This window comes from Musca autumnalis, unplaced genomic scaffold (assembly GCF_047663935.1).
Source record: "Musca autumnalis isolate F117 unplaced genomic scaffold, ASM4766393v1 scaffold_3, whole genome shotgun sequence".
NCBI classification, from domain to species: Eukaryota; Metazoa; Arthropoda; class Insecta; order Diptera; family Muscidae; genus Musca; species Musca autumnalis.
This window is the reverse complement of record NW_027411866.1, coordinates 78,078,468-78,150,556: the sequence shown is the minus strand read 5'-3', so window position 1 is coordinate 78,150,556 and position 72,089 is coordinate 78,078,468. Positions and strand designations below refer to the sequence as shown.

The 72,089-nt window shown below is 37.5% G+C and overlaps 1 protein-coding gene across 1 annotated transcript; it reads left to right on the top strand.

The window, feature by feature from the left end:
- Positions 1-17,038: 17,038 nt before the first annotated feature.
- On the top strand, positions 17,039-71,555 carry kl-3 (dynein heavy chain 8, axonemal kl-3). The gene is made up of 29 exons (XM_073971931.1): positions 17,039-18,259; positions 18,323-18,426; positions 19,679-20,042; positions 20,101-20,471; positions 20,531-21,137; positions 21,204-21,781; positions 22,578-22,789; positions 23,352-23,660; positions 23,731-23,938; positions 24,009-24,138; positions 31,273-32,589; positions 32,652-33,082; positions 39,927-40,147; positions 40,203-40,440; positions 40,504-41,585; positions 42,631-42,936; positions 43,004-43,338; positions 43,401-43,587; positions 47,237-47,858; positions 47,922-48,062; positions 48,120-48,409; positions 50,789-50,922; positions 50,979-51,605; positions 54,025-54,293; positions 54,364-57,236; positions 70,457-70,635; positions 70,702-70,917; positions 70,979-71,308; positions 71,367-71,555. Exons 1-29 carry the CDS (start codon positions 17,162-17,164, stop codon positions 71,490-71,492), a joined length of 13,905 nt encoding a protein of 4,634 aa, XP_073828032.1. The 5' UTR covers positions 17,039-17,161; the 3' UTR covers positions 71,493-71,555.
- Positions 71,556-72,089: the final 534 nt, after the last annotated feature.

The window sequence follows — 72,089 nt, the reverse complement described above, 5'->3', positions numbered from 1 at the left end:
TTTGGTGTACACGTGATTGACTCTCTGTCTTACTTCTCCTCTATTGACCCTACTATCCTGGTGGTTTACTGCAAGAGTCTAAAGTGGCTCTGGGGCGGGTCAGAACAGGCTTAGCATAGTATAGAAAAATAATCTCTTTCTTCTTAAAACAATCTGCTACTCTCCTTCACAATTACTCATCCTTCTTATTCTTGTCTCTTTTGTCTTAACACTTTCTCCTTCCCTCCTTTCCATCTTTCCAACCTAATCCACATTCTCCTTCCACTTAGCTCACCATATCATCATCATCATCATCTGAAGGCCCACAGCACCATTCAGAATACAATCTGCACTCTCGTAACATCGTACAGCATCGCCCATAGCAAAAAAAAAAAAAAAAAAAAAAAATAAAAAACACACTACACCATCAGCACTCACGCACCACCGTATACCGTATGCACAAATCACCATATACCCATCAGTCACACATCACCACAATCTGTAGTTACGCAACATAACACATGCCCGCACATAGAAAGAAACACATCACACTTTCCGCTACACATCTACTGTGAATCTTCTTTTCTACACTATCCATCATCTATCCATAAAATCCACAACCGCACACTTCATCATCATCAATAGCCTTGTATCATCATATGCAGACAAAGGACAACATTCAGAACATACATCACAGCTCATGACTCCTGTACACCATCATCACCACACGTAACATCATACAACCTCATCGATTACACACAACATATCACACTTCCACTTCACATCATCACCATCTACATTCACACTTCACCATATAGCCGTATCAATAATCACTTCATCAATAGCCGACTTAAACCCACATCATATCACAACAACATCAATAGTCAGGATGATCACAATGGACCTCAAGGTCTCCGAGTGGAGTGGCTGCCAGCACGGCAGCTGCGCATCCTAAACCTAACCTAACCTAACCTAGTGAGGAGTCGTAAACATTGTTACTTTTACTAATGATCATAAATTTTGTCTTATTGAGATTAATATGTAATCCGTACGAATTACTTGTTTCGTTGAGAGAATTAAGGAGATTTTGGAGGCCACCTAAAGAGCTCGCTACTATCATGGTGTCATCAGCGTATCGTATATTGTTAATGAATTGCCCATGTATTTTTATTCCAATCCTCTTTCCTTCTACACACTCTCGAAAAATCTGTTCCGCATATATATTAAATAATAATGGTGAGAGTATACACCCCTGTCGAACACCTTTGGATATTGTTATTTCATCGGATGTTTCACCGGATACTTCTACTGATGCTGTCTGGTTCCAGTAAAGATTTTTTATGCATCTTAGTTCTTTGGGTTCAATACCTATTGATGTTAAAATTTCAACCAGTTTGTCGTGTCGAACTGTGTCAAATGCCTTTTCGTAGTCCACGAAACAAATAAATATGTCTTTTTGGACATCGCGACACTTCTGGATGAGCACTTGAACACCAAGCAGTGCTTCCCGGGTTCCCATTCCCTCCTTAAATCCAAATTGGGTTTCTCCCATTGCTGCTTCACATTTAGTGTATATTCTTTTGTGAATAATACGTAAAAAAATTTTTAAGGCGTGACTCATTAGACTAATTATTCTATAATCGTTGCAATTCCTGGCGTTTGCTTTCTTTGGTATGGGAACAAATGTAGATTTCAGCCAATCTCGTGGATATTGTCCTGTGTCGTATATATCGTTGAAGAGTTTCACAAACAGTTGTATATTATTTTCATCTATTAATTTGAGCAGTTCAGCGGGAATTTCGTCTGGTCCCACAGCTTTTCTGTCCTTCAGGGTTTTTATTGCATAGACGACTTCTTCTTTGGTAATAGGATTTTCGCTTTCAAGGGAATTTTCATTGCGATTATAGTCTGATCTGTTCTGATCTGTAAACAATTTTGATATGTATTCCTTCCATACTTGCTTTTGTTTTGAGATTTCAAAAACGGGTTGGTTGTTATCGTCAAAGAGTATATTTGGCGGTTTTCTTCTGTATATTCCGGCTGTTTCTTTCAGCTTTTTGTGCAAATTAAAGTCGTCGTGGAGTGTTTGCAGGGCTTCAATTTCTTCACATTTACGTTTGATTTGTTCATTTTTAGCGATGCGCGTTGCGATTCTTATTTCTTTATTGACTTCCCAATATCTTTCAAAGTTTACGTTTTTGAATTTTTTCCGTTGTAATCGAAGTTCTCTGATTTCATCAGTCATCCACTCTTCATATTTTGGGGCTGGATCCTTTTTTAAAGTATTTCTCATAGTATTTTTGATAATATCCTTAACATCATTCCATACCGTTTCTATACCATCTTGCTGGATTATTCTGAGGTCGGAGTTAATAGTATCCGCAACTGCTCGTCTAATTATGGGATTGCTTAATTTATTGATATCGGGTTTCGGTACATTCTTTTTACGTCTAATTGTTGCCAGCTTTGTCCGAACATTTGCCATAAGAAGGTTGTGATCTGATGGTATATCCGCTCCAGGATATGTAGAGCATTTTGTTATAAAGGAGCTAAAACGTCTGTTAATCAGAATATAATCTATTTGATTACGAACCACATTATTTATATGGTCCCGTGGGGATTTCCATGTATATAATCTTCTTGGATGGAGTTGAAATAGTGTATTTGATATTACAAAGTTGTGTTCTTGGCAGAACTGTACAAGTCTATTTCCCCTTTCGTTTCTCTCCCCCAATCCATGCTTTCCTGTGACGCCAGTTACATGTTCATTGCCAACTTTGGCATTGAAATCACCCTGTATGATGGTTAATTCGTGGGGTTTTGTCATTTTCAAAAGTTTTCCTATTTCGTCGTAAAATTGTTCAACTTCATCTGAACTTCCATCACATGTGGGCGCATAGACTTGAATTATATTCATGTTTATTGGTTTTCCATTTATTTTTACCAACATTGTTCTTTCAGACATTGGGACATATCCAGCTTCGCAATTAGCTATATGATTCTTCATTATAATACCCACGCCTTTTCTATGTACACCGTTTAGGTTTCCGGAGTGGTATACTTTTGTGTTTTCAAATCTAAAATCACCAGAGTCTGTCCACCAAGTTTCGCTGACTCCAAGTATGTCCATGTTTAATCTATTCATTTCACATACAGCATTGTTGAGTTTTCCAGTTTCATATAGGCTTCTTACATTCCATGTTCCAATATTTAGTTTTTGTTTTGTTTTACCTCCGGGGATTCTTAGCACCCTCCTTTCGCCGGAGACTGAGGGCCATTCATTCTGCGATGTGTTATTCATTTGTATGATTTTCAAGGAAAATTACTTCAGTGGTTTCCCGTTTCCTTCTGAAGGGTTTAAAGTTTTCCATCTACATATTCAGCCGCTCCAATGGAGTACAGACGCCGTTTGCTGCCGCTTATTGTAAGACAGACGCAGCTACCTGTTGGTCCGCGGGACGTATTTGATTTCCGTCCTACCACCCATATCTGGGAAGCATTCCCCTATCCGCCACCTGGGGACGCGCCCTATAGGGGTTACAGGCTCCCCCTAGGGAAAAACACTCTGACACAGACCTAAAATTAAATCATTCCCTATAGTATATTGGAAACCGCCACTTCCCAAAAGGGACAACGTTGCTGCCAACTGCAAAATTGGGGGGACAGATTTTGAACTTTGGCACGAAAATTCCAAACAAGAAAGTACATAACGGAAAGCCTCTTTTGTCAGCCTGAATCTCTGTAGAAATCTGCGAAGAAATATAATATACATTTTAAATTGATCAATTTATGATTTATACTTTAAAACACATACGCAGCTTCCGGTAAAGATAAAGGTTCACTGTGTGAACGAATTTGTTTACGAATTAAATTAATGTTGTCATCTTCTTCGTTAGAAGAAGATAACAAGAATAACACAGATGGATCCATTTTATTATTTTATGTTCATTTCTTATAAAAATTGCGCCAACCAAGAATGTTTCTAATAATTCTGCCAAAACAACCGTACGTTTATTAAGGTAGATGCATTATCAATATGTCACAACAATTTAAAAAAGGATTTCCAAACATTAATAATGTTCTTATTTTCTTACCACAACTTTATTCCGAAATTATTATTCAAAGTATTTTTCAAAAAATTTCACAAAAATTTACATTTTTTCATTCATAATAATGCTTTTTTCGTTTTTGTTTTAAAATAAATACTTTTTCGGCATCTACCTATAATTATGTTCCTTAAAGAAAATTTAGGCTTTCACAGTTCGATTACCGGTTTTCACAGTTCGATTACCGGTTACTATCGAAAAAATCGATAACAATGCTTAAACGTTTTCGATCGAGACTTATAATGCCGTTTCTTTATCGTGTCGAAAACAAATTCACGAGTAATTTCTCGATCGAATCGACTCACATAATTAGGCCCCAGGTTTTCGCAAATGACATCAGGAAAAGTACCCGAAATCGGCATACGTAACGATCTCAATGCAGTCTGGAGGGTGTGGAAAAGTAAAGTTTGCGGAGATATAACCCCACATTGAAAACTCCCTGTTTCACTCTACGGGCAGGGTCTTCTTGTTCCTGAATTTAACACATATAATTGATAACACAACGTTTCAAACATGGCCGTAGAGTGGTCTGCTTGATGTCCTCAAACAGCGTGGATTGCTTGACAGTAGCAAAGACTTTGATAAGTCGGGCGCCACCAACTCTTGTTCTAGGCGAGGACTCTAATATATGTATGTGCAGATAGCTGTTGTAGTGTTGTGCTGCCCACGAAACCTATGCTGTTTATCGACAACTGGATAGCTCTTTCTGATGCTGAGGAGGACTAAATCATTAAGAAGTCGGTCTGTACGATTCACAATTGCTGGCATCCTTGTCTGGCTTCAGTAGACTTCCACACTTCGGACTCGATGTGATTTAGCTAGCGACGGCTTAAGAACTTTGGTGAGGTACTCAACTCCCGGCTCATCCATCTAATGCTTTGGATGATTTAGTATTCCTGATTGCATTCACCATATCATCCAATGCAAATTGTGGTGGTTTCTCCCTGACAAAAAAAAAAAAAAAAAAAAAAAAAATTAATACGACGTTGTACTCTTCTCTTCACACTGTCAATTTGATCACCTCTTCGGATCAGTAAGCGTAACGTCGACAAACGTGACTGTGGAGCTATTTTCCTTCTTCCAGAGTTCCAGAGTGGCTTTACTGTTGCCTACTATTCCCTTATTCCGACTCCAAGTCTGCAGATGATTTAGCCACTTGTTCCGCTTGTGCCACCCAAGCCACCCACATCGTTCCAATCCGGGCAAGGATCTGCCATCGTGTAGATCGATTTTGCTTTTGTCGCAAGTTGCAAAGACCCTTGAAGCTTTAGTCCTCCTCAGCGTCAAAAATAGCTACCGAGTTGCAGATCATCAGTATGGGTTCCGTAAACAGCACAGCACGACAACATCGTTGGACGCCAACTCCACACATATTAGTCGAGGACTCAACCAGAGCAAGCCGTGTGATAGAATAGTGATGGTGGCGCTTGACTTATCAAAAGCCTTTAATACTGTGATGCAATCCACGCTGTTTGGGGACATCGAGCAGACTATCCTCCGGCCAAGTTTGAAAAGTTGGATAATCAATTATATCCGTCGACGCCAGTCGTACGAGAAATTCAGGAATAATAAGTCCAAGTCCCGTAGAGTGAAATCCACCCCCTCCAGACGGCATTGAGATCGTAACGAATGCCGATGATTGTACGATATTGGCGTCTGGACCTTCCCTGATGTCATTTGTTAAAATCTGAATCATATCTGACTGATCTTATCACTTTTTTCGCACGGGAAATATGCAAATATCCGCAACCAAATCTACGGCCACTCTGTTCACCACATGGACGGCGCAGTTTGGAATAAAGTTGAATATCGTGGTCGACGGTAGCAGAATTCCGACCACCAACTACCCCAAGATTCTAGGGGTCACATTCGATAGCATGTTCATGTCGTGTGTGCGTGCCACAGCTATCTGCGACAAGCTGAGATGTAGGAACAATGTCATCAAGTCCATAGCCGGCAGCACTTGGGTGAAAATAAAGACATTTTCTTGGTCACATATAACGCGATAGATCGGTCTTTGGTAAGCTATGCGGCTCCAGTTTGGTCCCCGAGATTATGTGGTATGAATTGGAAAAAGATTCAAACCTCTCAGAATGACGTCCTGAGAACAGCAACAGGGTGCCACCTCAGTGGACCATCTACATGAGGAGGCAAAGATTCTTCCAGTACAGCAACACAAAGAGATGCTTTCGTAGCTGTACTTGCTCGGGTGTTACCGTGAGAGCCATCCCAATCACCACCTGGTGGGTAGGCCTGACACATTCAGGCACATCAGGAAGGATATCCACGCTCTAGAGGGAGAGGTCAAACTATATAGGAGAGAACCCCTAGATCAACAGGCATATCAAGCAGGTTTAAATAGCATTCAGACGGACGCAGTTGCTAAGGCCATAAGCAAATATCGTGTGAATAAAGTTCTCGGAGTACATCCCCAATCTATCGCAGCTGAGAAGCGTAAGCTGCAACGACAAACTACTGCAAGTTTTCAATAAGTTTAGTATATACATAAGTTTTCAAGCTCAGCCTTTGTCTAGCACATAGATGCACAAGATGAGCACTCGCCTTTACGTTTTCGTACGATTTACCATACAAATGCTATCTTCGTGTGATGAACCGGATTTAACCACCAGCGAAACGATCGTAGCATATTGGTTGGATGTGTGTGGACTTCGCTAGATATCACTTTTTCAATACAAACTCTTTAGGTCATGATAGCTCAATTAATTCAATTAAATAAACATCTCACAACTAAATGCCCTTCGTCCTAATAAGACAACAATTAAACAGATTAGTTTTGGCTCAACTACGATCGGGATATTGCCTAACGCCTCAATTCTTATTGAATCTTAATTCAAGTTTAAAAAGTGAGCTATATCGGACAATTCTTCCTAAACCTCCTCCCTTACAAAAGTTCAAAATTTAAGATCTGTTCCAGGATCGTTTTGAAAATATCATCGAAGATAATCCTTGTGATTCTATACTTTCTCACATAATTACCCAAAACCTCCAAACTAATCCTACGATGATCAACTAAAATGGCTGATTGACTTCCTGTGAAACGGGAACATCAATGAAATTGAATAATTATTGTTATGTCCATTAGTTTGTTACATTTTGTTGTACCACATACATATTTGTCAGTTACCAAGATTACGATGATTTTTTTGTAATGTGCTTAATTTCTTCTTAATTAATTTCGTTTAATAGCAAATGTTCTAAAACGATTTGTTCGTTGTGACAGAGGAAGCCATTTCGTCGGTGTCATGCTTAAGTGTTCCATACGCCGATTGCCTGATTCGAACTCAAGTTAATGTTTAAGGCCATACAGGATAAAAATGGTGCAATAATCCAATATTTTAAGAGCTCAGTTCTACTTAACTAAACTCATGGAATATATCAGTAGTTTATTTTAGTCAGATATCTGTGATAGTCTAGAAGTTATGGCCAATTTTTATAATTGCAAAAAGTTGCTGAATGTTTCCATGGAATCTTTTTTTCATGTTTTTGGCAGTTTGTGTCACATGGAACACGTTTTGTCACATTTCAACCAAAACACTTTCTATCAATCGTGTTCCACCTCCCTCATATGAAGAGTTGAAAAATCAGGACGTTAAATGAAACATTTATTTTTCTCATATAAATACAATAAGGACCATTATTATAGGTTTCCTTAACATTTATTTAAGGGATTGCCTCCACTTATCACTATTTTTTGTGGTAAAATCGGACGGATTGATATTTTGCATTTCTAAGGTAACATTAAAAATTTAAACTCGTTTTTCTTATAATACCATTTTTTTGGTCGGTGTCCACACTAGCATCAAGTCAAATGAACGTTTTTGCGTATATTTTTGTGGACTTACATCAAAATTTTGTCTTTAAACTATGGATTTTTTGTTTAAACGATTGATACGTATTCGTTTTCATATCGACACCTCCAAATAATAGTATGCTAAGTCTAAAAAGTGAGCTTTGCAGGAGAAGCTCTCAAAGTTTGGAAATTTTTTTGAACTTCAGTACTATGCTAAGTCAATATTTGTTTATAACTTCTGTTCGGATTGACCGATCATTACCAAAATTAGACAGAATTTAAGTTAAAGGACGTTCGACACCTCCAAATAATAGTTTGCTAATTCTGAAAAGCGAGTTTTGCAGGACAAGCTCTAAAAGTTTGGAAATTTCTTTGACCTTCAGTACTATGCTAAGTAAATATTTGTTTATAACTTCTGTTCGGATTGTCCGATCATTACCAAAATTTGACAGAATTTAAGTTAAAGGGCGTTAAATATAAAAATGTAAAGAACTTGAAAACATGCTAAGTCGACTTAGCATACTATTGTTTGGAGGCGTCGATATAATAATACAATATTCAAAAATATTTGGATTTAGAAACTATTATTCTTCAGTTTTTAAACCAAGTCCTTTAAAACAATTTGTTCCATACGCCACATTATTCGTAACTTGGCAAAAATCGACAATTTTTTGTTCCAAACGCCATCATTTTCGGTGCGGAACAATTCGTTTTTGTCCCTTTTTGTTCCATACGCCAAACGACATGGATATGGAACTAAAAAGTTCAAAGTTGTTTTGTTCCATACGCCAGGCTTTATGGATATGGAACAAAACGACAAGATATTTTGGGTCACAAAGCGGATATGGAACATTCTGGCATCTGAATATCTCAGAAACTATAAGAGATAGAGAAAAACCGACCAAAAAATCTGAAAGAGCATGGTCCAAAACCTTATAAGGTACCTTTATCTCAAAATGTCAAAAATGGCGTATGGAACATTTAAGCATGACACCGACGATTTGTCGCCTATTACTCACAGCACCCATTAATTTCTATTGTTTCTCGAAAAAAATGTTAATAAACGCCGTGGAAAAAAACTTTAACGACGACTAACAATTTATGGTTGCAATTTATCAAAAGTGTTTTCTTTATTTAACTAATTAATAAAAAAATAAACGATCGTCACGAATGTGAATTCATAAAAGGTTGTAATGGAAGCTGAAATGTTTTTAAAAATCCGGACCAGGCATTTCGGCATATGATGTCTCCAACACAGAAAACGATACAAATACAAAAAATGTATACCGAGACAGGGTTTATAGATCGCCAGACTTAACTATAGTGTCTCCCGGTCTGAAAATGACGTCACCTTTCAAACTGTCGTTTCTCTTGGGTCAGACCATCTCCCCAGAATTATCTTCATCATTAAACCACCTCTGAAGTGAGCACTTTCATCAATCATGGTAAAGCTAATTAGCCTAGTTTTAGAGAACTCCCCAATTGATGTTCGGGTAGCGGAAATGACGTTCCGGAACATCATCACTGCTGCAGCCGCTCGCTATATACCTGATGGTCAAATATCTGAAGTGATACCAAATTACACAGCAGATGTGGCGGGATTAGCAAATGAGCGTGATAAGCTTCGTGAAGCCAACCTCAGTGACTACTGAGCTGACACTGGTTAATAGGAGAAACCACCACAATTTTAATTGGATGATGCTGCGAATGCATTCAGGAGAACTAAATTATCCAAAGCATTATATGGATGAGCCGGGAGTTTAGTAGCTCACCAAAGTTCTTAACCTGTCGCTAGCTAAATCACATCGAGCCCGAAGTCTGGAAGTCTACTGAAGCCAGACAAGGATGTCAGGAATTGTGAATCGTACAGACCGATTTTCCTTTTATCGCCCATAGCAAAGACGCTTAAGGATTTACTCAGAATGTTGCCGATAAACAGCATATGTTTCGTGGGCAGCACAACACAACAACAGCTATCTGCACATATGTATGTTGGAGTCCTCGCCTAGAACAAGAGCTGGTGGCGTCCGAATTATCAAAGTCTTTGCTACTGTCAAGCAATCCACACTGTTTGAGGACATCGAGCAGATCACTCTACGGTCATGTTTGAAACGCTGTGTTGTCAATTATATCCGTGGACGCCAGCCTTGTGTTAAATTCAGGAACAAGAAGTTCCTGCGCGTGGGGGAAATAGTTCCCAATGTGGGGAACTCCAGACGGCATTGAGATCGTATGCCGTATGCCGATTTCGGGTACTTTCCCTGATGTCATTTGCGAAAACCTGAGCTCCTACTTGATCGATCTTAACAAATTTGTTAGAACAAGGAATATGCAAATATCCGCCAGTAAGTCTACGGCCACTCTGTTCACCACATGAACTGCAGGAGTGAGAACAGAGTTGAATATCATGGTGGGTGGTAGCAGAATTGCGACCACAAACAAGCCCAAGATTCTAGGCGTCATATTCGACAACATGTTCACGTCGTAAACTATCTATCGCTGCAAGCTGAGATGTAGGAACAAGGTCCTTAGCCGGCAGCACTTCGGGTGCAGATAAAGAAACCTTGTTGACCATATATAACGCTATAGGTCGGTCTGCGGTAAGCTATGCGGCGCCAGTATAGTTCGCGAACATAAGTGCAACGCGATGGAACAATATTGGATGTTGCCAGAACGCCGCCTTGAGAAGTCAACCATGTGTAAGAAGACGAATTTTCCTCTAGTGTTATTGAAAGAGTCATCCTAATCACAATATGGTGGATAGGACTGCTTCACTGTGTCTCGGGCGGGCATGTGCTGCATGCTAGGCAGATATTTTGCACCGTGTCAACAATCCTTGCCCTATAGGAATTTATACGGCTGCGCCATCCCGAGCGTCGTGACAACTGACGCTTCTCAGCTGTGATGAATGGAGGAGGTTCTTCGAGGACCTTGTAACGTTGGGCCTCTCTTCCTAGATCATGAAGTTCCCTCCTCACGTGCCTGGGCGGGGGTCCTATCCACCATATGATGATTAGGATGGCTCTCATGGTAAAACCCGAGCAAGTATTGCAACGAAAGCGTACCATTGTTTTGCTGTACTGGAAGAATCTTTATCTCCTCATTTAGATGGTTCACTGAAGACATGAGGAGGCACCCTGTTTCAGTTGTCAGGGCGGCATTCTGACAGGTTTGAATATTTTTCCATTGCGTTGCACTAATGTTCGCGAACTATACTGGCGCCGCATAGCTTACCGCAGACCGACCTATCGCGTTATATGTGGTCAACAAGGTTTCTTTATCTGCACCCGAAGTGCTGCCGGCTAAGGACCTTGTTCCTACATCTCAGTTTGCAGCGATAGATAGTGGACGACGTGAACATGTTGTCGAACATGACGCCTAGAATCTTGGGGTAGTTAGTGGTAGGAATTCAGCTACCATTGATCCTGACATTCATCTAAGTGCTCACCTCTGCAGTCCATATGGTAAACAGAGTGGCCGTAGATTTAGTAGGGGACGTGCAGCGGCGTGCACCCGCGTACCGCGCTCTAGCCGTGCTATGTATACATATGTATATTTGTAGTTCTATCACGAGTCTCGTAACTATATATGCAGATAGTCAGGCGACGTGAGATTTTCCATGATTGCATATTGTTCCAGGACATAGTAACATAATAGAAACGAATTAAAATATTAATTAGTTCGGGTTGGATCGATCAGTAATTTGTTTACTGAATCTGTTAGGTCACCGACGTGACACTACATCGCCAACTTCGTAAGGTCTATCTTGTTATAATCTTCCCTCTCTTCGGTCGGTACATAAAATGCTTTTCTGGTCTGCTTTTTGAATAATTCCTCACAGAGCGTAAATTACAACTGAAAAGATTTCTTAAATCATTGGAAGGAGTCGTCAAAATTAAGAAAGTTCGTTAGACTTCGAACTCTTCAAGTTTTTTCTTACCTAACCTTTTTCCATGGATGTTTACTTATCCAACGCCTCAACTAAATTTTTAATCTTCCTATAGACTAATTTTTAAATTGCATATTTCATTCCACCCTTATACACATATTCATAGTACATATATCTCCACACATAGACGACAATAAGAGGTAATTAAGATTTTAAACAGATTCAAAGACAGTTTTAACCATATTTGGTTCGGCACAGCATATCGAGTGTTACAGATGTTGAAAAAACGATCACAAAAAAAAAAAACACGAAAATAAAGATCTAAGGATGGCGCCCGCTGAGCTCCAAATAAATACAATTACGCCGACGCAAAACGTTATGCAAATAACTTCGGCTTCTCAATCGTGTGTCCCCACTCATAAAAACCCATACACACACCCGATCAAAAAATGGGATCCATTGGTGTTACATACGAAACCTCCCTCTCAATTGCTTGTTGGCCTTATTTGAAGTAGCGCCGCTGCTGGTGGTAATGTCAGTTGTGTTGTTGTGTATGTTTTTACCGTATAAAGCCAAAATTCGTTCAAAATTGGTTTTAAATCGATCGTTTTGATAGCATTTAATTTGCAGGTGTGACTTGGACAAAATCTAATTATTAACTTATCGGATAACAACCATTTATGACGGTGGTGGTGTGTGCATGTATCGCAGATACCCCCCCCCAAATGTAATTGATTTGAAAAGGGAGCGAGTGGGGGATAAGCTTATCAATGATACAAATAATAGCAGACAATACATGTTCGCCGTTGCAACTTTTAAACAATTCATGACCTGTTTGCCAATGTTAATTCTTTATGAGTGATACGAATGATTCACAATGAAAATCATTTGGTTTTAATCTATTTATTTTAAAGCTAGTGATGTTAAATACATCTGATCACACATGAGTAGACAGCGGAATTTTATGCAACCCCTATTTTTGGTCCGATTCATGTCAAATTTTGGGTCTGGGTATATTTTTGGCTTCTGATTACATTGCAATCGAAACATATGACATATGCAACAAATATTTCAATAATAGGTACAAAAATGTTTGTGTGTAAAATTTTTCTGTTTAAAATTCTTTTCAGACAAGTCAATAAAATAGAGAAATGTATAACCACAGCCATAACCTTCAAAATACCGAAAATCGGGAGGTATCGCTCTATGGGGGCTATATGAAGATCTGATCCTAAACCGACAAATTTTAGGTGGAAAAGTTTTTATCCCCAAGGAAGACTTAATACCAAATTTCAGCCATTTCGGAGCGATATTGAGGCCACAACCTTCAAAATACCGAAAATCGGGAGGTACCGTTCTATGGGGGCTATATGAAGACGTGGACCTATACCGACAAATTTCAGATGGAAAGTTTTATACCCAAATCGAAGACAAAATGCCACATTTCAGTCATTTCGGTGGGATATTGAGGCCACAACCTTCAAAATACCGAAAATCGGGAGGTACCATTCTATGGGGGCTATATGAAGACGTGGGCCTATATCGAGAAATTCCAGGTGGAAAGTTTTATACCCCCAACGAAGACTAAATACCAATTTTCAGTCATTTCGGCGGGATATTGAGGATACAACTTTCAAAATACCGAATATCGGTAGGTACCGTTCTATGGGGGCTATATGAAGACGTAGACCTGTGCGGACAGATTTCAGTTGTAAAGTTGCATACCCCTAACGGAGACTTAATACCAAATTTCAGCCATTTCGGTGGGACATTTAGACCACAAATATTTGAATATATTTTTGCATATGGTTTTGCATATGCTCATTTTATGCAGATATGTACAAATATGCAGAATATGCAAAATATGCAAAAATGTTTCTGTCTAATTAGATTTTCTCTACGACCATCCTAACCATATATGCATTTGCATAGGATTCCGCAGTCTACACATGAGATAGGAAATAAATTCAATAACATTATAGGCTCCAATTTGAGATAAAAATCATGTCGAGAAACTTTTATATGTTTCCTTAAGTTTTATATTTTAGTTAAATTAGAAATTTAGTGGAATAGTATTTCAAAATTTCAAAAAAGAGAGAAAGCATCCTTTGGCGATTACCGTCTTTAAGCAGAGATATACTTTTGTTTCTGTTGGACTCCATTTAATTTTGAAGTTAATCGGACAATAATGAATATTTTCCTATTACTTCATTTTTATTCCGTCCACCATATTATGGAGCTTGGTACAATAACACTATGCAACACTGAAAATGCAAACAACTTCTAGTATGAATTTTTTGAAAGTACATATTTAGACTACAAAAACCCTAGTAGGGTTTTGTCCTGTCAGATCCAGTTCGGATTTTATGGCCTCATCTAAACCGGGCTAAAAATACACTTTTTTGCATTTATCAGGCTTTTATCTCAGGAACGCATAGGAATTTGGCCTTGCTGTCTTTAGCAATATTGTAGCCCTAAACTAGTAGAACTTATCTTTTGAACAGACCACATAAGAAAAACTCCATTCAGGGCATCAAAATCTATAAAATATAGAAAATTTTACATAATTGCTGAAATTCTGGTCAATATCGGCTAAACTATTGGGAGTTGAACCAAGTAACCTTTCGCAAAAATCTTCCAAATAAAGTTCTCAACAATTCTTCAGAACATTCTGAAACTCTAAAATGCATGAAGTATCATGTTGTTTCAGCGGTAGTTTGCATCATATCTTTTGCAACACGTATTTCAAACTAAGTTCACACCAACAGTTTATTCTCGCATTTCGGATTTCACTACATTATTGACATTTTTATTAAATCGCTGTTGAAAAATGTACTGAAAACAACGGGATAGGGTCATTTTACAACAATGACATGTTCCTAAGAGTTGTGTACTACATTCCAGGGAATATTTTTCCGAAAGAAAATATTCAGAAAAAATTAACGGTTTTGGAGATACGGTGCGAAATGTATAAAAATTACGGCATTTTTGAATATATTTTGAAATTTGAGGCACTAAATGTAGTTTTTCGAGTACATTATTTCTCCAAATATTTTATTCTTGTCCTTATCTACAAATTTGCTTCAGAGGTCAGAAGAAGCTTAGCATTGGTTTCAGAGATATAGCCCCGAATTTATTTAAAAACTCAATATTTAACCATATTTAGACGGGACCATAAAATCCGAGCTGGATCTGGGCTTTTTGTCGTTTGGTTCTGTACTTTCAAAAAATCCTCGGTTCGAATTGTTTGCACAAGATTACCTTAAAAATTTTGCACAGTGTAATCTAGAGGGTAGGAAGGGTTCGAAAAATTTATGAAAAATATGGCCAGTGTTTATTTGCCTATTCTGTATGAATTAAGGCCTCGTCACATAAGAGGATTTCTGGCTTAATTAATAGAGTATGGGGACCAATAGAAAAAATTGGTATCAACTGGTTGCTTTGCCCTACCTTGTACTGATTGCACCAGATATGGGACATATTCGGTTTTTTCTGTCAAATTAAAAGTTAATGTAGCCAGTTCCGACGGTCTGTGTGTTGTCATCATTCTAAGGTCCGCAATATCTGAGCTAGAATGCTATATTTTTGCATTCGAGAGTATTTTTCCATAGGCAGGTCAAGTTTGGTCCTCGTTTTGGTATAGTCCCCATATAACGGTACCTCCGGATTTACGGCATTTTGAGAATAATAGCTGCATTTTTTGTTCGAACTAATAGTAGTTTGCCATTTGAGATTCCCAGTGGTCACATAACTTCTCCACCAATAATTATACCCTCAGCATTTATGCTAATGAGGGTATATACACTTTCATACGGGCAAAATGTGCCTCACCGAAATATTGGTTTGAGACCCCAAATATGTTTGGACGAAATTCGTTTCAGACAATTTGTTGGAGTCGATTTAGCAATGTCCGTCCGTCTGTCTGTCTGTCTGGCTGGAGAGCACGATAACACTCGTACGTATGAGACTATTTGTTCCAAAATTTGGCCTTCGTAATATTTTCTCCAAACATAGTTCATGTTCGAATATGAGCCATATAGGTCCACTCCTTTAGGTACCTCTCTCACAAAAGTTCGAAAATATTCGGAAAATTTGTGCGCATTATAAATCTTGAAGGGAGTGACCGATTTGGTCCATACTTTGCACATCGTGAAATTTCTGCCAGACATAGATGAGGTTCCAATATGGACTCTATTGGTGCAATTCTTCTGGTACCTGCTACAAAAAATGTCGGAAAAGTTCAGATTAGGACCTGCTCTCGAGTCTTTCCTACCGGCTACTAAAGCCAAATAGGTCTGTACGATTCACTTTTGTTGACATCCTTGCCTAGCTTCAGTAGCGTTACCATTCTGTACATATTCCAGACTTCGGGAACGATCTGTGTGGTTAGCGATATTTTGATAACTTTGGCGAGATACTCGATACTTGCGCATCTCTTCGGACCAGTCAGCGTAACGTCGCCAAACGTGATTGTGGTCTTACCTTCTTTCTTTTCAGGGTTCGAGAGTGACTTAGCCGTTGTCCACAATTCACTAATTCCGGCTCGAATGTTGAAATTCTACAGGTGATCTAGCCACTTGTTCCGCTTGTGCTCACCGACCACCCTATTATCTTCCAGTGAGAGTTTCCTAACTATGGGTCCACTAGGGTTGGTTCGACGAAGCTCATCACGCTCATTTCTAAGTCCCGCCGCTTCTTCTGGGAAGCTCGGTCTCACTTCGGGTACCAGGTACATAGCGGGCGGCTGATGCTGTGACAATGTCCTGGATCATCTTTTCTGCTATCCGAACATCACAAGGGTTGGACAGTCCTCTAAAGCGGTGATTGGTGAACTCTGTGAAACTATGCAAATTAGTTTTCCCGTGATTGCTGAAAGTGCGGCGATCAGAGGAGATGAAATCTAAGCTAATAAGCTTTCCTATCATTGCTGAAAGTGGGGCATTCAGAGGTGATAAAGTCGGGTTTTCTGCTGACTCGCCACTTATTCTGACAGTGCAAAACGTGGAATTACCAATCTGATCTGCGAGCACTACTCCTCTGGTCATTGGCGAGTACTGAATGCCACTCTACCTCGGAAGTTTCATACATACATTTCATGCACGGGTCATTAGAGCCTGGTTCAGGCAATTTAGGTCTGTATTGGACAGACTGGAATACTAGGAAAGCTAAACTTCCTTGGCTAGACTGAAATCAACGAGTCGCCTTGGCATTTTAATTTCGAACCTGAAACAAATCTCTGACAATAGTGTCAGAAGAATTTCCATATCAACATTGACATCGACCTTCAAATACTTTTATATTTTATATATTTTTAATTAAATAAAGAAAACTTTTTTTAATTTGAAATCAATTAATTCGAAAAAAGAAGTTAGAAAAATGTCCTCAGAAGAAAAGAAGAAAAAACTAGATGAACGTAGTTCCTACTACATACAGGTCAAGGCCATTGATCCTGATCGGAATATTAAAAAGCTGCGAAAAATATTTGGTGTCTCTCATATCATACAAAAGCAGACAATGCGGCGCTTGAGTGTCACCGATCAGGAAAAGGAAGAGTTGGAACGTAAACGTCTACAGCACCTGAAAGAATTGAGGCATCAGCGGATATCCACGTTGGGAGCAAATCATAGATATCTTTTGGAAATTGTTGCTGATCTTATGGGCCCAATGGAGACGGATGAAATTATTGCAGGTGTAGTTGATGATCCGGGATTTGTCGACTTGCTCTCTGCAATGTTTGAGAAAAATGGTGTTCGGGCATGTATGATAAGTTATGCCACCATGATTGGCTACCCACCCGATTCCGGGCGTTATGTTGAATCTATGAAACGACAAACTGTAAAACGCTCTATAGTTCAGCGCAGTGATGCGGTCGAATTGCTTGGTAAATGGGTAATTGTGTATCGTAACAATAATAAGAAAACAATCGATAATCGTACCGTATCGGAAGATATATCATTTATATGCTGGAAGACAGCGGAACAACAGGACAATTCTTTATTTGTCATAAAAACCTTCATGGATCGCATCCTTTTGAAGTCCTTAGAGGTTTTCAGTGAATTTGGTGTTGCCGAATTTGAACAGAAACGCAGATTCTTTCACACGCTGAATATGTATAATGTTTTCCTGAAATCTTCAGAGGCCACCGTATCGAGTCGTGTCAATTTTGAAGTTTCTCATGAACTGTTCAAGGGATTTCTTTTGGTTAAATTTCAAATTGAGACCAGTTCAAAGGATGTTAATCGTGTGCGGTTGGTGGAGAAATATTTCAATCTGTGGATGCGTCAAATACAGGGTATTTTGGTTGAGGGTAAACAGATTCAACGGGATAGTCCTGATGTGGGTCCATTACAAATGTTGGTCCTTTGGCGTCGCGTACTGGCAAGATATACCTCGATAAAGGAATTTGTTTCATCACAGGCTTTTAATAATCACAAGGCTTGTTTGACTTTGTCAAGATCTTCGAAGCTGCTCAAGGTGGAGGAGGAAAATATTTAAATTTATATCGGAGGGCAATAATGCAAACATTTATTTTTCCAGAAATGGGTGGAGATTGACAATCAAGTCACTTTGGTCTTAAACGAAGCCAAGGATAATGTGCGCTATTTCACATCTTTACAAAAATGCTGGGATTCGTTATACAGGTGAGAAAACCATATTGTTGTCAAGTTTTTCTAAAGGAAACCTAGTTACCCTTGGCTGAATTCAAGTATACCAATAGGAAAAATTATTCACCTAAGTAAACGTTATTTAGCCTGGCTTAATTGAAGTTTCCCTACAGGAAACCTTATTCAGTTTCTTTTCAAAACTTTAACTGAATAAGGTTTTCTATGGGAAAACTTCAATTCAGCTTATCTGAATAAGGTTTCCTATATGAAAATTTTTATTCAGTTTATCTGAATAAGGTTTTCTATAGGAAAACTTGAATTAAGTTTAGCTGAATAGAGTTTCCTATAGGAAAACTTCAATTCAGCCTGGCTTCCTATAGGAAAACTTCAATTCAGCCTGGCTGAATAAGGCTTCCTATAGGAAAACTTCAATTCAGCCTGGCTGAATAAGGCTTCCTATAGGAAAACTTCAATTCAGCCTGGCTGAATAAGGCTTCCTATAGGAAAACTTCAATTCAGCCTGGCTGAATAAGGCTTCCTATAGGAAAACTTCAATTCAGCCTGGCTGATTAAGGCTTCCTATAGGAAAACTTCAATTCAGCCTGGCTGAATAAGGCTTCCTATAGGAAAACTTCAATTCAGCCTGGCTGAATAAGGTTTCCTATAGGAAAACTTCAATTCAGTCTGTCTGAATAAGGTTTCCTTCAAGAAAACTTCAACTCAGCCTGGCTTCCTATAGGAAAACTTCAATTCAGCCTGGCTGAATAAGGCTTCCTATAGGAAAACTTCAATTCAGCTTGGCTGAATAAGGCTTCCTATAGGAAAACTTCAATTCAGCCTGGCTGATTAAGGCTTCCTATAGGAAAACTTCAATTCATGCTGGCTGAATGAGGCTTCCTATAGGAAAACTTCAATTCAGCCTGGCTGAATATGGTTTCCTATGGAATAATATCAATTCACCTTAGCTGAATAAGGTTTCCTTTAGGAAAACTTCAATTCAGCCTGGCTGAATAAGGATTCCTTTAGGAAAACTTCAATTCAGCATGGCTGATTAAGGATTGCTTTAGAAAAACTTCAATTCAGCCTGGCTGATTAAGGATTCCTTTAGGAAAACTTCAATTCAGCCTCGCTGAATAAGGATTCCTTTAGGAAAACTTCAATTCAGCCTCGCTGAATAAGGATTCCTTTAGGAAAACTTCAATTAAGCCTGGCTGAACAATTTAGCTTAGCTGAATAAGGTTTTCTATAGGATGGTTTTATAGCACTGTTTTAATGTTTTTTTTTTCAGATCCTCCCCCGATGAAATTATTAGCAGCCTTCCCGGTTTAATGATAGCGATACGCAATGTATCCAAGGCGGCTCATTATTTCAATACCCCCAGTAATGTAACGGGGCTGTTTGTAAAAATTTCTAATCAGCTGACAATTGTTAGTCGAAATTACCTCACCGATAATGGCCGTTTGAATTTATGGACCATGTCCCCGAAGGAGGTAATCGAAAAAATAGAGAAATGTCGACGAGTTATGGAAGTATACAAGCAGCAGTACCATGCCACCTGTCAGGATATGGCCGAATCGAATGAAAAACCATGGATAATATCTTCGGTATATATTTTTACATGCTTGGAGAAATTTCTGCAACGTTTGGACAAGGTAAGTTGTATTAGAATATGATCCTGCTTAGCTAAAGCTAAATGTGTTATGTTCTTAGATCAAATTGATTTTCAATACGGAAATTACCTATACCGTACTGGATCGTATACGCATTAGCGGAATGGAGAAATTCAATGCCATTATTAAGAATGCCAAGGCGGTGATTAGTTCCAAACCCTATGACCCTTTGAATTATAGAATTGATGCTTTCGACAAAGATTATGAACGCTTTGTAAAGGAGGTAGAGCAGGCGGAAGTTGGAATGCAGCAGTTCGTAAAGCAACAATTGACAAATGTACCCACAGCTGAATCGGTTTTGTTGATCTTGCAACGTTTTGAGCGTCTGAACTTGGAATGCTTATGTCTGGATCGCCGTTATTTGGAAGTTTGTGAGATGCTTGAAAAGGAAATGTTCCAGCTGAAGGATGTGTAGGTCCCGCTTTTCCTCTTTTATGGACTTTAATGAAAATTTCCGAAATTTTTTTCAGATACAACGAAGAAAGAGGGAATCCTTATCTGTCCCGGAATTTACCCCCAGTCGCTGGTCGCATCATGTGGATACGCTCGATTTTTCAAAAAATTGATGTCCCTATGCAGGCGCTAAAGACCCGTACCTGTGTCTTGGCTCACAAAAAAGCCCAAAGGGTTGTCCGCTACTACAATTATATCAATGGCATAATATGCCACTATGAAATGACCTATCACAAAGCTTGGTTCGATTATGCTGAAGAAGTTCGCTGCCTTCTAAATTCGCCGATTTTGAATTGCAGTAAAGATGCTGCAAAATATACTGTGAACTTAGATCCCGCAATAAGGCAGCTGATAAAAGAAACTGAATGGATGTGGAAATTAAAATTGGAGGTGCCGAATATAGCCTCTGTGGTCACATATTGCAAAGAGATAATTTTAAAACCCGCAGAAGCATTGAAGAATTCCATACAACAATTCGATAAGATGCGTCGGAGTATAACTCCGGTATTTATCAATATAATGCGCTTCAGGCTAAAGGAGGTGTCGGTATTATTGAAACCAGGACTATCCACCATAACATGGCTTTCGGAAAATTTGGAAGATTTTGTAAAGGGTGTGGAGGAGGTATGGTGAAAATACAAGAAGAACTATTCATGTAAGAACGAGTTTTTCAACACTTTTTCTTTTCAGAAAATCAACGAAGTATCCACCTTCTATAAAACCATCCTAAACATCGATTCAATACGTATTATGAACGAAATGAAATCGTTGGAACAATATATGTACATGTACACTCCCTCCTCGGAACCTGTATCATCGGAAAAATTCTATGAAAATTGTAATAATTTGAGAATGGAAATTGAAAAAGAATTGGAAAAGAAATCGGTGTGCATGGAGAGGGCAGTAATCGATTTGTGTAATATGTTTGTAGAACTCTTGGACTTTGGTCCCCTGGATTCAAAAGGTCGACGAGTTTTTCAATTACCACCGGATAAAATTAATGATTCCAATTGGCGTGAAGAGGGTAGCATGCCCATCGATAAATGGGATTGGATACAATTTCAGAAAATCTATCGCACAATATATTTGGTACCCGATGACATTTTGAAAACTTTACAATTTAAAAATTACGAAAATATTCGCTATGAGCTGCATCATTTACGGAATGATTGTATGGATTTATTTTCATACTATAATTCGAAAATGATTTTGGCCTTGGTGGGGTGTTCAAAACGGTCATTGGATTTTGTGCGACAGAAAATTTTAAGGTAAGAAAATTTTAAGGTAAACATTCATAGAAAAACTTCAATTCATAGAAAACTTCAATTCAGCGTAGCTGAATTGAGGTTTTCATAGAAAATTCAATTTTTTTCATAGAAAAACTTGAAGTCAGCACAGCTGAATAGAATTTTTTATAGAAAAACTTCAATTCAGCATAGCTGAATAGTGTTTTTCATAGAAAAACTTCAATTCAGCATAGCACAATAGTTTTTTTATTTTCGTAGAAAAACTTCAATTCAGCGTAGCTGAATAGTGTTTTTCATAGAAAATCTTCAATTCAACGTAGCTGAATAGTGTTTTTCATAGAAAAACTTCAATTCAACTTAGCTGAATAGTGTTTTCATAGAAAAACTTCAATTCAACGTAGCTGAATAGTGTTTTTCATAGAAAAACTTCAATTCAACTTAGCTGAATAGCGTTTTTCATAGAAAAACTTCAATTCAGCTTAACTGAATAGAATTTTTCGTGAAAAATTCTAAAAAAAATCTGAATTCAGCTTTTCTTAACAGAAATTTTCATTGAAACTTTCAATTCAGCTGAGCTGTATGGAAGTTTTCATAGGAAATTCTGGATTCAGCTTAGCTTAATTGAACTTTTCATAGAAATTTCTCAATTCTGCTTAGCTGAATATAATTTTTCATAGAAAATTCTTAATTCAGCTTAGCCGAATATTATTTTTTCACAAAAAATTCTCAATTCTGCTTAGCTGAATAAAATTTATTTTTTTAAATTTTTAATTCGGAATAATTATCCATATAAAATCAATTTTTTTAATCATTTCAGAACCAATTGGCGTACTGATCCTCAACCTCCCATTCTTTATACCGAACTAGAAATAGATTTGGAGTCATGCTGCAGCATTGTTCCCAACTTGGAAGTGTTGCAAGCTGATTTTCACCGCTCGGTGTTGAATTGCACAGAAATCAATTATTTTGTTACTACCTGGGGTAAACAGGCTAAGACCTATGAACGGAGGCAGCGGCGTGTTACTGTGGGTAAGTAAAAATGGTCAGGTTTGCAGAATGATTTAAGATGGATGTTTGTCATAATTTTCCACTGGATATAACCATCTTTGACATTTTTTTCTTGCGGAAAAAAAGTTTCTCCTTTCTTAGTTTCTATCTTAACGTGGTGCAATGGTATGTACACCCGATTTGCACGCTGTAGGTCGTGGGTTCTATTCCCCGGCCAAGCAACATCAAACAATTTTCAAGGGTGGCAAAATACCCCTCAGTAATGTTGGCGACATTTCCTGAGTGTTTCAGCCATGTAAAACTTCTCTACAAATGGTGTCTTAAGACACCCCGTTCGGACTCGGCGATAAACTGTAGACCATTGAGCTAATATGAATCGGGGTGCGCTCATTGATATGAGAGAAGTCTCCCTTGTCCCATCTACGATGTTTGTGGAACAATTATTATTATTATTATCTTAACGTCTCTCGAACCATGGATCTTTAGCCTGCAACAATTATGAAATATAAATCCCTACCCATATAGGCCATTGAAATTGTATAAGGTTCACTTCGCACTTATTCCAACATTATTCCCATTTCAGATGAAAACCGCTACGAACGCAATTACTTCCGTTATGTTATCGAGCAAAAAGAAATTGTGCGAGCAATAACAAATCTGGCCAATGGTCTTATGATGTTCAAACCAAATATCGATGAGTTCCTCAAGGATATCTTCAACAAACACAAGTATTTATGGTCCTCCGAGCGGGAAACAATAATTGAGAATTTTGTCAATACAAATCCCCTTACAGTGGATATACGAGACAAGTTTATTTTTTACGATGAAATAGCCGAACAATTGGAAAACGCCACAGCTCGTCATGTTATTGGGCCGATTGAAATTCGTATGGGTATGTTTAAGAGAATTGTGAATTTAATTTCATCGCTAAATTCATTTGTCATTTCTTCCTTTTCCCACAGAGAAAACCTATGAAAAATTCGTAGAAGAATCGAAAAAATGGAAAAATTGTTTGGGCCAGCTGCTCAGTGCCCGCTACAAGAAACAATTGGATGAAATGGTTGATTTTATTTCAGAACAAGAGAATATTCTCTCGAAACCCATTAATGATTTGGATGATGTCCGGTTGGCAATGTTGTGTTTGGAAAAGATTCGTGACAACTTTATAGAGTAAGAGGTTTGATGTGCCAGTTTGGTGGGAGAATGTGGAGTTTATATTCTGTTCCGTTTTTCTTTTCAGAATGGATATGCATTTGGGTGTCATAATCGATGCTTATGTTCTATTTTCTCAATACAATATTTATATACCACGCGATGACTATGATAAGGTTGATAGTTTGCAGTTATCGTTTAATCGAATGTTGACAAATGTAAGTAAGCAGGTCTAAATTTAATGATCGAAAAATTGGGGTAGTTCTTAACGGATATAACGTTTAAAATGAGCAGTGGGCGAAACGTCGTGCTCTGAAAATCCACTTTATCATCACTTGTCGTCTGCATATGAAAAATTGCTTAAGGGGTCTGTCTTTACACTAGCCATCAATGCCATATGACCCGAAGTAAAAACATTCCATATCTGCCCACACAGACAATGTGGAGACGTGATTTCAAAATCCCCAATATTGCACACATTAGCGACTGTAGAACGATGGAAAATTTCAGGTCGTATGACATTGATGTCTAGTGTAAACACCCCTTTAGTGATCATTGACTGAGTCATGACTGTGTGACTGAATGACTGAAGAGGGATTGACAGACTGACTGACTGTCTGTTTGACTAATGAGTAAATGTTATCTGGTTCTTGTTCTTCTATGTTCAGAGCAGAGCATATATTGGGTATCAATTAGGTTCCAATACCAATTGAGGTTGCAACACCGTCAGGATTTTTGTTGCAATAGATGGGGATGGTCTCCGAGTACGACATTCACACTTTGTATTTCCTGTATAACTGCATCACTGTGAATGCTATTAAAATATGCCTGATAAGTTCTTTGATGCAGATGGTATCGTTTGTACTTTTGGGCCTCTCTCTAGATCATAAATGCCTGTCCACAAGATTGTACATATGTACATTGTTCCCGAAGTCTGGAAAATGGGCAGGATGGTCCCGCTACTTCGCCTGTAGCAATGACCCTTGAGGCCTTAGTCCTCCCCAGTGTCAGAAATAGCTAACCATCTCCACATATATTTGTCAAGGACTCAATCAGGGATCGCCGTGTGATGGAGAAGTGATGGTACTCCACGCTGTTTGAGGACATTGAGCTGACAACCCTCATGCCAAGCTTGAAACGTTGGATAATTGATTATATGTGTGGACGCCAGTCTATGTGGAATTCAGGAGCAAGAAGTCCAAACCACGTGGAGTGAAACAAGGAGTTCAACAAGGTGGATTGATATATCCGGAACTGTTTAACCTCTGCCTCTCCTGTATTTCGCCCCCTCCAGACGGCATCGAAATTGTAACGTATGCGGATGATTACAAAAACTGCCCCAAAATTCGACACTACGTTCACGCAGTCCGCGCATGCCGCAGCTATCTGCGACAAACTGAAATGCAGAAACAAGGTCCTCAAGCCCTATCCGGCAGCACTTGGGGTGCAGATAAAGAAACCTTGTTGACCACATATAACTCGATATGTCGGTCTGTGGTAAGCTATGCGGCGACAGTTTGGTCCCCGAATTTAGTTGATACGCATTAGAAAGAGATTCAATCTTGCCAGAATGCCGCCCTGAGAACAGCAACAGTTGCCTCCTCATGTCTTCAGTGAAACATCTACATGAGGAAGCAAAGATTCTTCCAGTACATGAACACAATGTGATGCTTTCGTTGCCTTACTTGCTCGGGTGTTACCGTGAGAGCCATCCCAATCACCATCTGGTGGGTAGGCCCGACACATTCAGGCACATCAGGAAGGTTATTCACGCTCTAGAGGGAGTGGCCCAACGATACAGTAATATAATAACTTCCTTCTGAAAACGATCCATTGGTGTCGTGAGGAGGTACCTTGTTGAAGTCCCGTGGGCGGTATTCTGACGCCGCGTAGCTTACCACAAACCGGTCTATTGCTTTATAAAAGGTCAACGAGGATTTTCTGTCGGAAACCTGAGTACTGACGGCCAGCGACTTGAGGCCATTGTTCCTTCTTCTGACCTAATCGTAAATAGCAGTGGTTTCTCGAACGTGGTTTAATGACGGGCAGCCAACTAATAACAAGTGACCGCTTCACTCGGAGACCCTTGATCCATTGTGTTATTGCTTGATAGATTTGAGGATGTTAGAGAGGATTCCATGGTTATTCGATGGTTCACACGTGAATAGAGGGAGAGAGAGAGTTAGAAGAAAATAGGGGAGTTAGGTGTTTATTTTTGTCAAGCCATGATATGTTTTTTTGGCCAATTTAAAGAGGACAATGTAATCTATGTCTGATAAGCAGATTGAGAGTATCTATCCCGTATCAACCCAGGTGTCGGTAACTTCTTTTGTGCACCATGGGACACCTACAAAGTAGATGCTCCATCGTCTCTATATCCACAGTAGTCGAAGCCACTATTGTGCCATATTGAAGTTAGAGATATAGCCCTACAGTGACCTGTAATAAGTCTCACAGTAATCTTCATCCGTATATTATGGAGTGAAAGAAGGAAAATGGCTCTACGTTATGAAATCGCAGATCAGCAAATCGTTGACCTAATAGATTATTCAATTGTTAAATCGATCGACTTAGATCCATCCGAGTTAGTTAAACTGCTCAATATCTCATTATATTATTATGTCCTGGAACCCAGCAAAGTTTAACGATATTGCGTATAACACACATAGTCTTTCTGCAGGCAAGGATTGTTAGAAAGTTTATGGCCATGACATGAGAGCCTTAAGCCCGCAACACTATAGACATATGCATATAGTCACGTATCCTGTTAGACTGGTTTCAAGTCCCCCGACTACCTTTGCTGCTTTCTTGATAAAATGAATGGACGTTATAGCTATCGTTAAGCTTATTGGAGTGTTTAACTAAAGGATACTGGTGCTAGTGCCTTCCTCCATCTTGGATCCATCTGCAAATATATCGTCACCTGAAATGTCCGAAGATGTAACACTCAATGTCTTTGGGTATATCAGGTGACGATATATTGTCAGATCGTTCAGTTTAGAAATACATTCAACCCAAAAGGGTAAGTCAAACCTCAAAGAGCCGGACATATAATCGCTTGTGCGATTACTGGCGCCCGATCCAAGCTGACTATAAATTATGTTTAAGACCTTCGCGTGTCCAAGGATGAATTGACCATTGCCCAAAATTTACTTCATCTTGCACCAATATTGCATTACTTCAGGTGGTCTAGCCACTTTTTCCGCTTATGCTCGCCTACTAGTCAGTTAAATTCAAGATTAAGTTCCCTAACTCCAAGGACTTCAGGGTTCGTATGACGAAGCTCATTAAGATTATTGTTAGTTCCGTCGCCTCAGCTAGGAAATTTGGTATAATTGCGGGTATTCGATAAGGTGGTATGTATGTGAAAGTCACCGTGGCGCAATCGTAAGCACACCCGCCTTGCACACTGAAAGCCTGGGTTCAATTCCCAGGAAAAACAACATCACATTTCCAATGGTAGCAAATAACCCTCAGTGTAATGTTGGTGACATTTTCTAAACTTCTCTACAATTGGTGTCTTAAGACGTCGTTCGGACTCGGCTATTAAATGTAAATCACATGTCATTGAGCTAATAGGTATAGGGGTGCACTCAGTGATATGAGACAATATCCCTTGTCACCTCTGGGATGTTTGTGGAAACATATGTAATGTAGCGAGCGGCAAAAGCTCGGATTAAGTCCCAGGAAATACTCTTAGCTACCCGAGCTGCCATCCCTGCTCTGTTAAGCTATGATAAGCTGCGAACCATTGCCAATCATATTTCCATGGTTTCTGCACCATTACGCCTATCAGAGGTTATGAAGTCGGGTAGTCTGTTAACGGGGACAATAATAGGAAGGTTACTGGTGAGATAAAGGGTTGCCAGGACACGCGATTTATAAGACCAGGTGCCACAATGGTGATATCTCGCGAACAGTGACAATCACCTCTTATCATCGTCTATGTTCACTGTGCAATATTTGGAGCTATAAATTTGCTCGGCCAGTGCTGTCTGTACACCTCTGCTCACTGCCTAGGGTGGAGTTCCAAAGCTCATAATGAGCATTGAAGTCCCCTAGCACCAGACAATTATTGCCCTCCAAATGCGAACTAAATAATATCAGGCATTTAACGCAGGCCACAACTCTTCAATGGCGGTTTGTGCACATACATCACCTATACCTTGGCAGTCCCTAAATTCCATACTCGTATATGGGTTACGAGAGTGAAGCTCAAGCGAGATGCGTCTGTACTACACAGACTGTTGTATAAGAAAGGCAAGTCCTCATTCTCCGCTTCTTAAACGATTCTTCCGAAAAAAGTTGTAACCATCGCAACGTTGCCAGCTACTGGTGACGGTGAGTTTTGTTTAGCTGGATTGATGTTTTTTCGACTCATAAAATCTACAATTTCGATGACTTGTTGTGGAGACCGTAGCAATTGAATTGCATTAACGATGTACAACAACATGTGTTGCAAAATGCTGCGTTTGTTGTTGTTGTTGACGACGAGGTTCTTCTCTATACCAACACAGACCAAAAGAGTTCGAAGCCGTCATTCCGGAATATATTGCCGCTACCGTGGTGAAAAAATATAGGAAGTCAAACATATAATTGATGAGGCGACGGCCCCTGATCGAAAATTTCTCTGAGTCAATTATTAAGATGGTACTTCCTGAAATAATGTCCCAAACGCTAAAAAACTGTCGGAACCTTCACAAAACTTAAGAAAAAACTTTATACAATCTCACGGCGGTGAATTTTTCTATACCGGATTGACCCGGAACCAAACAACACCCGTGTTCCGGCCAGCGGATGCCACCTCAGTGTACACATGTTTGTATTTGTGTCGTTTGTCTGTGTTGGGAGCAGCATACCCCGAAATGCCTGCTCTGGATTCTGTTGATCTGTGCCGGGGCGGATGAAAACTCAGTGCCAACATATTTTTGCTCGGTTTGTGACATCCGCATCTTCACTCAAATACAAGCTTCGGTGAGATGCAATAGATGTATGGAGTGGTTGGGACTTCTCCATGAGTGGGACTACGACAGGGACTATGTTACTGCATGCTACGTGAACACAGTCCCCAGTGAGTCGTCCTAGTTAGATTAAGCGACATTCGGTCCTCAAAAACGACCAGAGAAGCTGCTCCCCATATTTGCTGGTCGAATACCCGAAGTGAGACCAAACTTTTCGGCAGAGGCGTGCCAACCCCAGTGACCTTAGAATCAGGTAGCTGACATTGGAATTGAACAGGTTGGTCGGTGAGCATATGAAATGAGTGGCTTAATCATCTGTTGTAACCTTGGAGCCGGTGTGAACTGTAGGCAACGGTTAAGTCAATCTCGAACCCTCGGAAAAAGAAAGACAGAACATCAGTCACGTTTGCCGATGTTACGCTGAACGATCCGAAAAGGTGCGCAAGTATTTTCCGTCGACACTTTGTCGAGCACTCCGGGAGTGACAGGGCGAAGAGAACAGTAATACGTCCACCACAAACCACCACAATTTACAATGAATGATCTTGCGAGTGTCATTAGGAACGCTAAGTCATCCAAAGCGTTGGTCCCTGATGGAATCTCCATGTTCTCAACCTGTGGCTATCGACAAATCGTTTCCGAAGTCTGGAAAATGGGCAGGTTGGTCCCGCCACGGAAGCCGGGCATGGATGCCAGCAAAAGTGAATCGTACAGACCAATTTCGCTTTTGTCGCCTGTAGCAAAGATCCTTGAGGCTTTAGAAATAGCTATCCAGTTGCTGATAATCAGCATGGGTTCCGTTAGCTGCAAAGTACTAAACTCCATTTCCACATATATGTCGTGTGATAGAACGGTGATGGTGGCGATTGACTTGTCAAAAGCCTTTGATATTTTCAGGCACTTCACACTGTTTGAGGACGTTGAGCAGACAACCCTCCGGCCAAGTTTGAAACGTGGGATAGTCATTTATATGTGCCTCGTAGAGTTGTCCAAGTTGGGGTGATATCTCCGAGACAGTTTAACCTCTACCTATCCTGTATTCCACAACCTCTAGACAGCATCGAAATCGTAACGTATGCGGATGACTGTAGGATCTTGGCAAAAATTACGCATGTATCGGTTTAAAAATGTACGGATTAATCTACAATCTAGGTACTTCTTTGGGGCCTAAAGATCCGACCACGCCTGTTTTTTTAAATGTGTTTTATTTCCAATACTACTGAACCGATTTCCAATTTGCAGCAAAAGCTCAATGTTTGCCGTTGATATGTATATTTTATGCATTTCATGCAATATTCAGAAATGTTCAGGAATGTTCCGTGGTCCAAAATGCTATATATTTGGAGTCGAATTTCGAGGGTCTATCAGCCATGAAAAACTAAAACATATAAGTCTCAATAAGCGGGAAAATTCGACTTAACCAATATTTTAACTTTTATAATTAGATCGCTTTTGGATAAGGACAGGGGACATGGATCGATAATAAATCCTAAACAGCAGCAATGGACGAAAAATCCGACAAAGTCCGTAGAGAAAAGATAGATTGCAGACAAAATCTGTTAATAAATATAAAATCTCCTCGGTTTGACAATGGACCGAAGAAGTGAGGTAGAAAATACATATTTTTGAATTGTCAAGCATACAGTCCATTAAAAGTTGTCATTTAAACACATTACGAGGGGCCAGCACGCGGACCGGGGTCTGCTAGTCTCAAATATAAATAAAGTTCGTAGATCGACATAAAAGTTCCAAATTTTTGTTTAAGGGCTGTTCGAAGATTGTTCGAAATTTTCGTCGAACGTAGTCCTTGTTATTCTGATTACAATGATATATTTTTTTCGTGGGCAAGTCTAGTGACCCAAAGCGGGTAGCCGTTGTGATCATGACTACATTATTTTTTTTTTTTTTTTTTGGCTAGGGGAAGCCAATACTTCTTGAGATATGAGCCCCTAACTGCCCTAATATTTCATTTCTTCATACACTTCTCATACTAAAGTATTAAATAGTTTTTGTTAGAACGGTATACTTTTATATTCCATACTTCTCTCGATAATGACCCGAATACTCCAAAAATACAGCCCAAAATACGCAATTTTTACAAAGTCCGTTGTATGTATAATATATTTGTTGATATATATACACCATAATTATTGCAAAAACTGTTTGTATCGAACGTACAAAATCTCCTTGATATGTTCGTGTCCAAAAACTCACAAAAAATATTACTTTTATAGGAGAATAGCAAAATTCTGGGCAAAAATTGAAAATAAAAACGATTTTGAGCTATATCTCAAAAACAAGAGCTGATGGAGAAACATCCAAATTTTTCAATTTTATTGACGAGTGTTATTCTTTACTTTATTTAATCTATCTTCAAATTCACGCTTTCAGACCAAAAACGTTTCGAACCGCATTGCCGAAATGGAAGGTCCCCTGCTGACAGAATTAACAAATGGTATTGCTGAATTTGTTCAAGAATTCGATCAATTTAATTTGGACTTTGAAGCCAATGGGCCAATGGTTGATGGTATCTCCGCCAAAGAGGCCAGTGATCGGGTGTTCCTCTTTCAAAATCGTTTTGATGAGTTGTGGCGTAAATATGAAATGTACAATAGTGGAGAGAAGCTGTTCGGTTTACCTGTAACCGATTATCCGCTACTGCATCAAAGAAAACGAGAATTTAATTACCTCAATCGATTGTATTCCTTGTATATTCAAGTGTTGAAAACGATTGCAGACTACTATGAAATGCCATGGTCTGAGGTAGATATTGAAAAAATCTCAACTGATTTGGCCGACTTCCAGGTGCGATGTCGTAAGTTGCCCAAAGGTATGCAAACGTGGCCAGCCTATATTGTGTTGAAAACAAAAATCGACGACTTCAATGAGACATGTCCGCTGCTGGAGTTAATGACCAATAAGGCCATGAAGGAGAGACATTGGGTGCGGTTAAATACTTTGTTGAAAACAGATTTTGATCCGACGAGTTTCAAATTTACTCTAGGTAAGCTATTGGAGGCACCCATTCTGCAGAATAAAGAAGATGTGGAAGATATTTGTGTGGGTGCGGGCAAGGAATTGGATATTGAGGCCAAGCTGAAACAGGTGGTGGTTGACTGGTCGGTGGTAAATATCCAGCTGGGTATGTTCAAAAATCGTGGTGAACTGGTATTGAAGGGTGGTGAAACCCTTGAGATCATTGCCGCCTTGGAGGATAGTATTATGGTAATGAATTCCCTGTCATCGAATCGTTATAATGCTCCCTTTAAGAAGGACATACAATTGTGGTTAAGCAAACTGGTAAATACTGGAGAGATTCTGGAGAAATGGCTAATGGTGCAGAATTTATGGATTTATTTGGAGGCAGTGTTTGTGGGTGGTGACATTGCCAAACAATTGCCGCTGGAGGCAAAGAGGTTTACAAATATCGACAAGAATTATGTCAAGATAATGTATAGGGCTCGGGAAATTCCCAATGCCGTGGAGTGTTGTACCGCTGATGAGAATTTGGCCAATACATTGACATGGCTGTTGGATCAATTGGAGACTTGTCAAAAGTCATTGACAGGTTATTTGGAATCAAAGAGATTGTTGTTTCCTCGTTTCTTTTTCGTATCGGATCCAGTGTTATTGGAAATTCTGGGACAATCCTCCGATCCCACATCTATACAGCAACATTTGTTAAGCATCTTTGATGCAGTGGCATATGTAAGTCTCAGTCAGAGTGATGGATCATAAGTGAAAATGTTAACATTTCTCTCTTGCTTCAGGTTGATTTCCAGGGTATGGATGTCATTGTGGCGTTGAATTCTTCAAATCATGAAAAAATTGCATTGGAAAATCCCGTCCAATGTACGGGCAGTGTTGAAATCTGGTTAAATCGTTTACTCAAAGAAATGCAGGACACAATGCGAACCGTACTGGCGGGAATGGCAATCTCTCTCAATGATCCTCAATTTAATTTTGCCGAAGAATTTGCCTCATTTTGTGGCCAGGCGGGTATAATTGGCGTGCAATTGCTGTGGACCCGTGATGCTGAATATGCCCTGCGTAAATGCCGCACCGATAGGGGTATTATGAAGAGAACCAATACGAAATTTTTGAATTTGTTAAATCATTTCATTGATTTAACGGTTAAGGATTTGACTCCTCTAGATCGTATACGCTTCGAGACTATGGTGACAATACATGTACATCAAAGGTAAGGTACGAGAGGGATGAAGAACATTGTTCTGCCAAAATATTCTTATTCGATTTCACTATAAGATTAATATTAAATTTAATTAACGTGTTCCTATGTCTATCTTGACGTAGATCGCTTGCAGAGCAGGTCAGTAACTTTGCGTTTTGTGGGGCCAATAAGGTCTACATCACCCAATCTATTTTCCTTCTCTTATATCAGTGAGTGCATGCCGATTCATATTGCCTCAATGATGGAACCTATATTTTATCGTCGAGTCCGACCAGCGTGTCTTGCGACACCACTTGTAGAGAAGTTTTCATGGCTGAAATACTCAGGAAATGTAAGCCAGCATTACACTGGGGGGATTTGCCACCGACGAAATTTTTGATGTTCTGGCCAAGGATTGAACCGCAGACCTTTTGAGTGCACGGTAGACGTGCTTACTATTGCTCCTCGGTTTTAGCCGTTAACGTACTACGATTTCTAGTTTGTTCTAGTATACGTATGTTTGTATTTGTATTGTAGGGCCTGTGTTGGGTATCGTGATGTCAATTCGGGCCCAATACAAATTGAGGCAGCTCCAAATTCGCATCTTAATTGGGCTAAAACTACATTAGTGTGAATGCTAGCTAAGCTTAACTGATAAGCTATTTGAGCAAGAGGTTCTTGTTTGTACCTTTGGACCTCTAGCTCTTGGTCATTAGGATTTCACCTGATGTGCATGGCTGGGTACTGCATCAACAACACATTACTGTGCTTATGCATCGTGAAAATCTTCTCTTCCTCGTGAGGATGGTCTACTGGTTCTTAACACCAGTTTACTGTTGTAGTCCTCAGGGCGGCACTGCGTAGCGCTAACATTTGTCTACCACACTGGTTAGCTTACCACAGCCAATTGCTTTATAAAAGGCCAACAAGGTTTCTTTGTCTGCAACCCAAGAGCTGTCGGCCAGCGACTTGAAGATCTGTATCCTACTGCCGATCTTGTCGCAAATAACAGTGGCTTGCGTGAACGTCTTAAACATGCTATCGAACGTTGCACCCAATATCTTTGGGTAGCTATGTAGGTACTTATCCTATCACATATGTCGTCGAATCCGATGCCAAGATCGTAAAATCACCAGCATACATTGCTACATAGATTCCTCTGGAGGGTGTGGAATTTAAGAAAGGTAGAGGTTTAACAGTTTCGGAGATATAACCCTACCTTTCAGAACTCCCTATTTCATTCTAGGGGTCTTCGCACTTCTTATTTGTGAATTCGCCTAAACATATTGTTGATGAGCCAACGTTTAAAACAGGGATGAAGGGAAGCCTTCTCTAAGTATTCTTAACAGCTTGGCATGATTGGCGGTATTGAAGACATTTGAAGGTTTTTGATAGACCCACTATGACTTTTCAGTCGCACAGTCTGTTCAGGTTCGGTTCCCGATTTATATGCGAAGTCATTGTGGTACTATGGATTTTCCAGATTCCATGCTGATGTTAGTGAATAGGGGAACAGCTTCTCTTTATTGGGAGCAGTAGTGCCTCTAGAATCTTCGCTAGTGGCGGAAGGAGGGAAATCGTACTGTCCAATTCGCCACAGCTGTCATCCATGCCTGACATCAGTAGCGCGATCACCCTGCCAACTTTCCAGGCTTCTGGTACAATGTGGGTGATAAACGATAAATTGAGGATACTTGTAAAATTCTGAAATCCGTGTTCCTCAAGTTTCTTAAGCCTTGCCATTGAAGAATTCGGTAAGCCATATGCAACTTCCATAATTGTACATTTTGGTGGTACCTCCTTGACTGAAAAATCTCTTATAAGACGTAGCACGTTTGTCTTCGCCATATAAATTGCAGGTAAAAATTACACGCCCACATCTTCGGATCTGTCTGTGTCACACTAGGGTTATGACTTTTTGCAACCTCATATCCCTGTATCATAGGGTGATGAGTTTTGCCATAAGATTACATAAAATCTTAATTATAAGGTGATTCGGTGAAAAAACCTCACGCACAAAATGATTTTAAAATTTGAATTTATCAAAACTATGGACAATTTTTTGAAGTCACTGAAAACAGATACAGATGTAATTGAAAATAAACTTTAGAGCCACATGAGATAATTAAAATGACATAAAATTTATTTCTCACTATTTTTCTTCAATTCTGAGAAACGTAAAAATGTCATAAACGCTTTTATTCAAAAATATAATTTTTTAACAAAAAACAAAAAAATTTAAAATTTTTTCAAAGTGACTTTTTCGCGACATTTTTAATATTTGAAAGAAATAAACGTTGTTATAGTTATTAGTAGGCTTATATTTATTTATTCATTCGTGCAACAAAAAATAATTTTTTGAAAAAAAAAAATTTTTTTTTCGTTTCATATATTTTTTCAAAAAATTATTTTTTTTTTATAAAATTAGGTAAAAAAACTTTTTAAGTTAAACGGTTTTATGTTAAACATACATTGCAATGTTTAAGATAAATGTACTAAAAACCAAAAAATAATAAAATAGATACAGTCGTTGGAATTATAAACATATGCATAGACTAGACTCAAATAAAACCGTGGGGCACGTCAATTGTCTACAAATTATCGACTTAATGTGCGATAGAAGAATCGTTTAATTCGTTGTTAGGCAGTTGGCCCGCAGACGGTGAGGAAATTACTTACTATTTTCTTGCTCATGGAAATTCCAATAGTTATACACTCCATGTAAATAAAAGAGATGTTTCAACTAGTTTATCGTTGGACATTCACACTGCTGGCTGGCGAGGAATCGTTTCACTGCTCGTAGTTTGTCTTTAATCGACAAAGTACTACTCGCTCACCACTGTGAAACCCTAAAACTCGCTTATAATCGAGCTTGCTAGCTTGTTTCCACATTCTAGCCCTACTTATCACACGTCCATCGTTGTCGGTTGAACAACTGACTAATTATAGTGTAACATTACAAAACAAACATGTTAATCATCGATTGTAGACAATTGACGTGCCCCACGGTTTTATTTTAGTCTAGTCTATGCATATGTTTATAATTCCAACGACTGTATCTATTTTATTATTTTTTGGTTTTTAGTACATTTATCTTAAACATTGCAATGTATGTTTAACATAAAACCGTTTAACTTAAAAAGTTTTTTTACCTATTTTTATTTTCTAGTTTTTAGTTTTTATTTCGCATTCTGTTTAATTCATTTAGTGCTTCATTATTGCAAGGTTTCTTGCCCGTTAGTTTATTGCAGTCCAACTCCTCTATACGTAGTCCCTGCAAAGATCTTACTCTACTAAGAGTCACGTAGGCTTGACCTTCTTCAAACAGTTTCGCACCTAAGTATACGACTGCGTGATCCACAGTGCTGGCCTGCATTTTATGTATTGTAGAAGCCCATGATAGTATTAAAGGCAACACACATCTGTGTGTATCGCTCCCGTTGTTTTGTTAACCTGGCTTCATATTCTTCAGGCGTTTCTGACGCTATCATCTGTGTGTATCGCTCACGTTGCTTTGTTAACCTGGCTTCATATTCTTCAGGCGTTTCTGACGCCGTCATTTGTGTATATCGCTGACGTTGCTTTTTTAACCTGGCCTCATATTGCTCAGGTGTTTTTGACGCTAATTGTTCCCGTCGTTTCTGTAATCGACTATTTCTATCACCTTCACTTTCTTTAGCTCGTTCTGCTTTATACTTTTCTTTCGCTTTTTGAAGCCTTCGTTTACGTTGTGTTGCAGTTTCTGTTTTATTTGTGTTTGTCGACGTGCCCCACGGTTTTATTTTAGTCTAGTCTATGCATATGTTTATAATTCCAACGACTGTATCTATTTTATTATTTTTTGGTTTTTAGTACATTTATCTTAAACATTGCAATGTATGTTTAACATAAAACCGTTTAACTTAAAAAGTTTTTTTACCTATTTTTATTTTCTAGTTTTTAGTTTTTATTTCGCATTCTGTTTAATTCATTTAGTGCTTCATTATTGCAAGGTTTCTTGCCCGTTAGTTTATTGCAGTCCAACTCCTCTATACGTAGTCCCTGCAAAGATCTTACTCTGCTAAGAGTCACGTAGGCTTGACCTTCTTCAAACAGTTTCGCACCTAAGTATACGACTGCGTGATCCACAGTGCTGGCCTGCATTTTATGTATTGTAGAAGCCCATGATAGTATTAAAGGCAACACACATCTGTGTGTATCGCTCCCGTTGTTTTGTTAACCTGGCTTCATATTCTTCAGGCGTTTCTGACGCTATCATCTGTGTGTATCGCTCACGTTGCTTTGTTAACCTGGCTTCATATTCTTCAGGCGTTTCTGACGCCGTCATTTGTGTATATCGCTGACGTTGCTTTTTTAACCTGGCCTTATATTGCTCAGGTGTTTTTGACGCTAATTGTTCCCATCGTTTCTGTAATCGACTATTTCTATCACCTTCACTTTCTTTAGCTCGTTTTGCTTTATACTTTTCTTTCGCTTTTTGAAGCCTTCGTTTACGTTGTGTTGCAGTTTCTGTTTTATTTGTGTTTGTATTTTTTATATATTTTTTACCATTTTGTTCCCAAGAGTAATGGACATTTAAACGGTCGACCCCCCCAGAGGTCCAATAAAGGGGCAAGGCTATGTACAACAAGATGCGCATGAGTCTTGAGGGGAAAACGCTAACGACATATCATTTTTATCCACCCTAATGCTATACAGTTCTCGGCGCGTTTTAACCTTTCACGTTAACTTGGGTGGTGTACCGCTAACGACGTATCATTTTTAGCCACCCTAACGCCACACACGATACAAAATCTTGACTTGGGTGGTGGATTCAGGCTGGATTAATCAGATACCTAAATTACAGATTCAATTTCTAAATTTAAATCTTAATTATACGCCATTTAGTGGCTGCGCCCATCTTAAATATTGAGGTTGTATAGTGCACTGTATTCTTCTTGTCAAGCCCTTTTATTTGATACCCATATTGGTGGGATTGATAAAAAATTGTTATCAGCCATTTGGTAGCGGCGGCCATCTTAGATTTCAGTTTTGCATAATAAATTGTATTCTACTTGTAGAGACCTTTCATTTGATACCCATGTTGATGGGATTGATAAAACCTACGTTATCCGCCATTTTGTAGAGGCCGCCATATTGGATTTTAATTTTATATAGTACATTGTATTCTACTGGTTGAGCACTTTCATTTGATACCCATATTAATGGGATTGATAAAACCTACGTTATCCGCCATTTTGTAGCGGCCGCCATCTTGGATTTCAATTTTTATAGTATATTGTATTCTATTGTTGAGCCCTTTCATTTGATACCCATATTGATGGGATTGATAAAACCTACGTTATCCGCCATTTTGTAGCGGCGGCCATCTTGAATTTATAATGATAATGAATAAACATAATTGTATTGTCACCAAAATCCAAAGTGTATACAAAATTTCAGTTTAATCGGTTGACAGGAAGAGGATGAAATTTGAGTTACTAAATTTGACCCAAGAATAAATAATAAATAATAAAACAAACGGGGTGAACTAAATAAAACCATTTAAAAATCGATTTGTGCGTGAACTTTTTTTATATTTCAATGGAATAAACGATAGCATAGTGATTAATAGGCAAAAGTTCATTCATCCCTGCTACAGGAAATCATTTTTGAGGAAAAATGTAAAAAAGTCATAACCCTAGTGTCACACCGTTTAAAGTAACGGCCGGATTTGAGAGTGATTTAACCTCTGGCCTCAATTTAATTAATCCTATCCCAATGTTTAGGTTGGCTAGACTATATTTTCCGCTTATGATTGCTCAATAGCCTGTTGACTTCAAGAATAGGTTCCTTGGGTCTACAGGGTTCGTACGACGAAGCTCACCACGCTCATTTGCCAGTCCCGTCGCCCTGCTCGAAAATTTGGTCTAATTTCGAATATTCGAATATCGTCGAATAGCAGCTGATTTTAGCCACACGATGATCTGAGGAAATGGTCAGATCTCTGAAGCGCTGATTGGTAAATTCTTAGAACCCTTGCCAATCAGTTTTTCAATGGATCAGAAAAGTGTGGCGGTCAGATTTTATGATGCCGGTGACCTTTTTACGGAGAATAAGATGGCAAGGTCGTCTGAGCCAAGCGAAATAATCGGTCACCAGGATACGCATTTATCAGATCGGCTCATGATATCTCGCTAGTTCTGGCAATCTCCCCTTATCCTTGTAGGATCATCTACTTTCACCGTGTGAAATGTGGAGCTTTCAATTTGCTCGGACATCTCTGTACCCCTCTGGTCATTGCCTAGGACGGAATGCCAAAGCTCATGATGAGCATTGAAGTCCCCTTGTACCAGACTGTTATTGCTCTCCAAAGGCGTAGGGAGACACATAAAGCAGGACAGGCGATATGTACCTATTAAGGTTACTTCTACCTTTGCTTTAATTCTACCCTATGGGCCACTAGAGTCAAGCTCAATCGAGATAGGTATGTAATGGTTAGACTGGTGTATAAAGAGGAAGTCTACGCTTTTTGTACGATACTTCCGCAAAACGCTGTAACCATCACAACGTTGCGACTTGCAATGTTATACATATTACATTTCACCGTTGTTGACATGTGGTGGATGCCGTTCTGGCAAACCGCACGGATCCATGACCTGGTGTTCTTCTGTATCCCCGCACGGACCAAAAGTGCGGAGCAGGCATTCCGAGATATATTGCCACTCACATGCTGAAAAAATTGCACGAATAATTGTTGAGGTGACGGTCTCTGGTCGAAAATTCCTCCGAATCAACTGTTGTATAGAACCGGCAGCTGTAGGCTGCAGTCTTGGTGGAGGGTATAAAATGTTTAATCTAGACTAACCTGTTACCGATTTTTTACTTCTTACAGAGATATTTTTGATGATTTGTGTAACATGCGTATCCGTTCGGCTGGAGATTTTGAGTGGCAGAAACAGGCCCGATTCTATTATAACGATGAAAATGATGATATTATTGTGGGTATTACCGATGTCAATTTCATTTACCAAAATGAATATTTGGGTGTGACCGAAAGATTGGCCATCACACCCTTGACAGATCGTTGTTATATTACACTGGCCCAGGCTATAGGTAAGATTGCGTATTTATACTATAAAACAACAGCCTATCCATTAATCTTTTGCAGGAATGTCAATGGGTGGTGCTCCAGCCGGACCAGCTGGTACTGGCAAAACTGAAACTACCAAAGATATGGGCAGAGCCTTGGGTAAACTGGTGGTGGTATTTAATTGTTCGGATCAAATGGATTTTCGTGGTTTGGGTCGTATTTACAAGGGCTTGGCTCAGTCGGGTTCATGGGGTTGCTTTGATGAGTTCAATCGAATTGAGTTGCCCGTGCTCTCTGTGGCGGCGCAACAAATTTAGTACGTTTTCTGCATTTTCTGATAAGGGAATCCTTGTCAATTTAATTTTCTTACTCCCCCCAGCATTGTCTTGACCGCCCGCAAGGAGAAACGTACCTCATTCATCTTCAGTGACGGCGACCTGGTTACACTCAATCCTGAATTTGGTCTCTTTATTACCATGAATCCCGGTTATGCTGGACGTCAAGAGTTGCCGGAAAATCTGAAAATCATGTTTCGCACTGTGGCCATGATGGTGCCGGATCGCGCCATCATTATTCGTGTAAAATTGGCCAGTTGTGGTTTTAAGGAAAATTTAATTCTCTCTCGAAAATTCTTTACCCTCTACAAGCTATGCGAAGAACAGCTTTCCAAGCAGGTTCATTATGATTTTGGTTTGCGTAACATTTTATCCGTCCTCAGGACATTGGGTGCCCAGAAACGTGCCAACCCCAGTGATACCGAAGAGACAATTGTAATGCGTGTCTTGCGTGATATGAATGTCTCAAAACTCATAGATGAAGATGAAGGACTTTTCCTGTCCCTCATTGAAGACATGTTTCCGGGCATAAAACTAACCACAGCTGCCCACAAGGAGCTGCAGAGGGCCCTTAGCAAGGTCACGGAAGATTTGGGTTATGTCAATAATCCCGAATGGAATTTAAAAGTTGTACAACTTTATGAAACATCACTGGTGCGTCATGGCCTTATGTTAATGGGCCCAACGGGGTCGGGTAAAACCAGTTGTACCATTGCCATGTTACGTTGTTTCACAGAAATGGGTCATCCCCACAAAGAGATGAGAATGAATCCAAAGGCCATTACAGCTCCACAAATGTTTGGTCGTTTAGATGTGGCAACCAATGATTGGACTGATGGCATCTTTTCCACCCTCTGGAGACGTTCTTTGAAAGTGCCCAAACATCAGAATACATGGATTGTTTTGGATGGGCCTGTCGATGCAGTATGGATTGAAAATTTGAATTCTGTTTTAGATGATAATAAAACATTGACCCTGGCCAACGGTGATCGTATCAAAATGGCAGAAAATTCGAAATTGGTATTTGAACCGGATAATGTGGATAATGCATCACCGGCCACCGTCTCGAGAGTGGGTATGACTTTTATGAGTTCATCGGTACTGCGGTGGAATGTCTATATGGAGGGTAAGTCAATTCAAATTTAGCGATTTAGAAAAAGTCATGTCAGCAAACTTTTTCTTAAGAAAAGTTATTCAGCTAAATTTTTCTACAGAAAAGTTAAATCAGGTAACCTTTCTATAACAAATCTCAATTTTATAGTAAAACTTCATTCAGCAAACTTTTTTGTAAGAAGTAAAGTCAGTCAGCTTTTTCTACAGAAAAAGTCAATTCAGCGAACATTTTCTACAAAAAAAGTTAATTCAGCGAACATTTCTATAGAAAAAGTAAATTCAGCTAATTTTTTTTATAGAAAAAGTAAATTCAGCAAACTTTTTCTATGGAAAAGTCAATTCAGCTAACTTTTTTCTATGGAAAAAGTCAATTCAGCAAATTTTTTCGATGGAAAAACTCAATTCAGCTAACTTTTTTCTATAGAAAAAGTCAATTCAGCAAACTTTTTTATAGAAAAAGTCAATTCAGCTAAGTTTTTCTACGGAAAAAGACAATTCTGCTTACTTTTTTTTACAGAAAAAGGCAATTTAACTAACTTTGTCTATAAAAAAGTCGATCCAGCAAACTTTTTCTATAGAAAAAGTCGATTCATCAAACTTTTTCTATAGAACTAGTCGATTCAGTAAACTTTTTCTATAGGCAAAGTCAATTCTATAGAAAAAGTAAATTCAGCAAACTTGTTTTATAGAAAAATTCAATTCAGATAACTTTTTCTATAGAAAAAGCTAATTCTTCTGAATTCTTCTATAGAAAAGGACAATTCAGCTTACTTTTTCTATAGAAAAAGCTAATTCTATAGAAATCGTAAATTCAGCAAACATTTTTTAGGAAAGGTAGATTTAACTAACTTTTCTATAAAAAGTCAATTCATCAAAATTTTTTTATAGAAAAAGTCGATTCAGCAAACTTGTTCTAAAGGAAAAATCAATTCAGCAAACTTTTTCTATAGGCAAAGTCCATTCAGCAAACCTTTTCTATAGAAAAAGTCAATTCAGCGAAATTGTTCTATAGAAAAAGTCAATTCAGATAACTTTTATTTATTCTCATGTAATTTCAGCATGGGTTAGAAGACAGCCACAATTTGAACAAGATGTATTCCGACGCTGTTTTGGTGCCATCTATGATGAAGCTCATTTGTATCTCCAGACAAAACTTATTGCCAAAATGAAAATTCTTGAAGCAATTTATATTAAGCAGCACTTGGAGATTATGAATGGCCTACTGAGCGATTGTGCCAATCGTTCGGAAAAGTTTTTGGAGCGAACATTTCTCTTTGCAATGATGTGGACTTTGGGAGCTGTATTGGAAATCAATGAACGCGATAAATTGGAAGAGTTTTTCCTAAAACATCCATCGAAACTAAGTATGACAGAGCCACCAAGAGAAACATAACCTCAATTGAAATATTTTTTTTATTTGTAACCCCTTAGAATGGCCCAAGAAACAACCGGGCGAAACTGTTTTCGAATATTATGTCGATGAATCTGGCAATTGGCAGCATTGGAATAATCGTGTTGACAAATTTATATATCCCGAAGATTCAATACCGGAATTTTCTTCAATTCTGGTGCCGAATGTGGATAATGTGCGCACAGCATTCCTAATGCACAACATAGCCAAACAACGGAAACAGGTACTGCTGATCGGTGAACAGGGAACAGCCAAAACGGTGATGATAAAGGGTTATATGGCCAATTATGATCCGGAGTTTCATCTATCGAAATCTTTTAATTTCTCATCGGCCACCACACCGAATATGTATCAGGTATCTCATGAAGGGTTACCACATTTCGCTGATTTTCTATACTGATTCTTTAATTCCCTTAGCGCATCATCGAATCTTATGTGGAAAAGAGAGTTGGTACAACCTATGGTCCCCCTGGCCAGCGATCAATGACCATATTTATTGATGACATCAATATGCCGGTAATAAACGCCTGGGGCGATCAGATTACTAATGAAATTGTGCGACAAATGATTGAGCAGCGAGGTTTCTATTCTTTGGATAAACCAGGTATGAGTTAAATTCAGCCAATTTTTTTGAAGAAAAGTCTATTCAGCAATCTTGTTGTTATAGAAATAGTCAATTCAGCTAACTTTTTCAATGGAAAATGTCAATTCAGCTAACTTTAGCTATAGAAAAACTCAATTCAGCTAACCTTTTTCATGAAAAATCAGTTCAGTAAACTCTTTCTACGGGGAAGTCAATTCAGCAACCTTGTTTATAGAAAAAGTAAATTCAGTTTTTATAGAAAAATTCAATTCAACGAACTTTTGTATACAAAAAATCAATTCAGCTAAACTTTTTTATAGAAAAAGTCAATTCATCTAAATTTTTCTACAGGAAAAGTCAATTCAGCAAACTTATTTGTAGAGGAAGTCAATTCAGCTAACTTTTTCTATTGAAAAAGTAAATTCAGCTAACTTTTTTATTGTAAAAGTCAATTTAGCTAACTTTTGCTATTGGAAAAGTCAATTCAGCTAACTTTGTCTATAGAAAAACTCAATTCAGCTAATTTTTTCTATGGAAAAAGTCAATTAAAATAGAAGTTAATTCAACGACATTTTTTATGGCAATCAATTCAACTAACTTTGTCTATTAAAAAGTCAATTCAACTAAACGTATAAACCCCCCATACCAAGTGCGGATATTATTCGAATGTTCGGCACAACTTTCGAAAACGATATCACATTCGAAGAATTGGCAAATGTTTTTCGGGTGTACACAAGCACGTTGTTCTTTTGTTCGTCAAAAGTTTAAAAACGATATCGTTTTCGAACATTTGGCGAATGTTTTTTCTTCACAAGAAAAATTGTTTCGAGAAACATTTTTTACTTTGAAAATTTGTTTGTTTCAAAAAACAATTTATATTGTTTGTAAAAAAATCCCATTTGCTTTTTTCAAATAATTTCGATATAAATGCTACGTATAATATAGACAATAAGTGTTGATAAAGGCAACATATGGGTAGGTTGCCAAACACAAGACAACAATGTTTATCAACAGTTACATATCGTGTCGCAAACATAAAGAAATAAAAACGAAAAAGGAACATAACAGAAACATCAAGAAACTCCACAAAATATGTTTTTCGCCACTATCGTAAAAACTATCATCTTTCATTCGCTAATAATATTATTAACGATATTCGAATTCGAAGGTTTTCCTGCCACAAACTGAGCGACGAATGAATCGTTTTCAATTCGTTCTCGTGTGTCGTTTTCGAACAAAATATCCGCAAAACTATGGAAAAACATTCGAAAACGAATCGTTTGCGATAGCAATGGTATGGGGGGAAGAGAAAAATTCAATGCAGCTAAACTTTTTTATAGAAAAAGACAATTCAGCTAACTTTTTCTATAAAAAAATTTAATTCAGCAAATTTATTTGTGGAGGAAGTCAGTTCAGCTGAATTTTTCTATTGAAAAAGTCAATTCAGCTAACTTTTTCTATAGAAAAATTCAATTCAGCTATCCTTTTCTATAAAAAAATTAAAGCAGCTTTCTTTTTCTATAGAAAAATCAATTCAGCTATGTTTTTCTATAGAAAAGCTCAATTCTGCTAACCTTTTCTATAGAAAAGTTAATTTCAGCTATTTTTTTATAGACAAATTTAATTCAGCTAAAATTTCCATTGGAAAATTTAGACAAGCGAACTTTTTCTGTAGAAAAACAAAATTTAGCTAACTCTTTCTATAAATAATTTAATTCAGCCATCTTTTTCTTAAAAAAAGTCAATTCAGCTATCTTTTTTATAGAAAAATCAATTCACGTAACTTTTCTATAAAAAAACCAATTCACCAAACTTTTTCTATAGAAAAAGCCAATTCAGCTAATTTTTTCCATGGAAAATCAGTTCAGTAAACTCTTTCTATGGGAGAAGTCAATTCAGCAACTTTGTTTATAGAAAAAGTAAATTCAGTTTTTATAGAAAAATTCAATCCAACGAAATTTTTATGCAAAAAGTCAATTCAGCCAACTTTTTCTATAGAAAAACTGAATTTAGACAACTTTTTGTATACAAAAAGTCAATTCAGCTAAACTTTTATATAGAAAAAATCAATTCAGCTAAATTTTTCTACAGGAAAAGTCAATTCAGCAAATTTATTTGTAGAAGAAATCAATTCAGCTAACTTTTTCTATTGAAAAAGTAAATTCAGCTAACTTTTTTATTGTAAAAGTCAATTTAGCTAACTTTTAATATTGGAAAAGTCAATTCAGCTAACTTTTTCTATAGAAAAACTCAATTCAGCTAATTTTTTTCTATGGAAAAAGTCAATTAAAATAGAAGTTAATTCAACGAAATTTTTTATGGCAATCAATTCAGCTAACTTTCAACGAAATTTTTTATGGCAATCAATTCAGCTAACTCTGTCTATTAAAAAGTCAATTCAACTAAACGTATATAGAGAAAAATTCAATGCAGCTAAACTTTTTTATAGAAAAAGACAATTCAGCTAACTTTTTCTATAGAAAAATACAATTCAGCAAATTTATTTGTAGAGGAAGTCAGTTCAGCTGAATTTTTCTATTGAAAAAGTCAATTCAGCTAACTTTTTCTATAGAAAAACTCAATTCAGCTATCCTTTTCTATAAAAAAATTAAAGCAGCTTTCTTTTTCTATAGAAAAAATCAATTCATCTATGTTTTTCTATAGAAAAGCTCAATTCTGCTAACCTTTTCTATAGAAAAATTCATTTCAGCTATTTTTTATAGAAAAATTTAATTCAGCTCAGATTTTCTATAGGAAAATTTATATAAGCGAACTTTTCTGTAGAAAAACAAAATTTTGCTAACTCTTTCTATAGAAAAAAATTCAATCCAGCTAACTTTGTTTATAGAAAATGTCAATTCAGCGAACTTTTTCTATAGATAAAGTCAATTCAGCCAACTTTTTTAAAGCGAAAAAGTTAATTCAACGAACTTCTATCAAATAAGTCAACTGAGACAACTTTTTCTATAAAAGACGTTAAGTCTGCAAACTTTTTCTATAGAAAAAGAGATTCAGACAACTTTTTTCTGTAGAAAAAGTCAATTCAGCTAACGTTTCCAATGGAAAATGTCAATTCAGCTAACTTTGTCTATAAAAAAAGTCAATTCAGCTTAACTTTTTCTATAGAAATATTCAGTGCAGCTTTCTTTTTCTATAGAAGAAAAGTCAATTCAGATAACTTTTCTATGGAAAAAGTCGATTCAGCTAAGTTTTTCTATATTAAAATTCAATTCAGCTATCTTTTTTCTATAGAAAAACTCAATTCAGCAAATTTTTTCTATAGAAAAAGTCAAATCAGCAAACTTTTTCTATGGAAAAAGTCAATTCAGCTAACTTTTCTATAGAAAACTCAATTCAGCTATTTTTTTCTATAGAACAATTCAAGGCAGCATTCTTTAACTATTGAAAAAGTCAACTCAGCTAATTTTTTCTATGGAAAAATCAATTTAACTAACTTTTTGTATAGGAAAATAAATTCAGCGAAGTTTTTCTATCGAAAATTCAATTCAGAAAACTTTTTATTGAAATATCAATTCGGCGAACTTTTTCTATCAAAACACTCAAGTTAGCCAAATTTTTCTATAGAAAAAAAATAATAATTCAGCGAACTTTTTACATTTGCTTTCATTTCATTTGAAATTTGTGTATCTGTATCTCCCTTATTGCTTAGGTGACTTCTCCACAATTTTGGACATTCAAATCTTGGCTGCCATGATTCATCCTGGTGGTGGCCGTAACGACATCCCCCACCGACTAAAACGTCATATGGCAATTTTCAATTGTACTTTGCCGAGTAATAATTCCATGGATCAAATATTTAGTCAAATTGGTAGCGGCTATTTCTGTCTGGCACGTTTCAAGGAAGAAGTTGTGGAACTAATACCTCAGCTGGTACCACTGACACGAATCTTTTGGCAAAACGTCAAAGTAAAAATGCTGCCGACACCATCAAATTTCCATTATGTTTTCAATTTGCGTGATTTGTCACGCATTTGGGAAGGTATGCTCAAGGTGGCCAATGAAGAATGTCAAACTGTTGGTGATGCGTTGAAGTTATGGCGTCATGAATGTACTCGTGTTATTGCCGATCGCTTTACGGACTACAAGGATACAGCATGGTTTATAGATCGCATGAGGAAGGATGTAAAGGCAAATCTAAGTGAAGAGTATTGTGATGAATTTCCCGAAGATGAGACATTCTTTGTTGATTTTCTAAGAGATCCACCAGATGCCCAGGAAGATGATGAGGATATATCATTGGAGCCACCGAAAATCTATGAAGAGATACCAAGGTAGGTGGAGCAAAATAATATAAAAAATAAATTTCTATGTGTGTGTATTTTAAATATTTTTAGCATGGATCAAGTAAAGGATCGGGTTTTGTTTTACATGGGACAATTCAATGAATATGTTCGTGGTTACCACATGGATATGGTGTTTTTCCGCGATGCTTTGGTCCATTTGATAATTGTTTCACGTATCTTAAGCATGCCACGGTAAGTCGCCACTTATTAATTTCTACCTATATTATATTGTCCGTATCCTTTTTCCAGCGGTAATGCCCTACTTGTTGGTGTGGGTGGCTCGGGAAAGCAAAGTTTGACCCGTTTAGCCTCATTTATTGCGGGTTATAAGTTCTTCCAAATCACTTTGACTCGTGCCTATAATACCGGCAACTTGGTTGATGATTTGAAATATTTATATCGAACTGCAGGATTGGAGGGCCAGGGTATAACATTCATATTTACCGATAATGAAATTAAAGATGAGGCATTTTTGGAATTTATCAACAACATTTTAAGTTCGGGAGAAATTGCCAATTTGTTTGCCAAAGATGAAATGGGTAAGTTGCAAACGAAATAGGCCACTTTAAAGAAACCAATGCAGCCGAATTTTTCTATAGAAAAAGACAAGTCAGCCAACTTTTTCTATAGAAAAAGTCAATTCAGCAAACTTTTTTGTGGACAAGATTTTATTTAGCCAACTTTTTCTTTAAAAAAGTCAATTCAGCCAACTTTTCTATAGAAAAAGTCAATTCAGCAAACTTTTTCTATGAAAAAATTTCAATTCAGCAAACTTTTTCTTTAGACAAAATCAATTCAGCAACATTTTTCTGTAGAAAACTTTTGTTTTTTTTCTGTAGAAAAAGTCAATTCAGCCAACATTTTCTATAGAAAAAGTCAATTCAGCAAACTCTTTCTATAGAAAAAGTCAATTCAGCAAACTCTTTCTATAGAAAAAGTCAATTCAGCAAACCTTTTTTTATGGAAAAACGTTTATTCAGCCAACTTTTTCTTTAAATAATCAATTCAGCAAACTTGTTCTACTGAAAAAGTCAACTCGGCCAGTTTTTTCAATTCAGCAATCTTTGTCTATGAAAAAAGTCAATTCAGCAAAATTTTTCTATGGAAAAAGTAAAGTCAGCTAACTTTTTCTATGAAAAGAGTTAATTCAGCAATTTTTTTTTTTTAAATTAAGTCAGCCAACTTTTTGTGTAGAAAAAGTCAATTCAGCCAACTTTTTCTTTAGAAAAAGTCAATTCAGCAAACTTGTTTTATGGAAAAAGTCAATTCAGCCAACTTTTTCTATAAAAATGTCAATTCAGCCAACTTTTTCTATGGAAAATGTCAATTCAGCAAAGTTATTTTATGAAAAAAGTTTACTCAGCCAACTTTTTCTGTAGAAAAAGTCAATTCAGCCTACTTTTTCTTTAGAAAAAGTCAATTCAGCCTACTTTTTCTTTAGAAAAAGTCATTTCAGCAAACTTGTTTTGTGGAAAAAGTCAATTCAGCCAACTTTTTCAATTCATCAAACTTTTTCTATGGAAAAGTCAACTCAGCCAGCTTTTTTCAATTCAGCAATCTTTGTCTATGAAAAAAGTCAATTCAGCAAACTTTTTTGTGGACAAAATTTTATTTAGCCAACTTTTTCTTTAAAAAAAGTCAATTCAGCCAACTTTTCTATAGAAAAAGTCAATTCAGCCAACATTTTCTATAGAAAAAGTCAATTCAGTCAACTTTTTCTATAGAAAAAGTTAATTCAGCAAACTTTTTCTATGAAAAAATTTCAATTCAGCCAACTTTTTCTTTAGACAAAATCAATTCAGCAACATTTTTCTGTAGAAAACTTTTGTTTTTTTCTGTAGAAAAAGTCAATTCAGCCAACATTTTCTATAGAAAAAGTCAATTCAGCAAACTCTTTCTATAGAAAAAGTCAATTCAGCAAACTTTTTCTATGGAAAAAAGTTTATTCAGCCAACTTTTTCTTTAAACAATCAATTCAGCAAACTTGTTCTACGGAAAAAGTCAACTCAGCCAGTTTTTTCAATTCAGCAATCTTTGTCTATGAAAAAAGTCAATTCAGCAAAATTTTTCTATGGAAAAAGTAAAGTCAGCTAACTTTTTCTATGAAAAGAGTTAATACAGCAATTTTTTTTAAAAAAAAATTAAGTCAGCCAACTTTTTGTGTAGAAAAAGTCAATTCAGTCAACTTTTTCTTTAGAAAAAGTCAATTCAGCAAACTTGTTTTATGGAAAAAGTCAATTCAGCCAACTTTTTCTATGGAAAATGTCAATTCAGCATAGTTATTTTATGAAAAAAGTTAACTCAGCCAACTTTTTCTGTAGAAAAAGTCAATTCAGCCCACTTTTTCTTTAGAAAAAGTCATTTCAGCAAACTTGTTTTGTGGAAAAAGTCAATTCAGCCAACTTTTTCAATTCATCAAACTTTTTCTATGGAAAAGTCAACTTAGCCAGCTTTTTTCAATTCAGCAATCTTTGTCTATGAAAAAAGTCAATTCAGCAAAATTTTTCTGTGGAAAAAGTCAAGTCAGAAAACTTTTTATATGGAAAGAGTTAATTCAGCAAACTTTTTCAATGGAAAAAATTAAGTCAGCCAAGTTTTTCCGGAAAAAAAGTCAATTCAGACAATTTTTTCTTTAGAAAAAATCAATTCAGCATAATGTTTCTATAGAAAAAGAAAATTCAGCCAACTTTTTCTACAGAAACAAGTCAATTCCGCAAACATTTTCTATTGAAAATCAATTCAGCAAACCTTTTCTATTGAATAAGTCAATTTAGCAAACATTCTATTGAAAAAATCAATTCACATCTATTGAAATGGACAATTCAGCAAACTTCTTCTATAAAGTCAATTTAGCCAACGTTTTCTTTAGAAAAAAAATCAATTCAGCTAACTTTTTTCAACTCTATTTCGCTTTGCAGATGAAATTTACAATGAAATCATACCTATTATGAAGAAGAAGCAGCCACGACGACCTCCAACACAGGATAATCTCTATGATTTCTTCTTATCAACGGCCCGTTCCAACCTACATGTGGCCTTGTGTTTCTCACCGGTAATTTGACAAACCTGATGAGATTTCCAATTTGACCTATCCTATTCCCTTTTCAGATTGGTGAAAAATTCCGCGCCAGATCATTGAAATTCCCCGGCCTTATATCAGGTTGTGTCATTGATTGGTTCCAAAAATGGCCTGAGGATGCTCGCATCGCTGTTTCACGCCATTATTTGGAAAACTTTGAAATAGTCTGTACTCCCGTGGTTAAGGAGAGTGTCATCGATATTATGAGTTGGATACATGAAAGTGTCTCCGAAACATGTCTATCATATTTTGAACGTTTTCGACGAACCACTTTCGTTACACCCAAATCGTTAATTTCGTTTTTGGAAAGTTACAAAAAACTCTACCGAGATAAGCAAGAGAATATTATTGTACTGGCCGAGAGAATGTCATCGGGTTTGGATAAATTGGATGAAGCCGGTGCCTCGGTGGCTGTTTTGAAAAAGGATTTAGTTGAAATGAATAAAGTTATTGTGGTGGCAACAGAAGAGGCAGAAGTGGTGTTACAAAACGTTGCTGAATCTACGGCAGCAGCGGAAATAGTTAAAGCTCAGGTGGCGGAAAAGAAGGGCCAAGCAGAAGCCTTGGTGAAAATTATATCGGCTGATAAAGAAGTGGCAGAAGCTAAATTGGAAAAGGCGCGACCGGCATTGGAGGAAGCCGAGGCGGCATTGAAGGTATGAAGGATTTAAAGTTTATTTAAGCAATTTTGCTTTCAGAAAAAATATTTCTTAAATTGTTTCAGACAATTTTTCAAAATTTACAGAAACTTTTCTTTTCTAAAGGTGAATTCAGTGAAATTTTTCTATGAAAAAGGTCAATTCAGCGAACTTTTTCTATGGAAAAAATCAATCAATTCCTCAATTTTTTATAGAAAATAAGTTAGCCCAGTTAACTTTTTTTCTTTTTTCTATAAAAAAAAAACAATTTATCAAACTTATTCTATAGAAAAAATCAATTCAGTCAAAGTTTTCTATAGAACATTTTTATTCACCAAACTTTTACTATAGAAAATGTCAATTCAGCCACCACTTTCTATGGAAAAAGTCAATTCAGCTAGAATTTTTATAATAGAAGTCAATTCTGCCAACTTTTTATATAGAAAAAGTCAATTCAGCAAACCATTTGCATAGTCAATTTAGCAATTTTCAATTCTGCGAACTTTTTCTATAGAAGATTTGAATTTTTCTATAAAAAAATATCGCTGAATTGACTTAGAAAAAGTTAGCGAATTGACTCTTTCTATAGATAAAAGTCAATTCAGCAAACTTTTTCTATAAATAAGTTCCATTCAGCAAACCTTTTCTATTAAAAAAGTGAACTCAGCAAACATTGTTATTAAAAAAGACAGTTCAGAAAATTCTTCTGTAGAAGAAGTAAATACAGCAAACGCTTTCTATCAAAAAAATTTTTATTCAGAAAACTTTTTCTATTAAAAAAGTCAGATCAGTACAGCAACTTTTTCCGTTCATAAATTCAATTCATTGAAATTGGTCCTGTAGATAGTCAATTCAGCAAACTTTCAGTAGAAATGCCAATTCAGCAAACTTTTTCTAGGGAAAAATTCAATTCATAATTTTTCTCTATAGAAAAATCAATTCAGCAAACGCTATCTTTTAAAAAAAGACAATTCAGCAAACTTTTTCTATAGAAAAGTTCTATTCAGCAAACCTTTTCTATTAAAAAAGTGAACTCAGCAAACATTGTTATTAAAAAAGACAGTTCAGAAAATTCTTCTGTAGAAGAAGCAAATACAGCAAACGTTTTCTATCAAAAAAAAATTTTTATTGAAAAAGACAATTCAGCAAACTTCTTATATAGAAAAAAAGCCAACTCAGCTACTTTTTCTATTGGAAAAATCAATTCAACTAACCTTGTCTATAGAAAAAGTCAATTCAGTAAAGTTTTTCTATGAAAACAGTCAATTCAGCAAACTTTTTCTTGCGATAAAGTCAATTCAGCAAACTTTTTCTGTTGAAAATATCAATTCAGCAAACTTATTCTTTTGAAATTAAAAAAGTCAATTCTGCAAATTTTTTCTATGTAAAAACTAAATTTAGCTAACTTTTTCTTTAAAAAATTCAAATAAGTAAATTTTTTCTATAGAAAAAGTTAATTTAGCAAACTTTTTCTATTGAAAAAGTTAATTTAGCAAACCGTGCCTATTAAAAAAGACAATTCAGCAAATTTTTTCCATTTAAAAATCAATTTAGCAAACATTTTATGTTAAAAATGTCAATTCAGCGTTTTTTTCTTCAGAAAAAGTCAATTCAGCAAACTTTTTCTATTGAAGACGAAGTCAATTCAGCCAACATTTTCTATAGAAAAAGTCAAAAGTCAAAACTTTTTATACAGAACAATTTTCTATTGAAAAAGCCAATTCGGCCAACTATTTCTATTAAAAAAGACAACCTTTTTCATTTAAAAAATCAATTTAACAAACTTTTTATATTGAAAAAGTCAATTCTGCAAACTTTTTCTACAGAAAAAGTCAATTCAGCAAACTTTTTCTATTAAAAAAGTCAAATCAGTTAACTTTTTCTATTGAAGAAGTCTATTCAACAAAATGTTTTACAGATAAAGTCAATTCAGCCAATTTTTTATGAAAAAAGTCTATTCAGCCACCTTTTTCCGTTGATAAAGTCAGTTCATCAAACTTTTTTTTATAGAAAAATTCAATTCATTAAAATTGGTCTTGTAGATAAAGACAATTCAGCAAATTTTTTCTATAGAAAAAGCCAATTCAGCAAACTTTACTTTTAGAAAAAATCAATTCAGCAAATTTTTTACTGAAAAATGCAATTTAGCTAAATTCAATTCAGCCAACTCAACTCAATTCGGAATTTTTTCTATAGAAAAATCAATTTATCAAACTCTATCTATTGAAAAAAGTCAATTTAGCAAGCTTTTCCATGAAAAAGGACAATTCAGCGAACTTTTTCCGTGAAAAAAGTCATTTCAGCAAACTTTTTCTATTGAAAAAGTCAATTCAGCAATATTTTTTAGTGAAAAAGTCAATTCCCCTGTAGAAAAATCAGTTCAACAAACAAATTATTCAATTCATTGAAGATTTATTTGTTTCATCTTTAATTCCAGACTATTAAAGCTGCCGATATTGCCACCGTGCGGAAATTGGGTAAACCTCCATATTTGATTACCCTCATTATGGACTGTGTATGTATATTGTTCCGCAAGCGCATTAAAGCAATTAAGCCCGACGTGGAAAAACAATTTCTACAAAGCTCTTGGGAGGAGTCGTTAAAAGTGATGTCCGACACGAGTTTCCTCAAGAAAATTGTTGAATATCCCACCGATATAATAAATGCTGAAATGGTGGATCTAATGTTGCCATACTTTAATTATAGGTATAGTTTGGGGGAAGCTTTTAAGTTCTTTGCTGTAGCTTTTAATGTTCTTTGATTTTTTTCTTTGCAGTTTATATACCTTTGAGGCAGCCAAAGTTGCATGTGGTAATGTGGCTGGGTTGTTGTCCTGGACAATTGCGATGGCCAAGTATTATGAGGTTAATAAGGAGGTGTTGCCATTGAAGGCGAATTTGGCGGTGCAGGCTGCCAAACATGCTAAGGCTTCAAATGATTTGCGTGAAGCTGAAGAACTGTTTGCAGCCAAGGAACGGGAGCTGGCCAAGGTGCAACAACAATTCGATGAGGCAATTTCGAAGAAGAATGCTGTGTTGGAGGAGGCCAAGAAGTGTCAGGATAAAATGGATGCTGCCACGGCGCTTATTAATGGTTTGGCGGGAGAGAAGATACGTTGGACTGAACAGATTGCCCAATTCAAAAGTGAAACGGAACGTTTAGTTGGTGATACAATAATGCTGACGGCATTCCTTTCCTATACTGGACCTTTTAACCAGGAGTATCGTAACGATCTGCAGGCCCAGTGGCTGAAACAAATTATGGAACGCCTGATACCCATTTCGGGTAATTTAAATATTATCGACAGCCTAACGGATCGCACGCAAATTGGTGAGTGGAATTTACAAGGGCTGCCCACCGATGAGTTGTCCATTCAGAATGGCATCATTGCCACGAAAGCTGTGAGATTTCCACTGCTCATTGATCCCCAATCGCAGGGTAAGGCTTGGATCAAGAGCAAGGAAAAGGAAAATGGTCTCATTGTTACAAATTTATCACATCGTTATTTCCGTACCCATATTGAGGATGCTGTGAGCATGGGCTTGCCGGTAATAATTGAAGATGTTGCCGAAGAGTTGGATCCTTGTTTGGATAATGTTTTAGATCGCAACTTGCTGAAGGTGGGCACAACCTACAAAATCAAGTTGGGTGATAAGGAAATCGATTACAATGCCGCCTTTAGATGTTACATTACCACCAAACTACCCAATCCGTTATATTCGCCCGAAATATCAGCCCGCACTTCGATTATAGATTTTACGGTGACCATGAAAGGCCTTGAAGACCAGCTACTGGGTAGGGTGATACTCACCGAACGCAAGGAGCTGGAGGAGGAACGCACAAATCTGGTGGAAACGGTTACGGGAAATATGAAGAAAATGAAGGAGCTGGAAGCCAATCTTCTGCATAAGCTCTCCACCACCGAGGGTAGCCTTTTGGATGATGTCACTGTCATTGAAGTCTTGAACACGAGTAAGAATACCGCCATAGATGTCAAGGAAAAGTTAGATGTGGCCAAAATAACAGAGGCCAAAATCAATGTGGCCCGTGAGGAGTATCGACCGGTGGCAACACGTGGCAGTGTTCTCTATTTCCTCGTCTGTTCCATGGCCAATGTCAATATGATGTACCAGACATCATTGGTACAATTTCTGGAGCGATTTGATGCCAGCATGCATTTGTCGGCCAAGACCCACATAACACAGAAGCGGATTAAGAGGATCATTGAATATTTGACCTTTGAAATTTATCGCTACAAATCGCGGGGTCTCTACGAAAAGGATAAGTTTCTCTTTGTCCTGCTGATGGCTTTGAACATTGATCGGCAAATGGAAGTGATCAGCTATGAGGAGTTTCAAAATTTCATAAAAGGTGGAGCTGCCCTGAATCTCAATGATTGTCCTCCGGTTCCCTATAAATGGATAACCGATGAAACCTGGCTAAATTTGGTGCAGCTTTCAAATCTGCCGGTTTTCTCTCAAGTCCTGAACAAAATCTCCAACAATGAAAGGCCTTGGTTCCACTGGTACAAAAAGGAGTCCCCCGAGAGTGAGGTTATACCCGATGGTTACAACAGTCTGGATCCATTTAGGCGTTTACTTCTAATACGCTCCTGGTGTACGGATCGTACGCTGTCGCAAAGTCGTCAATATATTGGCCATTCACTGGGAGAACGTTTTGCGGAACCAGTTGTTCTGAACTTTGATGGTCTTCTGTCGGAAAGCAAACCTTTAATTCCCATAATTTGTTTCCTCTCCATGGGCTCAGATCCCTCCTCCAATATCGAGGCTTTGGCAAAGAAAAATGAGCTAAAATGTTATCCCATATCAATGGGTCAGGGTCAGGAAATACATTCCCGCAAATTGGTATCCATGTGCCTGGAGGACGGTGGCTGGGTTTTGTTGCAGAATTGTCATTTGGGCTTGGAATATATGCATGAACTTACCCTGCTCCTACTCGATTTGGAGAGAGGTGAAGAATCAGCTTACAACCCAGATTTCCGCATTTGGATAACCACGGAACCGCATCCGGGATTTTCCATAACCCTACTTCAAATGTCTTTGAAATTTACCAATGAACCTCCGGCAGGTGTACGTGCCGGTCTCAAGCGTACCTATGGCAATTTGTCACAAGATTTTCTCGACTATTCCCAATCGGAATTCTATCATCCCCTGGTCTATGCCATTTCATTTCTTCACTCCGTTGTGCAGGAGCGTCGTAAATTTGGTCCCCTCGGATGGAATATCCCCTATGAATTCAATTCAGCCGATTGGTATGCCAGTTGCCTGTTTGTACAAAATCACTTAGATGATCTTGAACCAGGAAGGGGTATTAGCTGGAATACCGTACGCTATATGTTGGGTGAAGTCCAGTATGGTGGACGTGTCACCGATGATTACGATAAACGTTTGTTGAACACTTTTGGGCGCGTTTGGTTCCACGATCAGCTGTTTGCTGAAACTTTTGAATTTTTCAAAGGTTATAAAATACTCAGCTTCAAAGAGCAGGAGGCGTATTTGGCCGCCATAGAGGAGTTGCCAAATATAGATCCACCTCAGGTCTATGGATTTCATTCGAATGCTGAGATAACATATCAAACAAATACTACGAGGTCAATTTTGGATACAATTATATCCATTCAACCGAAAGGTAAGTTTTACTGACCTGATTATTTACTTATTGGAAAAAATTAGAGAAAATAAATGGTTCTACTCTGACAGATCGCAGGTCAGATTGCTTTGGCTATTTTGCATCCAGTTTCCATAGGCCATCTACGGTGCGCCTTCTCAAGGTAGATCCGATGAAGTTTGCCTAGGTAGTAGCACATCGGTGGCCAAACCGATTCATCAATTTGTAAATCGAGCGGCGTATAGCCACCCCTAGCTGGTTCATCTGCTAATGCTTTTTAAAAGTATTTTTTCAAAGACTAACAGAGCAACAGGCGTAGATTTTTAAAAATATTTTTTCAAGGACCCACAGACCCCCAGGGGTGGATTCTTAAAAAATATATGTTCGAGGACTAACAGCCAACACGACGTGGATTTTTAAAAATGTATTTTCAAGGACCCACAGACAACTAGGCGTGGTTTTTTAATATTTTTTCAAGGAACCAAAGACCACCAGACGTGGATTTTTAAAAATATTTTTTCAAGGATCGACAGACCACCAGGTGTGGATTTCTAAAAATATATTTTCAAGGACTCAAGGACCCACAGATCACCTCCTAATGTAGATGGTCCACTGGAGACATGAGGAGGCACCTCGTTGCTGTTCTCAGGGCGGCATTCTGACAAGTTTAAATACCTTTCCATCGCATAACATTTACATACGCGGACCAAACTCGCCGCATAGCTTTCCACAGACCGACCTATCACGTTATATGTGGTCAATAAAGTTTCTTTATCTGCACCCGAAGGACTTGAGGACCTTGTTCCTATATCTCATCTAGTCGCAAATAGCTGTGGCATGCACGAACGACATAAACATGCTGTCGAATGTGACCCCATTGACCACGACATTCAACTCTATTCTCACCTGCGCCGTCAATGTGGTGAACAGATTGGCTGAAGATTTAGTGGCGGATATCTGCATATTTCTCGCGTGGAAAAAGGTGGTGGTCAAATATCACTTCAGTCTTTCACAATGTTACCAGGGAAGGTATCCAAAGGCAGGAACGTACAGTCATCAGCATACGTTACGATCTCGATGCCGTCTGGAGGCGGCGGAATACAGGATAGGTAGAGGTTAAACAGTTCCGGAGATATCACTGTTCACCCTACGGGGTGTGGATTTCTTGTTCCTGAATTTCACGTACGACTGATGTTCATACATATAATTGACTATCCAACGTTTCAAATTTGGCTGGAGGGTTGTCTGCTCAATGTCCTCAAACAGCGTGGAGCGGTTGACAGTATCAAAGGCTTTTGATTGAGTCAAGCGCCACCATCGCTGTTTTATCGTACGGATTTTCCTGGTTAATGGATGGCGTGCAGCGCTGTCGTGGTACTGAGCTGCTTACGGAATCCATGCTGATTATCGGCAACTTGACTGGTTGGGAGCACTAAGGCCTCAAGGGTCTTTGCTAAGGGCGACAAAAGCGAAATCGGCCTGTATGATTCACTTTTGCTGGCATTCTTGCCTGGCTTCAGTTGCGGACCACCCTGCCCATTTTCCAGACTTATAATGAGGTTGCCTAGCGACAGGTTGAGAACCACGACAGGTTGAGATACATCCAGATGTTTCCACATTACCACGGAGATTCCATCAGGGTCCAACGCTTTGGATTATTTAGCAATTCTGTTGACATTCGCAACATCATCATTGTAAATTGTGGTGGTTCATCCTTGGCCAGAAGGGTTCTAATGCGACATAGTACTTTTCTCTTCGCCCTGTCATTCGTTAGGTGCTCGACTAACTGTCGATTGCTCGCCGACCAACCTGTTAACTTCTAGTGTCAGCTCCCTGACTCAAGGATCACTGAGAATGGCTCGACGAAGCTAATCACACTCATTTGCTAATCCTGTCGTCTCTGCTGAGAAGTTTGGTCTCACTTGGGGTATTCGACCAGCAGGTATATGACAAGCACACCTGACTGCTACCCCCATACATTCCATGTACTGATCATTAGGGTCAGGCTCAAGCGAGTGCAATAGGAAAAGTAATCCCCCACCTCCACTTCTGGTGCGATCCTTCCTCAGCATCTGCCTGATTCTTTATGCAGCTGGTTCAGGCTGCAGAATATTAGAACCCGAACACAAGGGAATAAGAACAAGATAACTGAAGACAATACACGAAGTAAAATATTTGCATTGCTATAGCAACAACGAATTAAGTACCTGATTTGGACGAACCTACACACAACGTATACTTTTTTTCAAACGTACATCAGGTTCCCAGAAGGTGTATACCGAACAACACTTTCAAATGCCTCCCGCATACAATTCGGGGAACGTTTTGAAATTTTCAGCGGAGGTAGCCCTTGTAATTCTGATTACACCGATATCACTTTTATTGTTGGCAAATCCAAGCTTCCTGACATAAAGACACAAAGGATCTACGATTACATACATACAGACGTTCCCGCAACATTCCCGAAGGGATAAGGGGAACTTTTTCCGGCACCTCTCCCACAAAAGTTCAAAAATGTTCGGAAAATTTGTGCGCACGATAACTCTTGAAGGGAATAACCGATTTGATACACAATTTGCACATCGTGGAATTTCTACCAGACTTAGATGATGTTCCAATATGAATTCAATCGGTGCACTCCTTCGGGTACCTCCCACACAAAAGTTCAGAAAAGCTCAGTTTAGGACCTGCTCTCGAATCGCTTTAATTTTTATTGTAACAACTTATATTCACCGCCTCCAATACGACGGTACAAGTTTCATCTGGGGCAAGTCTGAAGGTACAAAAAAGTCTGAAAGGTACAAAAAACACCTATGACACCCTGTGTAGTGGTTGGAGCGCAAGATAACTCTAGAACGGATCTGGTTAGAATATAGACTTTATTTCTCCACTCCCACACAAAGTGTTGGATAAATTCACTTTAAGACCTGCTCTCGAATCACTTCGATTTTTGTTGAAGCAACTTGCATTCGCTGCTTCAATTACGACAGTGAAAGTTTTTCAGGGACAAATCCATACTTCTTGAGAAAACAGCCCGTAAGTTGTAAAAAACCCCTATGGCACCGAACCGTTCGTGAAGACTTTGGATATTGTAATATTCCTTTGAAAATATTCGCTAAAATGGTACGCGCGTTATCTCGTAGACGTAGCAACCGATTTGGTCCAAACTTTAGACATCTAAATATTGTCGAAACTTAGTTTATGTTCAAATTTGGCCCTATCTGTCCAATCCTTGTGGTACCACCCACACAAATGTTCAACATTTTTGTGTGGTTAAGGGTCTGTTCGAGGATCCTATGGACATTTTTACCAAAGGTATCTATCTATCGATATCCCCGTAAACTTTTGAGCTTTAATCCTATCCATACTTTTGTCGGTTCATACGCCCAAAATTTTTAAAACCCCCCTAAATACATAAGTTTCTCCACACAGGCGGAGAGTATATCAGGAAAAATGTCTAAAATTGCATTTTCCATTTCAAAAAAAAAAAAAAAAAAAAAAATTGTTGATACTACATCTATGATTGTTGGTACATAGATTAAGAAAAAAATCGTCATTCCAAATCTGTTTTCGTTACCAACTTTGATCGTTGCGCGCAAAAGATATGGCCGTTTTAATTATGCTAATTAGAAAAAATTCTAAAAAAATCGCGGCTTAATATAGTAAGCTGTTATATCCTACTAGCAAAATGCCCGCCACTTCGTAAGCGGAAAAGGAATAATATACAAATAAACAATATTTAATATGGAGAACACTGAAAATTTTGATGTACTAATACTTATTTGAATTAATATTTAATTTCTTTCAAGTACTGCTCGTATACGTTTTGTTCGAATTTCAAAAAAAAAACCTCCACACTTCAACAGCGGCCTACATTTTAAATTCCAGTCCATGTTTTATTAGAACGGTGTGGGTATTTTGAAAATTTTATCCACATTTTCCAACCGAATTTTGGAATTTATGATATCAAAATGTAGAAAACTTTTATTCAGAAGATGTTACCCTATATAACAGTTAATTTTTGAGACATTTTATTTTCTCAGGATATAAAAACCTTCTTGTAAAACATTAGCCGCATAGATCTACCTTTTCAAATTAACTTACAATAACGTTTAGAATAGACAACAAAGATAAAAACAATTTTGTTGAAAAGGTACGTTTGACTTTTTGATTTCAGTACATTATTTAGAAATCGAATTCGTGTTAACCTAGAAACAGTAGTACATTATTCAGTACAATTTTTAAAATCCAGGACCTTAGCTCAAGTGTTACAGTTTTAGCTCTACTCGTTCACCCAATGTCAATGGTATTACATGTAGAAACCTTTCATACATTTAAAGGCGGATTTAAATAAACATTCTGATCCAATATCAACAGTTATCAGTTATCCTCATAATTCCATCTTCATTGCTACACCCAACGTCAAATTTAATAGCATTTAGTACATTTCGTATTTCTCAATAAATCAACCAGCCCTCAGCCTAATTTTAGAATCCCTCATACAACAATCCGAAATTCCACCTATATCCCATCATGCAACACCAAACTGGTACCAAATTTAGTACTTATAGTATGTATAAGTTCCAAAAATTACTTCCTTTAATCCAAAACTATATCCAAACCGCGATTTAGTATTTTTCGTATACATTAGTACGAATTTGCAAAACTTCCTCTCTATCTCCACTCTAAACGTCAACTGCTATACTAATACCGAATTTCACAATTTCAGCTCTACTCCTTTACACAATAACAATTTGGACCAAATTCTGCGCCATTTAGTAATTTTCGTACACTTATTGTATATCCACAACCACATCCATATCTCAACATAAATACAAAATTTCCGAATTCCACTTCTATTCATAATACCATTAATACTTTTCGTACGAAAGTACGAATTTCAATAACTATCTCCAACAGTAATTGTGAATTTCAGGATTCCACCTCTATCCGTCCACCTAAATCAAAATTTTACCAAATTTAGTACCATTAATTAATTTTCGTACCCATAAGTACCAATTTCCAAAGCTACCTCAATGCAACACTCCATAAGTAATCTTAATTATAAATTTCACGATCCCAGCTCTATCTGTACACCTAAATCCAAAATGTAACAAACTTAGTACCATTTAGTACTTTCCGTACCCATAAGTACGAATTTCCGAAACTACCTCAATCCTACACTCCATAAGTAATCATAATTCCAAATTTCAGGATTCCAGCTTTATCCGTCCACCTAAATTTAATTGTACCATATTTAGTGCCATTTAGTACTTTCCGAATTTCCAAGACTAAGTCAATCCAACAGTAATCATAACTTCAAATTTCAGAATCCCAGCTCTATTCGTTCCCCCAAATCCAAATTGTACCAAATTTAGTACTTTTTTAAGTACGAATTTCAAAAAACTTCCTCAATCCTACACTCCAACAGTAACCTTAAATCGAAATTTCAAGATTCCAACTCTATCCGTTCACCCAAATATAAATTGTACCAAATTTAGTACATTTAGTACTTTCCGTACCCATAAGTATGAATTTCCAAAACTACATCAATCCTACACTCCATCACTAATCTTAATTCCAAATTTCAGGATTCCAACTCCATCCGTTCACCCAAATATATGTAAATTGTACCAAATTTAGTACATTTTGTACTTTCCGTACCCATAAGTATGAATTTCCAAAACTACCTCAATCCTACACTCCATCAGTAACCTAAATTCGAAATTTCAGGATTCCAACTCTATCCGTTCAACTAAATTTAAATTGTACCAAATTTAGTACTTTCCGTACCCATAATTACGAATTTCCAAGACTATATCAATCATACACTCCAAAAGTAATTAAATTCAAAATTTCAGGATTGTATCAAATTTAGTACATTTAGTAATTTCCGTATCCATAAGTACGAATTTCAAAAACTTCCTCAATCCTATACTCCAACAGTAACCTTAATTCGAAATCTCACGATTCCAACTCTATCCGTTCACCCAAATATAAATTGTACCAAATTTAGTACATTTAGTACTTTCCGTACCCATAAGTATGAATTTCCAAAACTACCTCAATCATACACTCCATCAGTAATCTTAATTCCAAATTTCGGGATTCCAACTCTATCCGTTCACCCAAATATAAATTGTACCAAATTTAGTACATTTTGCACTTTCCGTACCCATAAGTATGAATTTCCAAAACTACCTCAATCCTACATTCCATTAGTAATCCTTATTCCAAATTTCAGGATTCCAACTCTATCCGTTCACCCAAATATAAATTGTACCAAATTTAGTACATTTTGTACTTTCCGTACCCATAAGTATGAATTTCCAAAACTATCTCAATCCTACACTCCATCAGTAACCTTAATTCGAAATTTCAGGATTCCAACTCTATCCGTTCAACTAAATTTAAATTGTACCAAATTTAGTTATATTTAGTACCTTCCGTACCCATAAGTACGAATTTCCAAGACTAACTCAATCCTAGACTCCAAAAGTAATTAAATTCCAAATTTCAGGATTCCAGCTCTATCCGTTCACCCAAATATAATTTGTACCAAATTTAGTACCGTTTACTACTTTTCGTACCCATAAGTAAGAATTTCCAAAACTACCTAAATCCTTCACTCCATCAGTAATATTAATTCCAAATTTCAGGTTTCCATATCTATCTAAATCCAAATTGTACCAAATTTGGTACCATTTAGTACTTTTGGTACACATAAGTATGAATTTCCAAAACTACCCCCATATCTAAATCGTACACTTCAACGGTAATCTAAATTCCAAATTTCAGGTTTTTAGCTCTATCCGTTCACCCAAATCCAAATTGTACCAAATTTAGTACCATTTAGTACTACTCGTACACATAAGTACGAACTTCCAAAAATCATTTCCTTATATCAACACCACTTCCCAACTTTGATTCACATACCAAATATGAAGATTGTAGCTATAACCGCTCAAAATATACAATTGGTACCAAATTTAGTAACTTTTCGTACACATATAGGTCGAATTTCCAAAAACCCTTTGGTACATCTTTCTAACTCTCCATCAGTTACCCTCATTCCAAATTTCAGAATTCTAGCTCTTCCCGTTTGCCTAATACAAAGGGTACCCTATTTAGTACCTTTTAGTACTTTTCGTACCCTTCTAGGTCGAATTTCCAAAAACCCAGCCATATCTCACCCCTACACACCGACGGCAACCCACAGTCAAAATTTCAGCATTCTAGCTTCAGCGGTTTCGTCTGGGCGATGATATGTCAGTCACTCACTCACTCACTCACTGAGCTCTTTTATATATATAGATTATCGTTAACTGAATTCGCACCCTTTGCGATGATGCTAAAAAAAGTCGAAAAGTTTCAATGGATTCGCAAAAATTAAATTTGTTAAATAATTTCACGTATTTACAAACATATTTTTGAAACAATAACGCTTATACTTACAAAAAATATATATGTATAAAAAAATTATAGCAGCATCCAGACATTGTGAAGAATAAAATGAAACCTAAGTCGTGAAGTTTGGAGCTATGTACTCATGTTATTTGCAAAAATACAAAGAAAATATGACGAAAAAAAAAAATAAAAATCATGTTTTTCTAATTTTATTTTTTTATGGTTTTATAGGAAAGGTTGAAGAAAAAATGTTTGAGTTCTTCGTCATTTTCGTCCAAATTTCACGTAATAATGAAGATATTCCGTTGCAAAAAATGTTTCGCTTATAGTTTTCCTATTGGCGAATATTTTTAGAACATTATATTAAATCACAAGAAATTCCAATTGTGGCATAACATTAAAATAATGTTATATTGAATATTACAACATTTGAAACGCATATAAACCGCGTAATAGTGAAAATGACATGATTTATTTATTTATTTAATTTGATAATACCTACACAACAAGAAATAATTCTTATAATTACAGTGCAGGTTTATAATATTAAGTTAAAGTCCTTTATAAGGTATTGAAAAAATTATAAAACGGAAAATATTGAAAAATTAATTGCTGATGACTTGAATGTTATTAGGTAGGGTATTTCAAAGACGTATGGTACTGATAAAAAACTGTCATTCAGAAACTAGACTTCTTCGTCTGAATGGAACCATTTTCTTGCCTCTTCTTGATCGAGTAAATCTCAGTCCATCGTAAAGATAATTCGGTTTTTGCGTCACAACGATTTTATGTAAAAATAGTAAAGATCTAAAATTGAGTAGAGTATCGAAACTGCAACCATAAAGGAAACGGGAAAATTGAGAAATATGCTCAGTTCTTTTTACCCCATACACATGCGCATCCGATTTTCCAACACAGCGAATCAATCCCTTTTATTTGGTGCACAGTTTGTGAAATTCTATTTGGCGGCCACGATGTAGCGTCTGTTGCATATAAGGGCGCAAAATACAGTTAGATGGTCATAATTTCCACGAAGTTCATTTACATTTTATGCGCATCCGATTTCGATGATAACTTTAAAAAAATACATCATTTGATGTCGTTTCATTGCGATCCATCAAGAACCGTGGATGTAGCATCGCACTTAATTTTTAGAACAAATTAATTGTATCTTCGGATTAGCGATAGTTTTGGAATATATATAGCTCTATATATTTCAGTAAAAATTACACTTCCAAAACGCGTTGCAATGCGCGCAAAAACATTTTTGCAGATTTTCGAAATTTGAGGGGTATCATATCCGCCGATCTAGTGGACGGATTCGGACGCGTCATGGCTTATTAGATTCATAACGTTAAAAAACTAAGTTTACGCGGTTTTCACCGACTATTTAATGGCAGTTGCAAATTTTGAATTAAAAAAACAGGTTTTTTATAAAAATTTACGCACAAAAATTTCGACTTTAAGCTGAGATTGTTGTGAACCTTTGAAGGCTACACGCCCGAGTTATAGATCAAAAAATGCGTAATCGCGATTACTACAATCTCATAATCAGCTTTTAAACGTGTACAGTTGCGCGTCCCGATTAGAGCAAAAATTCAAAAACCCCAATTTTTCAGTCTTCAAAATGTCAGCATCCGTTTGAGATTGATGCAGTGGTTATATTAAAAAATCATAAATTAGAAACATTAGCTGTGTTCCAGAACTAAAAAGTTTTTACAATTTTTACGACTTTTACACATTTTACTCGAAAAAGCGTTCCCGTACACAAAAAAGTTGTATAATGTTCACTTCTCTTTAAACAAAAATGGCGCTGAATGACGCTCTCTTTAAAAACTTTTTACACGACAAATTTGGGCGAGTAAAAAAATAGTAACATGGTTGCCGGCGTCTGATTGGCTGATACGCCGACTTTGACATTTGTTCCAGTTTTTTTGACGCATTTTCCATTTTTCCGTTCCCGAACTATTTCAAAAAACTTGTGTGTGAGAACAAATTTTTTGCAGTTCTCTCTTTTACGAGATTTACCATTAAAAAGTACGGGAACGAAGCTTTCATCTCTGAAGTGTATTCTTTAACTTCTTCTTTGAAAATTATACTCTACATTGTATTGTAAAGCCACTAATTGAAAATTGACTTAAAAAACTCGTTTCCATTGGTGAATCGTGCTAAAACAGTTTATTTTACCTAAATGCGTTCAAAAGTTATGGTATATTACAACAATTCGCGAGTTACAATACCCATACCTCAGTTTCAACATAAGTACATTTTCTACAAAAAGGCCTTTATCTCTGTCGACGAAGCCGACTGATACTTTTTACTTGTTCTTTTCCGAGGAAGGAAGAGGAACATAGGGCCTCTAAATGGTTTCTAGTGTCTAAGCATGAGGTGCTCCGTCTTAGAGACGTGAAGCTTACCGCAGTTGTGGGAGGACTTGCCTGTGACCTCCTAAGAATTTCTTTTGGTTATTTCTTTCACGTTTTGTTAACAATTTCTTCTTTACATGTTGAGCACATGGAAGACCTTACATATCTTAGCACTCAAAAATGTCTAAGCACGGACGTAAACCTCTTGCAAGCCTGTGGGCGCCACCGTTGACTCTTCCGCTGCCATCCCTACTACCCCAGCAACATTTTATGGAAGTGGTTCCATAAGATGCCATGATTTCACAGGATCTTTTGCATTGATTCAAATGAAGTCGTGAAAGATTCGATCTTTTCATCAGCATTTAAACATATTCTAAGAAAGTCGTGAAAGATCCGATATTTTCATCAGCATTTGAACCCAATCCATCGATCCAATAGACATGAAATTGGGTTTTTATTAATACGCATGTACCTATATTTTCTTTTATTTATCTAAATATGTTTAAAGCTATATAAGATTTATTATGCTAGGAAGTCTCAATAATTGAGCTAAAAATGAAGTCGGACTGCACTCTTTGATATTATAACCCTGCTCTACAGAACCGTCAAAGCAAGTCTATTTGTAGATCCCTACAAAACAGAAGAGAATATATTTCCAAAATGTTGTAAAACAAAATTACATAATAAAATTCACGAAATAGTAATTTTCAGTTGGAGTCCGTGTCGAAATCTGCACTGGTGGTGGGAAGTAAAAACCTTTTGTAAGATGAATCAAAATCAGTTGCGGAGGAAGTAAACTCTGTTGCGAGTAGCGGCGGTGATTAAACTACAGCAGGTGGATGTACGGAAGTCGAGTATCTCACTAAAGTTCTCAACCTGCGGCTAGCCACCCACATTGTTCTCGAAGTCTGGAAAATAACCCAGCTACTGAAGCTTGGCAAAGATGCCAGCAAAGGTGAATCATACAGACCGATTTCGCTTTTGTCGCCCGTAGCAAAGGCCCTTGGGGCTTTAGTTCTTCCCAGCATCAGAAATAACTGTCCAGTTGCTGATCAAAAGCAAGGGATCCGTAAGCAGCACAACAACCGCGCTGCACGCCATCTCCACACATATTAGTCGAGAACTAAATCAGAGCAAGCCGTGCGATAGAACAGTGATAGTGGCGCTTGATATATCACCCTGTAATACTGTCAAGCACTCCACGCTGAGGATATCGAGTACACTACGCTCCGACCAAGTTTGGAACTTTGGATAATAAATTATATGTGTGGACGCCAATCGTACGTAGAATTCAGGATCAAGAAGACCAAGATCCGTAGAGTGAAATAGGAAGTTGTCCAAGGTGGGGAGATATTGCCGGATCTGTCTAACCTCTACCTCTCCTGAATTCCAACCCCTGCAGATGGCGTCAGGTACCTTCCCTGATGACATTTGTGAAAGGCTGAACACCTATTTGTCTGCTCTTACCGCCCTTTTCCACGCGAGGAATATAAAAATATCTGCTAATAAATCTACGGCCACTCTGTTCACCACATGAGCGACAGAGTTGACAACAATAGAGTTGACTGACACGGTCGATGATAGCAGAATTCAGACCACCAGACCCAGAATCTTCATGATCTAGAAATAGACGTCCAACGTTACAAGACAGAACAAGCCTATCAAGCAGGATTAAGTAGTATTCACATGAATGCAGTCGCAGATGCAATAAACAACTATCGTGTAAATGCGGTTCTCGGAGAGCATCCGTCTATTGCTGCTGAGTTTTGGCTCAATACGCTCGGGATGGTGCAGCCGTCTAAATTCCTATAGGACAAGGATTGATGACACCGTACAAAACATCTGTCCAGCATGCAGCATAGGCCTGCAAGACACACTGCACCTTTACAACTGCCTTACCAAACCTATTAACAAACTGAAGTATGTAGCTTTGTGGTTACAAACTATGGAAATAGCCACATTCTTACAACTGATAGACCCAGAGTCAGATTATTCAGAAAAATGAACATACAAACATAGTGGTGGGTGTGTGGGTTCGAATCGTCGGCTTTCCTTTTTCACTTGCATAATAGATCATAAAGCTCAATTAAAAAAAATTAAAAAATTAATCTTAAAAAAAAGTGATCTTCGCCTAAAAAGGCAAAAATTTTCAAATAAATAAAATCAGCTGAGCCAGGCTGGGGTTTGAACCCACGTCCTTGAAAAACACAGGAAAAAAGTGTTGTCACGGCGTGTTAGCGTTCAGAGCCAAACTCATAACTTTCAAAGGCAGCGTTAAGCGTTTGTCATGAAAGCACAACTAAATGGGAAAATCCTCATTGTTGTTGTAAAATACAAAACAAAAATGCATTTGAAAGAAGAAAAGTTCGAGGACATCGAAGCCGCTCCACATCCGATATGTCTGAAGAGTCTTTACCGAAGACGAAACATGCATGTCACATAGTGGTGGGTGTGTGGGTTCGAATCGTCGGCTTTCCTTTTTCACTTGCATAATAGATCATAAAGCTCGACTAAAAAAAAATTAAAAAATTAATCTTAAAAAAAATGATCTTCGCCTAAAAAGGCAAAAATTTTCAAATAAATATAAACTACTGTTTCAACAACAATAACAACAAATTGCAATTATGGATGAAAACTTTTTTATGATAATTAAATTATAGTTATTTCATAAATTCTTTTAAATCATGAAAATCATATTTCAGTACAGCATTTTCCATATTCCGAACAAGACGTGAAATTTTCGTGCCAAAGGGTTGATGTAGATGCCATATCAAAGAATTGTTGAAGATGCCATTCCACCGAGAAGATGACATGCTTAGGATCTGAAAATGAATTGCATCTTTTGGGGGTCACGTTCTTATAAAAGGAATGAGTGAAGATGCTGAAAAATGACATTCCATTTCACTTGCACCCATTCTTGAATATCATATTTGGCATCGAACATTTTGCTGGGACCTTGTTCACAGATATCTGTAGTCCTTATTCCCCAAGTACTTTGAGTTGGCTCTTACCGGGCAGTCATGACTACGGCATTATATTTTTTTATTTTCCATACTTCTGTCGATAATGGTCCAAATGTTTCAACAACTCCGCTCAAGTGGTACTCTCGCGATGCACGAAGGATTGGTCTGCACCAACTGCCTTGGTTGGGTTTATCACAAACGCAAAAAAAACACTGGGGACTTTCCAAACTTATTTTGGCAGATACGAAAATTATATTTATTTTTGAAATTATGGATCCCTTCTATAAGGTTGCGACTGAGATATCAAATTCCTCTCGAACGTAAGCTGGCAGTGAGTTACGTTGGACTCTTTGCCTTCATAGGCCCGTGTGGAGTTGCGACTCAATTTCCACTAAATGTACATGCACTTTAGTACGTGTTATGGGATTACGCCGATGACGCTATGTTTATTTCAACTTTCGGGTTATATATTTTTAACTCTAATTCTGTTACTGTCCTTGTTTAGAATCTTCCAGTGGTAGCGGAGAAACCCGTGAAGATAAAGTTGCCCGCCAGGTTAGAGAAATGCAAAGCAAAGCACCAATGCCATATGATCTGTTTGAGGTGAAGGAACGTCTAAGAGCCATGGGTGCCTTGAGTTCAATGAATATTTTCTTAAGGCAGGAAATTGATCGGATGCAAAAGGTAATTGGAAACATCTTCCAAAGAGGGGAGAGAGAGAATAACAATAACCAATTTAAAACTTTACAGATTATAATTTTAGTACGAAGTACCCTCAAGGATCTGCTGCTGGCCATTGAGGGCACGATTATAATGAGTGAACAACTAAGAGATGCTTTGGATAATATTTTCAATGCACGGGTCCCGGCAATTTGGCAAAAGGGTAGTTGGGCTTCGTCAACTTTGGGTTTTTGGTTCACCGAATTATTGGAGAGGAATGCACAGTTTCACAGCTGGTGTTTTGGGGTAATCGAGCTTGTTTGCACCATCAATAATTATCAGATTCAAAGATCCTGCTTATTTGTAGGCCCGTCCTGTTGTCTTTTGGATGTCCGGTTTCTTTAATCCTCAAGGCTTCCTTACTGCCATGAAACAGGAAGTGGCCCGAGCTCACCATGGTTGGGCCTTGGATCAAGTCTCAATGACAAATGAAGTTCTAAAGGTTGGCACCGAAGAATGTAAAAAACCACCCAAGGAAGGTGTCTACGTTCATGGTTTGTATTTGGATGGTGCTGGTTGGGATCGCAAGACGTCACGTCTTGTTGAATCCACCAACAAGGTGTTGTATGTTTTAATGCCCGTGGTTCATATATCGGCCATAAATTCTACAGCTCCAAAGAGTCCCAAACTGTATACGGTAAATATTTTAAAAAATACCAAACAATAAGAACATTTGTTAAATGTATGTTTTGTAGTGCCCCGTCTATAAGAAAATCAATCGCACAGATTTGAATTATATATCACCACTGTGGTTGAACACCATTAAACATCCCGATCATTGGATTTTGAGAGGCGTTGCATTGTTGTGTGATATCAAATAGAATTTATTTTGTAAATTTTTTTGCATTGTCATTTCCTTTTAATATATTTTTATTTCAACATTATGTGTAATTTACTTTACATCGATTATTAAAGTAAAACCCTAAATTTTGGTCGATCAGGAGGATGGTGATGTTGGGGGTGGATTATATACCGAGGAACGGTACTGATATGCTTTATGGCAAATTCCAGGATTTATCTTGGTTTCTCTTGCATCTCAAGTAGATATTGACTTTCCCATAACGCTGTCAAAAACGGTCACAAAGTAGGTGAGAAAGTAGGAGGGTCTTGTCGGAGCCAAGCAGGTAGGCTGACTATTACACAGAACACTTTTTATGATCAGGATGGTGAAGGAGTTTTGTAGAGGAACTGAATGGTTGACAAGTGTCTAAAGGAGTTTAGTCGCTAGCAAATCCGCCACAGAATTCAAAGCGCGAGTGGAGGTACTTTTTTGTAACTAGTCTGAGTAAGCCGTCACTGCGTACGATGGTCCGTCGCCTTGCGGAGCACTCGTGGGAAGAACATATGAAAAATAAATACAAATAAAAAATCAAACCTCAAAGCAAAACCCCTCGGTTGCAGTCTAGCAACTCTTCCGC

What these genes read in the sequence shown, in the direction of transcription:
- kl-3 (XM_073971931.1), top strand. Translation starts at nt 17,162, where the DNA reads ATGTCCTCAGAAGAAAAGAAGAAAAAACTAGATGAACGTAGTTCCTAC. An exon ending in GATCTTCGAAGCTGCTCAAG is followed by an intron (nt 18,260 to 18,322) that starts GTGGAGGAGGAA and finishes TTATTTTTCCAG; the next exon opens with AAATGGGTGGAGATTGACAA. An exon ending in TCTTTGATGCAGTGGCATAT is followed by an intron (nt 32,590 to 32,651) that starts GTAAGTCTCAGT and finishes CTCTTGCTTCAG; the next exon opens with GTTGATTTCCAGGGTATGGA.